General features: G+C 36.1%; 8 protein-coding genes and 1 long non-coding RNA gene across 16 annotated transcripts in view; 6 read left to right on the top strand and 3 right to left on the bottom strand.

Moving 5' to 3' along the window:
- kcnc1b (potassium voltage-gated channel, Shaw-related subfamily, member 1b) overlaps positions 1-7,556 on the bottom strand; it is an 18,432-nt gene extending 10,876 nt beyond the window's left edge. For 2 of the 4 annotated variants that reach the window (XR_008183584.1, XM_052598278.1), the window contains exon 1: positions 6,341-7,553. Coding sequence is in view for 3 of the 4 variants with exons in the window: in XM_052598278.1 (XP_052454238.1) it covers positions 6,341-6,907 (567 nt within the window). In the remaining variant the exon portion in view is untranslated. Of the gene's footprint in view, positions 1-6,340 lie in introns of all 4 variants that reach the window. The other 2 variants (XM_052598280.1, XM_052598279.1) reach the window with 2 other exon arrangements.
- A 3,152-nt stretch (positions 7,557-10,708) lies between these two features.
- On the top strand, positions 10,709-21,588 carry dhtkd1 (dehydrogenase E1 and transketolase domain containing 1). Its single transcript, XM_052598259.1, has 17 exons — positions 10,709-10,998; positions 11,198-11,350; positions 12,389-12,600; positions 12,738-12,932; positions 14,580-14,849; positions 15,001-15,172; positions 16,268-16,466; positions 16,553-16,865; positions 17,035-17,119; positions 17,986-18,125; positions 18,315-18,465; positions 18,573-18,679; positions 18,774-18,938; positions 19,036-19,118; positions 19,443-19,612; positions 20,477-20,562; positions 20,688-21,588. The coding sequence occupies exons 1-17, from the start codon at positions 10,824-10,826 to the stop codon at positions 20,787-20,789; spliced, it is 2,778 nt and encodes a 925-aa protein (XP_052454219.1). The 5' UTR covers positions 10,709-10,823; the 3' UTR covers positions 20,790-21,588.
- Positions 21,589-22,154: 566 nt separating this feature from the next.
- camk1db (calcium/calmodulin-dependent protein kinase 1Db) lies at positions 22,155-38,763 on the top strand. 2 transcript variants are annotated; one of them, XM_052598300.1, is made up of 11 exons: positions 22,155-22,847; positions 29,389-29,520; positions 30,131-30,205; positions 32,988-33,126; positions 33,284-33,413; positions 34,791-34,866; positions 34,980-35,092; positions 35,752-35,830; positions 37,021-37,108; positions 37,199-37,349; positions 37,462-38,763. In XM_052598300.1, the coding sequence occupies exons 1-11, from the start codon at positions 22,753-22,755 to the stop codon at positions 37,488-37,490; spliced, it is 1,107 nt and encodes a 368-aa protein (XP_052454260.1). In that variant the 5' UTR covers positions 22,155-22,752; the 3' UTR covers positions 37,491-38,763. The 2 variants fall into 2 exon arrangements, with proteins under 2 accessions (XP_052454260.1, XP_052454259.1); XM_052598299.1 differs by having other exon boundaries at positions 22,156-22,847; positions 37,491-38,763.
- Positions 38,764-38,776: 13 nt separating this feature from the next.
- LOC128014615 (unique cartilage matrix-associated protein-like) lies at positions 38,777-42,196 on the bottom strand. The gene is made up of 5 exons (XM_052598310.1): positions 42,039-42,196; positions 41,843-41,899; positions 41,669-41,764; positions 40,282-40,380; positions 38,777-39,261 (listed from the first exon to the last, which is right to left on the bottom strand). The coding sequence occupies exons 1-5, from the start codon at positions 42,094-42,096 to the stop codon at positions 39,164-39,166; spliced, it is 408 nt and encodes a 135-aa protein (XP_052454270.1). The 5' UTR covers positions 42,097-42,196; the 3' UTR covers positions 38,777-39,163.
- Positions 42,197-45,930: 3,734 nt separating this feature from the next.
- On the top strand, positions 45,931-54,422 carry hal (histidine ammonia-lyase). The gene is made up of 20 exons (XM_052598271.1): positions 45,931-46,222; positions 46,393-46,453; positions 46,980-47,007; positions 47,078-47,152; positions 47,247-47,319; positions 47,808-47,874; positions 47,967-48,004; positions 48,450-48,575; positions 48,781-48,920; positions 49,034-49,081; positions 49,449-49,596; positions 49,892-49,987; positions 50,079-50,137; positions 51,037-51,117; positions 51,353-51,418; positions 51,500-51,665; positions 51,789-51,923; positions 52,741-52,849; positions 52,957-53,026; positions 53,664-54,422. The coding sequence occupies exons 1-20, from the start codon at positions 45,976-45,978 to the stop codon at positions 53,793-53,795; spliced, it is 1,965 nt and encodes a 654-aa protein (XP_052454231.1). The 5' UTR covers positions 45,931-45,975; the 3' UTR covers positions 53,796-54,422.
- Positions 54,423-54,555: 133 nt separating this feature from the next.
- LOC128014593 (NADPH oxidase 5) lies at positions 54,556-63,007 on the top strand. 2 transcript variants are annotated; one of them, XM_052598277.1, is made up of 15 exons: positions 54,556-55,262; positions 55,342-55,492; positions 55,794-56,004; positions 57,020-57,257; positions 57,327-57,480; positions 58,510-58,685; positions 58,948-59,130; positions 59,236-59,368; positions 59,965-60,107; positions 60,822-60,866; positions 60,961-61,085; positions 61,203-61,287; positions 61,412-61,511; positions 61,592-61,758; positions 61,840-63,007. In XM_052598277.1, the coding sequence occupies exons 1-15, from the start codon at positions 55,143-55,145 to the stop codon at positions 61,969-61,971; spliced, it is 2,163 nt and encodes a 720-aa protein (XP_052454237.1). In that variant the 5' UTR covers positions 54,556-55,142; the 3' UTR covers positions 61,972-63,007. The 2 variants fall into 2 exon arrangements, with proteins under 2 accessions (XP_052454237.1, XP_052454236.1); XM_052598276.1 differs by lacking the exons at positions 61,203-61,287; positions 61,412-61,511; positions 61,592-61,758; positions 61,840-63,007 and adding an exon at positions 60,569-60,739 and having other exon boundaries at positions 60,822-61,013.
- Positions 58,205-63,409, bottom strand: LOC128014621 (uncharacterized). Of its 3 annotated transcripts, XR_008183591.1 has the most exons (6): positions 63,268-63,409; positions 62,921-62,980; positions 61,574-61,677; positions 60,665-60,728; positions 59,955-60,149; positions 58,205-59,356 (listed from the first exon to the last, which is right to left on the bottom strand). It is a non-coding gene; the product is annotated as an uncharacterized LOC128014621 (long non-coding RNA). The 3 variants fall into 3 exon arrangements; XR_008183592.1 differs by having other exon boundaries at positions 60,665-61,680; XR_008183590.1 differs by having other exon boundaries at positions 60,665-61,677.
- On the top strand, positions 63,328-67,901 carry glcea (glucuronic acid epimerase a). The gene is made up of 4 exons (XM_052598283.1): positions 63,328-63,469; positions 63,843-64,425; positions 66,381-66,620; positions 66,701-67,901. Exons 2-4 carry the CDS (start codon positions 63,936-63,938, stop codon positions 67,723-67,725), a joined length of 1,755 nt encoding a protein of 584 aa, XP_052454243.1. The 5' UTR covers positions 63,328-63,469; positions 63,843-63,935; the 3' UTR covers positions 67,726-67,901.
- Positions 67,902-68,694: 793 nt separating this feature from the next.
- LOC128014580 (activating molecule in BECN1-regulated autophagy protein 1B) overlaps positions 68,695-69,710 on the top strand; it is a 19,200-nt gene continuing 18,184 nt past the window's right edge. The window contains exon 1 of the mRNA XM_052598249.1: positions 68,695-69,007. The gene's annotated coding sequence lies outside the window, so the exon portion shown is untranslated. The remainder of the gene's footprint in view (positions 69,008-69,710) is intronic.

Below are 69,710 nucleotides of genomic sequence, written 5' to 3'. Positions count from 1 at the left end.
AGGAGTCCCCCGTTCCCTGCCCCTCCGGATTCCATCACGGAGGCGGCAGGCTCCGGCCCCCTGGCGAACGGCACCGACTCCTCCGCTCCCTCACGGACGGCAGCCGCCCCTCCATATCATGGGCGGCCGGCAGCGAGCTCGCCCGTCCCCGGCAACTCGCTCCAGCCCACCGCCTCGAGCGTCCCTGGCGGCACATACCTCGCCTGCTCGAGGGCACCGCGGATTCACCACAGCGGCGAGGGATCTTCAGCAGCGCGTCCCTCCTTCTCCCGGGTTTCGGCACCACTGTAACAATACAAACTCCCTAATCATCGGGAAGAAGGAGGCGGGAACCGGCGCATAATCAAAATACTTTAATAATTCAAAAATAAACAAAACAGCGCGTCAGCCCCTCACGGCGACTGACGCGCACAAATAAAAAGCAAACACATAAAATAATGTCCCAGGCCTGGTCCTCTCTCGTCCTTCACGGTCGTCACTCCAGTTTTATATCCTTCCATCTCCTACGTGGGACTCGATACCGGCGGTGGGGCGCAGGTGTAGCTCATCTCCAATCACTACACCTGGCCTCACTCCTCGTTCCCACGCCTCTCGGCCCCGCCCCACTCGCCACAAAATATTAATATTTTCAAAATATATACTGTATGTTTGTGTATTTATATATACATATTAAATATACACAGTACACATACATATATGACTGATGTTGGATGTGATTAATCACAATTAATTGTTTGAAAGTACTAATAAAAAGCAACAATTCCAGAATGACCATTTTTGTAAACAATTCTCTCAAATTTTTACTACTCACTCAGCCAACTCATGACCAAATGTCATTGTATCATTACTGAACCAATTACAAGCGATTTTCATTCATATAATTATATGCATTTACAATATGTAAGCTAGTATCCAATATCAATGTTTTTTTTTTCTCATATACCATGTTTCATGAAGTTTCAAAGCATTAATACACCTTCTCTGCCCTGATCTGCCTCTGGTTCTGACGGCTAGCAACACCTTTCAGTTATTTGCTTCACATAAATTCTTCTTCCACAGGCAGTTTATATCTGGGTCAGCCAGTGCTTAGTCTAACAGACACTATTCCCTAGATGTGCCTCGTTTCCTGTGTTTGTAGGGAGGAGAAACATTTTGTCTGAAGACAGAAAAATGCACATAAATAACATTAAAATAGCTTTGACCTGTGGAAAAAGTTGCTGAGTTATAGAAATGAAGGAACTCTATCTGGCAGCAAAAAGCAGATTTCTCCATTGATAAACATTCAAAAGAATACATGTTTTTTGATGGGGAAAAAATGTGCAAGAGAGATTTAAATTGCAAATATTTGAATATCCTATTGTATGTGTTGTTAACAGTGCCAGTTTTGTTTTTGGATGGCTCTCAAAAGTGTAAAATAGACACATTTTTCCATCACAGCTCATTGCCGTGGCAATTTCCTACAGCTGCACAGTAATTATGCTCTGATTCATTCAAAGACGGATGTGGGATACAACTTGATATCTTAATGATGCTCGAAAGATGACGTACAACATAAGGGAATAATTAACATGGCATTGCTACACTTCTCAATGAAGACTACTATTCAAGCATTTGTTCTGAATATTATCAACATAGAGGAAAGTTTTGTTTTACAAACCTGTCTCTGCAACCAATGCCTTTTTTACATGCCATTGTACCTGGAATTTACAGTTTTCACAAGTTCTTTCCAGTTTTGTATAAAAAATGCATCAGATGGTCATTGAACAGACTGGGGCGGTAAAAAAGCAGTTAATAATTCATCAAGGTAAGATATGAATTACATCATCTCCGCTGCTTTTTTCTCATTTACAGATGCTTAAACATTTTGTGTAATTCATGTAAAACAACAAATACTACAGATATCACTTCAAATATTTGAAAAGGGGCTTTTTTTATATTGCTGAATCACTTTTGCTCTCCTCAAACTGAGGGCGAGAGCAGATTCTCACGACCTTGCAAATCCCAGAGGGCAACAGTTTGATCCACGAGAACGTTTTATCCTCAGTCTCTCATTGATCAAGATAAACACAAAGAACAGCTTGATCCCCTTGAGCTCAGGGGACACAACATGATCCATTTCTCCCCTTTGCCCTCCCATCCCACACTGATGAAGTGACAGTCCGTTTTAAGTTTTAACCCTCCACACACATCTACTTATTCTGAATGGTCGTCAATGGAGGAAATGTTTTTTTTTTTTTTATTATTAAGTCCAGATGGTGTATTTACGGCATCTACCAACAGGGGCTAATGCAACCATGCTAACCAGCCAAACCCCGATCTCTTGCGGTTTCCAAATGAATATTAAAAGATTATTTTTTTAGAAACTTTCTGGCAATAGATCTTTCTGTGAATCTAGTGCTTTTTCACACCCATAGTGATGTTGACTGCAGACATACTGACAGTCAATCTAAAGCATCATCATTTGAAGCCATTTACTCTGGGTTAAAGAGCCCATTTTCATTTTTCATCCCTTGAAAGAATCCTGTGAGCGCCAGTGCTGGGAATGTTGAAACTCATTTAAAGTGCTGGTAACTGTGTTAGTGGGTGGGCGGCCCGACGCTGATTCATTGTGCGTGCAAGTGTATGTTTGTGTATAAACCGATGTGTTGCTGCGATGCTGATGCAGCTGAGATATGAGATGGTCTCATTAAATACACTTACACACACCCCAACCAGGCAGACTAATGAATGACGTGCAGCTTGATAATTACTGTGAGGATGAGTCTGGACAATCTATATGCATAAGAAAATGTTTAATGTAAAACAATGTTATTTGTTAAGGCTTAATAGTAGACCTCACTTGTGTTAAAAAAAAAAAATTTAATTGATTTCTTCTTTCTCACTTTTGATTTTGGGGTTAAAAATGACCTGGACATGTTCTTGACCGGTTTTGTAACATTCACACCTTCACAGGCAATACTGTAGGAGAACGACAGGACACGTTATCAACCACAGAGTGGCATCTGTTGTTTGCAATGCAACGGACAAACTAGCTAACATCAGAAAACCACAGAACAACCTCACTCGAAATGATCCTATTTCCTGTTATATTTTACAAAACATGCAACTAAGACAAAATGACAGATTCACCTGATCCTGTACTGAGGTACGGTGCTGTAGCGTCATCATTTTGAAAGAGGACCAATGCCAAGTTTCCAACAGTTAGCTTTATAACAACCTTTCTGTAATACTGAGAAAATGCATTGATTTATTTTATTTAAAAAACAAAACAAAACAAAAAACTAATCCTCTATCGTTCTTGTCAGTTTCTATCTCTAAGAAGCCTAAACCTTTTGCTTGTCTTTACAAAATGCATGCCCTGCAGGCTTCTTGGCTTTTAGTTTAGATAAAGATAAAGAAAGATGTCATCTGTGATCACAGCAGGTAATTGAGTTGTCAAGTTGTAATGTAATTAAGATATTCTTCTTGATGGAGGCGACCTAAAAATAACTCAAAACAATTGAATTGACTTGATCTAGAGTAGAAACGGCATGTACATTGCAGTTTCCAAGGCTGACCGCGCCACCTATGCATATGGAGTCTAGCCATGACTCCAACATCCCAATTCATTAATCTGAAATCTTTGTATTTTTTCCAGCCCCCTCCACTTGAGAAGCAGAGAGGCGCTGAATTTAGAAAACGTGGTAAAAATAATCCAGCACCGTTGAATGCATATTTGATGCAGAAACCCAACTTTCCCAGCACGCATCAGCGATTGCTCAGACTGTGTATTAAAAACAAGTCATGCAGAGGATCTGAATCACAAATCCGGCTGTGGTCGATGTCCATAAGCGGACTTCATCAGACCCATTACTGCTTGATTTGCTATCAGGCAGCCTGGTTCATGTTTCTCTGTGGTGCTGCCAGGAGTCGAGCCACTTTTCCTCAGATCCAGCAGACAGTGTTGGACAGCCTGGCTCCTGGCAGAGCAGCCCAAAGCCAAATGAATAATACATTTCCTTCTAGAAAACCAGTCTCACCTACAATTTACTTGTTTAGATGCATCATCCACATTCAAAACCTATACCTGAAACTCTTTCTACACTGGTGGCTAAAAATTTTAAATAATGTAATTTTTACATTTCTTGAAAGTCCACTCTTATGCTTACCAAGGCTTCATTTCTTAAAAATAATATTGTGTTCTATTTGAATATATTTTAAAATGTAATTTATTCATGTGCTCATTTTTTTAAATGGTCATTTTTTTTTTTTTTTATCAATGCTGAAATCGTTTTTTTTTTTTTGGTGCTTAATTTTTAATGGAAACTTTAAAAAAAAAAGAAAAAGAAAGAAGAAAGGAAAAGAAATGGAAAGAAATTAACAATTTAAAAAATAATAAAAATGTTTGTACTTTTATTCAGTTATGATGCAATAAATTCAGAAGTGACATTAAAAACATTAATAATGTTATGCAAAAGATATTTAAAATAAACTCTCTATTCATTGAAGAATCCTGAATTGTTTTACACAGTTTCCAAAAAAAAAAAAAAAAAAAAATATCAAGCAGCAAAAACTTTTTCAGCATTGATAACTGAGTACCAATAATAATTGAGCAGCCAGCCAGCAAATTAGAATGATTTCTGAATGATTGGAGTAATGATGCTTAAAATTAAGTTTTCCATCACAAGAATAAATTACATTTTAAAATCTGTTCAGATATAAAACAGTTCTTTTAAATTGTAATAATATTTCACAATATTACTATAAGTTTCGATCAAACAAATGCAGTCTTGGTCAGCATTAGAGACATTTTAAATCCTGATTATTCTAAACTTTTGGCCACCATTGTAAGTCTAAGTTTTCTCTACAATCTGCTCGCTTAGATCTTGGAGGACGTCCATCTCCTGCTCTGTCAGTGCCAAAGCGGTGGGCTAGAGTCAGTAGAGCTGACCTGTTTTAACCTGGCTGCCAAGACTAGTAGAAATGCTGGGATGGCGTTCATCTCCGATTAAGAGCTTATAGGGTTCCTGCTGAGAGAAATGATGGGACAGCGGTGAGGGCAAAGAGCTGACATTTGAAATGAGCTAATGAAATGCCCATAAAATCTCAAGGGGAGAGTGTCTTTCACAGCACAAGTGCCCTTAAATGCTTTATGTGAGTGCATCTTTAGTGTTTGCGTGCCTTGGGGTTGTGTGTCTCTAGGGGTGAGATGCAAAACAGACGAGCTGCAGTTAGTGGCAGCGTGCTCTTGAAAAAAACATGATCTGTATGGACAAGCAAGGATGTGAGCAATCTTTATTTCCAACCCCTAGTCAGTCAGCAAATCACAGTCACATGATAACCTTCATCAGGCAAAGGAGACAACAAAACTAAGATGCACAGTGGTAAAGACTTGTTAACAAATGGACTTTTTTTACTATAAAAGTATGGCAGTGCATGACATCATTTATGGCCCATCTTATGGCTTCTTTTAGCTTGTGAAAGAGAAGGTGGGTATTATTTCAAGGTCAGCCAGAGTTGTGGGATGTGCTCAGCGATGTTGTCACCCAGAGTCTCTGTATCTCTCCATAAGTCTGCAATTGAGTCATTCCATGGGGGAATACAAATCTCAAGAATATATGAGTAAAAATTACTCGAGTTTTAGTAGCCATTTTTCTCGTCAACCACAAAAAAAAATAAAAAAAAAAAAAAAAAATATATATATATATATATATATATATATATATATATATATATATATTCATAATTAGATAATTTATTTTCCTGTTCAGTTCTATAATGAGGATGTGTTTTTGGCCTACTTATAAATAAATAAATAAATAAATTATTTTGCATTTATTCTATAAACATTTTAAAATTAGATTGTAGCATTACATTTTTATTTATATAGTTTGTAATATATATATATATATATATATATATATATATATATATATATATATACAAACACACACTACACAATGTATTATATGAATTATAATATTTTCAACAGGCAATCTTATAGTCAAATATAATAAAATAAAATGTAGCTTCACTTTGTAATTTTCCTTCAGAATGTTTCAAATCCGGCAGAAATGTACTTTGTACATTTATTTTATTTTATTTTGAAAAATACCTTTTCAAAGTAGAGAGGACCTAGTGGAATGACCCAGCTGATATGGTTGTATCCATTACTGATTTCTCAAATGATCTATCAAAATCAAGACACTGATGGGCTCATTAGGATCATTTGTCTGAAACTGTTTTGCTGGTCTGTAAACTGTTTTTAAAGCGGTTTAGTGCACTATTCACGCTGGAAGTCCAGCAAACCATATCTTTTTCCGAGAACACGTAGCCTAATAGCATTTCTCAATGAACTCACCCGTGCGTATTTTGAGGAATACGGGTCCTCAAAGAGCGCCCACGTCTTTTTCTGCCACCTGCTCCAGCGCCCGGACCTGTTATCGGGCGAGTCGCCTTGCGCCAGTCTCCGGGTCATCTCAACGCCCTCATCCCCCTCGGCCGCTTCAGCAACCCCTTCAGGCTCCGGGTCTTCATGCCCGAGATCCAGAGCAACCCCGGCGAAGCTGTCCAAAGCCTCCTCCGCCTCTCGATGCTGCCGGTAGGTCATCCAGCAACACGGTTCCACGTCTGTCTCGTCGATCCCCCAAAACGCCAGCTCCTCCTCATACAAAGGTCCGCACACGTCCGCCGGGCAATGCAGCTTGCCCGTGCGATAATAGTTAAGAATGTGGGAGAAAACGCCGGGGTGACGGTCGAAGAAAAACTCCCCGATGTTCGCATCATAATCGAAGTTATTAAGCGCGTCGGGCTCCGCCAGCCAGGAGAGTCGAGTGCCGGGCAGGGTGCGCAGGGTGCTGCGGTAGGTCTGGTGCTTGATTCCTCCGACGTTGATCACGATGCGATCCTTGTCGTCCCCTTGGCCCATCGCGTTCCCCTCTAGTCATATCTCCAACCCGTGGACCGTCATCATAGCGCTGGGACCCATGTTCAGAAAATTCAAATGTGTTTACGATCGTGCCAGGTGCGCCTCAAAGTGTCAATGCCAACAATAGAATTCCAAAACCCTTGAATGACTTCTAAGATGCGAACGCGTTTACCCTCCAATATCCCAATATCCCCCCCGACTCGGGTTTGAGGGCGTCAGGGAGGGTTTTATTATGGTGTCATTGGGCGCAGGGTGGTGCTGAACGGACAGCGCCAGTCATCCGTCGAGCCTTCATAACTCCAGCGTCCCTATTGTGTTACAGCTTCCCCTGGAAAACAAAAACCCCGCTACACGTCCGTTTTCTTTGAGGACGAACAGACGAACCAGCAGCAATTCCAGTGGCCTTTAAAAAGGTATGCACAATCGATGTTGCTTTGAATAGTCCGAGGTCCCATTCAAGCGGATCGTTCGTAATGACGGTCTGAAGAACCAGGCGTCGCAGCAACAAGGGAGGGTCTTTCATTCACAGGAGCAGAGCTCTATCTAAAATGTGTTTCCACGCGAACAAAAACTCAACATCTTCTCGGGGTGGAAGACGCACTGTATGGAAAGCCGTTTTAAATTGTAGACCTTAGAAAGAACTACAGTCTATTATGTTGCTATAGCGCTTAATGTACTGAAAGCATCACTATGCATTGCATTCTTTGTCCTTCGAAAAATGAACATCTTCTAATGAACTATTTAATTATGTAATTTGTAATGTCAATTTACAAGTCAACCTGGTCACTAGTTAGCCTAGTTAAGTAATATCTGCAGTTAGCCCAATTAAATACTGTGAATTTCCTAGTAGGTTGTATGTTTAATAATGCACTTAAAATTGGTAATTTGTGTGCTAGTGCACTAGAATAAAGATATACTATGGAAAGTGGAATGGTTACTATTAAAAATGAATAGGCTACTTGTAAAGAATACTTTGAATGCATAGTGAATACAAGTGAATAGATAATATTTGAACCAGATGCGAACGCGTTTACCCTCCAATACATGTTGAGAACATGTTGAGATCTCCATAGAATTCAATAAAAACTTTTTTTTAAAAAAACTTTGAGAGAAAAATGTATTGTGAGACATAAACTCACAAAAGTTTGAAATGTGAAATATTAACTCACACTTAAGAGAGAAAAAAAGTCAGAAATAAGGAAGTTTATTTCCACCACAGATTGAAAAATAAGAAGGTTATTGCACAATTTATCTTTTATATATAAATGTATATTTTTCTTGCAATTGTGAGCTTGTATTCTGAGAAAAAAATTCAGAAATATTCTGTGCCAGAAACAAAAAAACTGAATTGTAATATGTAAAATTAGAAGTTAGAAAAAAAAAAGAATTCTGATCAAAATAAAAATAAACTTTTAAAAAGCTTCCGTAAATAATGACTAAAATGTGACATTCAGTAATACATCCAGTATTTAAGAAGGTGTAGTTACTAGTAACATAACAGACACTGGTTAGTTTTAAGGAATAAATCTTAAAACAGCTTGTCATGCACACTGCATCCTATTTGTATGAGCAGCAGGTAACCTTGTGTTTATGCTGGAGCTCAGCTTGTGAATTGCTCCGAGTTTATTTTTAAAGGACAATGTGGCGATGAGGAGGAGGTGCAGGACTAAAATCAGAGCATAATTTGCCTGGGAGGCGTGTATGACCGTGTACACGTGGAGCCTGGACTAGGGAGGAGGTGATTTGTTGCATTTTGGGGACATTTGTGTGCTGCCTCCCAAACGCAGACCTATGAAAGGGAAATAATACATGCATATGAAATATCAGAGAATTCATACAATCTCACTGTACCTTATGGGTAACTCAGAATTCATAAATTAATGAAAAAGCTTTTATTTTTCCATTGAGAGAACCTTTAAGCTGTTTGGGGACCAGATACAGCAGCCCATTGCAATTGAAAACATTTCATTAAAATAGATTTTATATTCTGATACAGATCTAAATTGACTAATATAAAAGTGCCTTCGTTTTAGATATAAAGCTAATTATTTCTGAGCAGTCAGAGTCTGCAATGCTTATGGCTGTCTATAGGTGGAAGCAAAGTGTGTAAATAAATTTTTTTTAAAAAGATAACTTTATTTAATAATTATACTAGCCGAATTTTACATTCCAAAAATACTGTCTGTTTAGAATTTATTTTTAAATAAATAAATAAAAAGAAAGCAAATCAATTTTAACATCAACACATAACATTTTCTTAATAAAATTCTTATTGTGTACACTGTTAGTCACTTTCACCCTCCAAGAAAAAAATAAATAAAATAAAATGTATATTCTATATATATATATATATATATATATATATATATATATATATATATATATATAAAGATTGTGCATTATTAGCATTAAATATAAGACAAAAACTAGACAATGTCATTTGTATTTTTTATTATGTTTATATATGTACATATTTGTGTATGTGTATTGTGTATGTTTTCATTATTAATAATAATAACAATTTATTGTATGGGAAGACTTTATACTCTTTGTTGTTCCACTGGATTCTATAACAAAATTTGCTTATAAAGAAATGAATGAAAAAATGACTGATAAAAGAAATAAAAGAACACCCACCCCAATGTTTAATTGCTAATGCAAAATTTCTAATGCTTTTAATTATTACTTACTGTATGTAACTGTTTTTTTTTTTCACTTTATTGTTTCCGTTAACCTTTAAATTATTAATGCATCCAGGAGATTACAGACATTGTACAGAAAGCACAGTGAGTGAGTGGCCTATTTGACAAGAATATTGAAAAGGAGGCATTTGTAATAACTTGTCAGTTGACTTGGTAAAAAAAAAAAAGGACAACTCAACATCTTATCCAAAAGTAACATGGCACCATGCTGTGACCAGTCTGCAGACCTTGAGGTGAATGTTTCTGGGAGATACAAACTGTAAACTTGAAAATGAAAACAATAATTTGAAGATAAACACAAAATATTATTTGTATTTTACTGTGTTAAAAATTGCAATAAATGTATTTTTATGAGATGCTCCTGCAATCCCGCTATTTTGGTAATTAGTATTTGTAACAAATCCTCCATGCTACTGTAAGTTCTGGTATAAATTTCATAATACAGTTTCGCAATAGGCATTCTTTCACCTAAGCCTATATATATCTGTGTGTGCAGTTGTCCTTAAGTAAGTCAATATCACCAATAAACAAACTGTCTTTGTCATATACATACTCAACTTCTTAGAAACACCCCTCAGTTCAAAAAAAACATTTGTCTAGAAGTTTGCTAAACATATATTCTAAGTAGACATAAACCAGTTGACCTATCCAAACCCTCTTAAAAACCAAAGCCTCAATTCCAACCAATAGGCGATGAGCAAATCATCACCTCCCCTTCTGCCACTGTGTATTAGTGATGCTCACTGCGACTCAATGTCTCCAATCGGTTCTTTTGAACAGTTCATTTCAAAGAACCGGTTCAAAAGATCGATTCATACATTCTTTTACCTACGTGGTTCCTTCCTTCCTAACAAGACGATACGGCATATACATGTTCTATGTGCTCCTATATCACAGTTTATTGCGTTTTTATATATATTTTTTTTTATCAATCAGGGTTGATAAAATCAATGCGTTTAGTTGATATTTGAAGTTATAAGTGTTTTAAGTTAGCAGTTAAATTGTCAATGTAAACGCTCCCGGTCAGTTGTTGATTCGGATTCTATCCGTTTCATTGAATTCAGACTGATTCGTTGTGAAGATTCGACTCACAAGAGTGATTCATTCACATATTGCTCAACGCTATCGTTTATTATGGCTGCGCGCTAGAATGCGTGGCTCGTAGCGAAACTTTCTATCATATTTTATCGGAGTCTTTTTTATTTATTTCCGCCATGTCAGGGGGCATTATGCTTATGAACCTACATCGACTTTTGCACCGTTCTTTCGGTGCCAGACGGCCGTTTTTAGCGAGTTTATACCACACTCACCGGGGAGTCTATGGTTTCAGACCGAGAGAGGTTCCGGAGAAAGACGCTGGACTTCCGCAGATCGCAGCGCTTAACCAAGGTTGATAACTTAACAATAACCTGCCTCTAATAATGTCTGTGTTATTATAATGTTCATGCTTCAGAGACCTCAGAACGGTAGCGTGATGCATTCCTAAATTTGCATAAACATTAGAGATGCAAAGCAAAACCTGCAGTGCTAGCATAAGGAGTGTGGTTATGTGTTACAAGCTGAATTCACGGCTGTCTGATGTAAACAGATCACGGACTGGCGAGACTGGTGGAGGCCTATCGAGCACATGGACACAAGGTAGCTAAAATTAACCCCTTACTCCCCCAAACCCCTGTGCTGGACAGTGTTCCGGAGATCGGCCTGTTGAACAGAGCCGTTCATGGAGTCCTCAACACCACTGGTGAGTTTCTGCTCGATTCCTGCTAACTTACAACATTTTGAAGTTGATCATAAAATACTTCTTACATATTACTAAACGTATGTTCCGGGTTCAAAAGTCTGGGAACGAACGGTATATGGGAGTATGTATTTAGTAGAACATGTCGATTAGCACAATAAATAATTTCCACATGTTCAGTTTTTTGCAGAAATGGGTTTACAGTAATAGCATTAACTTAAGTAAGGGAAGAAAATAGTCCAGGTGAAAGGAATTAGGGTGTGCACTCTTATATAATAACGTTATTATTTTAATTATAATGCTATTATTATCTTATTAATTTTGAATCATTTATTAGTTATTTTTATCAATATTATTATTTTTTAATCTGATTGTGTTTATCTATTTATGTATTTATTTATTTTAGTGTTTTCAAACTATTAATCGCATCCAAAATAAAAGTATTTGTTTACATAATATATGTTTGTCTACCGTGTTTATTTATTATGTGTATATAAAATACAACCACATACAGTATATATTTTTAAAATATTTACATGTATGTACATTTATTTATATTCTTATATTTTATTTTATATATAAAGAAATGTAATATATGTACATGGATGTGTTTGTATTTATATATACATAATAGATATACACAGTATGCACACACACATTGTGTAAACAACTTTTATTTTGTATGGGATTAATCGCGATTAATCTTTGACAGCACTACTATTTATTCATTTATTTGTTTATTTAAGATGACACATGTGATTGCAATTTAAAATCACAAAATTTAACACTATAATATATAAAAAACATTTTATATATTATAGTGTTCTAAATTCAGTTTGTTTAGTTTTTAAATAAAAAGTTATAAATTGATAGTAGTGTAATGTCTGATTAATCTGTATCTGCAATCCAATATCCTAATATAATGATAATATGGCAATTTGCCACTGAGGTTGAGTTGTATTTACCACAGAATATTTTTAATTAACACTCCTTTATTTTGGCCCATTTAGTTCCTTACATCTCCTCTTGTCTTTATTGCAGGACTGCGGCATTTTGGGAAAGCCGAGGCGACCACAGAAGAGGTAGTGGCCTATCTGGAGAGAACATACTGTGGGAGAATCTCAGTGGAAACCACTCAGCTCCAGAGCTTGCAGGAAAGAGAGTGGTTTTCCGACCGGTTTGAGGAGCTCAAGAAAGAGGCGTTTTCGCCAGAGGAGAGGAGACAGCTGGCTAAACTGATGCTCGAATCACAGGTAACACAACAGTTTGCATTTAGACACTTTTTCTTTGAATGCCTCAGGATGCCTGTTACGCTTTGAATAGCATGTAAATCATTACACATGTGATTTCGCTGGCATGAGCAAATGAACCTGTGTTTGCTTTTTTAAAGGAATTCGACCACTTTTTAGCCACCAAGTTTGCCACTGTCAAACGATATGGAGGTGAGGGAGCAGAGAGCATGATGGGGTTTTTCTACGAGCTGTTCCGCTCTTCGGCGTACAGTGGAGTGACAGACGTGGTCATGGGAATGCCTCACCGCGGACGCCTCAACCTGCTTACCGGACTACTGCAGTTCCCTCCAGAGGTTAATAATTATTTCTTCTGCCTATCTAGATTGAAAACTGTATAGACTGGATTAATTTACAGTTTAAAGCATGTCTAGATAGCCTGCTGCTGTAACATATTAAGTCAATATATACAGTCTACACATAGAGAACACATTATATTTAATCCTGGAGATAATCCGTCTTAGTATTTTAAAACAATGTGTTTTATATACTAAAGGTAGCATTTAGAGGTGCTTTAGTTAAAAGGATAGGCCACCCAAAGTCATTAATTACTCGGCCTCCTGTCGTTCCAAACCTGTAAGACCTTTTGGAACAAAAATGTACTTATTTTTGATGAAATCTGAGAGCTTTCTGACCTTGCATAGACCACAACATAACTATCACGTTCAAGGCTCAAAAAGGTAGTTAGGACATCATTAAAATAGACTATGTGACGTCAGTGGTTCAACCGTAATGTTATGAAGCTACGAGAATACTTTTGTGTTCAAATAAAACAATAGTAATGACTTTATTCATCAGTTCCTTCTCTTTCATGCCAGTCTACGATGTGTGTTCCTGAGAGTTAATTACAGTTTAACCACTGTTGTCAGATTTCTGGACCTTGAATGTGTCAGTTGCATTGCAGTCTATTTCTGAATTTCATCAGAAATATTTTCATTTGTGTTCTGAAGATAAACAAAGGTCTTATGGGTTTGGAACGGCATGAGGGTGAGTAATTAATGACATTGATGCTTAAGGTCTTGTGGTTAGCACAGTGACATATAATACAATCTGGCGACTTGTTCAAGTCCTGACTCATAGTCCTTTGCCAATCCTGTTCCCAACTCTGCACCTGTGCTTTCCTGTCAAATTATTATTTTTTTGGGTGAACTATCCCTTTAAGACAAAAAAAAAAAAAAAAAAAAAAAACAATGCATACAAATAATTGTAAACAAAAATAAAAAATTCTACACTAATGAAGTCACAATAATCAGTGGCGCATATCAATTTAAAATGAATGTAAATGTTATGCTGGTAAACTTACATGATTGTAATGGAAACATGCTTGTACTATATTAATGCAATGTAATGTTTTCACTACTGATCTTATTGGGTTAATTTGCTGTATGTGATGACTCTTAAAGGGATAGTTCACACAAAAAATGTAAATTCTCTCATTATTTGCTAACTCTCATGTTGTTCCAAACCTGTATGAATTTCTTTCTTCTGTGGAACATAAAAGAAGATATTTTGAATAATGTTGGTAGCCAAACGGTTTTGGTGACCATTGACTTCCATTATAAACTCAAAATATCTTCTTTTATGTTATAAAGAAAGTCTTAGAGGTTTGGAACGACGTGAGGGGGAGTAAATGTTAACAGAATAAAATATTTGCATGATTTGTCCCTTAAAATTGTGTTTGCATGCACATCTTCGGTTTGGAATCGGTTCCTTGTTTTTCTTCCTTGTCAGTCATGTTTGTGTAAGGCATTGTTTCTTCTTAACACCTAATCCTCTGAGTCACATTCTCCACCTCCTCATTCTACATCAATAGACTCGTTCTCCAAGAAATGGCAGTTTGTTTTGTAACGGAAAGTTCTGGGAGAACATTATAATTGAGTCATTGCCTGCAGCCATCACTAAGCTTTTGACGAGCCAACCCCATCTTCATTTCTCGCCCTCAGCTCATGTTCCGTAAGATGAGGGGTCTCAGCGAGTTTCCGGAGAACTCTCCCTCTATTGGAGACGTGCTGTCTCATTTGACCTCCACGGTGGAGCTGGACTTTGGGGCGGGACACCCTCTCCACGTCACTATGCTGCCGAACCCCTCCCACCTGGAGGCCATCAACCCCGTGACGCAAGGAAAGACTCGTGGCCGGCAGCAAGTCAAACAGGACGGCGATTACTCCACCGACCCTCATGCACAACCAGGAGATAAAGTCATCTGCCTGCAGGTCCCGAGCAGAGATCAATCAGTCTGGTTTTAGTTATGTTTTAGTTTCCGGATTAGTAAATTCACTGACTATAACATTATACACCATGCTAATATAAAGTAGTTGTGGTAATGTTATAACATTACAGTTTTTCTTTATCTGTTACGTACAGGTTCACGGCGATGCTTCGTTTTCAGGCCAGGGCATAGTACCAGAGACCTTCACCCTGTCAAATCTCCCCCATTTTAGAGTAGGTGGAAGCATCCACCTCATCGTGAACAATCAAGTGGGCTACACCACTCCCTCAGAGAGGGGCCGATCATCTCTGTACTGTAGTGATGTTGGTATGTATTTGTCAGGGGTGTGATTGATTGATTGATTGATATTTGTATTTATTTAGGTATTTTTCCCACTGTACATAGATTTCCATACATTTCCAACCTGAGATGTATGACCTAAGATTGGCGTGTTGTGGTTGTTTCTAATATGTCTCATTGTGGTTATTTAATCTGAATCCAATTATTTGAGATAAATGAAATAATTGTGTAAAAACATTATATAATTCAGCCATAATATTTATTGCCATGAAAATAGCCAGAGTAGTTGGAAAGGCATTTATTTATATACAATGTTATCATTATTTGTATTATTTATAATTTAAATAATGAAATATTATTATTTTTATGTATGGTCATCATGAATGGGTTAAAAAAAAACTTTCTTTTTTGTTTTTAGCTGATCACATGCCTGAGTTCTGACACCAATGTAATTTTTAGTTTCATTGAGACATTATACATAGAATTTTTAGTTTAGTTTTTATATTTCTATTTTATGTTTATGTTTTGATTTTAATTTTAGTTGAAAGTTTTTTTTAGCAATTTTGCTATTCTCATTTTTTTTAGGTATTTTTTTTATTTCTATATACTGTATTTTTCAGACTATAAGTCGCACCTGAGTATAAATCGCATCAGTCCGAAAATACGTCAAGATGAGGAAAAAAACATATAAGTCGCACTGGAGTATAAGTCGCATTTATTTAGAACCAAGAACCAAGTTAAAACATTACCGTCTACAGCCGCGAGAGGGCGCTCTATGTTTTCAGTGTAGACTACAGGAGTACTGAGCAGCATAGAGCGCCCTCTCGTGGCTGAAGACGGTAATGTTTTCTTTTAGTACATTTCTCTTGGTTCATGTCACATTAATTTTGATAAGTCACACCTGACTATAAGTCACAGGACCAGCCAAACTATGAAAAAAAAGTGTGACTTCTAGTCCTTAAAATACGGTAGTTTTTTTTCTTTTTCTTGTTTTAGTACATCAAATTAAACTAAATAAAAATCACAAATGTGTATCGTACTTGGAATCTAGCTGAAGTAAAATAACATGATTTAAAAAAAAATTTTTTTTTTTTTTATTAAATTCTGTTTGTTGCTGCTCAGGTAAAATGGTGGGATGTGCAATAATCCATGTGAACGGTGATGACGCTGAGGATGTCCTCAGGGCGACCCGACTAGCCGTGGAATACCAGCGACGTTTCAGAAAAGATGTTATTGTAGACCTGCTATGCTACCGCCAGTGGGGGCACAATGAGCTGGACGAGCCCTTTTTCACCAACCCCGCTATGTATAAAATTATTCGGTGGGTACCTCTACCAGTCACGGTTTTGGAAAGTAGCATTTGTTTTTTTATTTCATTTAATGTACCTCTTTTCTTTGCCATTTCAGGTCGAGAAAAAGTATCCCTGATTCATATGCCGACCAGCTCATCGCTGAGGGTCTGATGACAGAGGAAGAGCGTGCTCAGATCAAGACCACCTACTACGCTATGCTCAACGAGCGGCTGAACAACATGACCCTCTACAGCCCTCCGCCCACCAACCTCCAGGGGCGCTGGGGAGACCTGGTGGAGCCCCAGAACAGAGTCTCGCTCTGGGACACGGGTGTAGCGCTGCCCCTGCTGCAGTTCGTAGGAGCCAAATCAGTAGACATACCTGAGGAGATACAACTGCACAGTCATCTGAGAAAAACACACGTGCAGGTATTAAAAGAACATCTCGCTTGATCTTTGCCCCCATTCTGTGCTGTTTTATGGCATTTTGTAAAAGAAAAGCAACATGACAGTTGAGCGGTTTAACTTGTATATATATGAATGGCTCTTCAAAAATCAGTAAAGAATTGATGCAGTCTGTATGATTGATTTGTCTCAGGCACGCCTGCAGAAACTGGAGGAGGGCACAAAACTGGACTGGTCCACAGCGGAAGCCCTGGCGTTTGGCTCAATGCTGTGCCAGGGTAAAGTCTTCATTTCTCCCTCCTTGCACTATATTTATATTCCTTATATAACAGATCATTTATTTTAACGGTACTCTATTTGAAAGGATTCTTTGTCAGCTTAATACAAACTACATATTTTCCAGATAATATTTTAATCATTTCAAACTCATAAACCTGTTCTTGAGTTTAATGATGATAATATAAAAGTCAATAATTGTTTGCAAATGTACAGTGTACAGTTTCTACCTTTTATAGTTTAAATGAATTATAAATTAAACATTCAAAAGTTTGTGGCCAGTTTAAAGATGTATCTTATGTGAACCATAATGAACCATCTTATGCTTTATTTATTTAATTAATATATATATATATATATATATATATATATATATATATATATATATATATATATATATATATATATATATATATAATATACAAACACACACACACATATATATATATATATATATATATATATATATATATATATATATATATATATATATATATATATACAGTGTGTGTATATATATATATATATATATATATATATATATATATAATATATATATAATATAATTATTATAATATAAATATAATAATATAATTTTTATATGCTTAAGAAACATTTCAGTGTTAAAAACAGTTGTTCTGCTTAATATTTTGGTGGATGAATAAAAAGTTCAAAAGAACAGCATTTATTTGAAATCTTTTTTTATAATAATGTAAAAGTCACTTCTATCCATTTAATGCATCCTTGTAGAATAATGTCTTTCGAAAAAAAAACATCCTACTGACCCTAAACTTTTGATCAACGGTGTACATGAAAATAATGTTAACATCAAAAAGTAAAAAAATATGTATGTATATATTTAATGCAGGATTTAATATCCGTATCAGTGGTCAGGATGTTGGCCGGGGGACGTTCAGTCAGCGTCACGCTATGGTTGTGTGTCAGGAAACCAACGACATGTACATCCCCCTCAATCACATCGACTCTGAACAGAAAGGCCACCTGGAGGTGAGCCGAGCCTAACCAGATAATGTGATGGCTTTGAATTATAACTCAATACAACAGCTGCTCCTTATTCCTGAGCTGAGTGGCCAGCACATTTACTGCATATAATTATGTGTGTGTGTGTGTGTGTGTGTGTGTGTGTGTGTGTGTGTGTGTGTGTGTGTGTGTTTGTGTGTGTGTGTTTCCTCGCAGGTGTGCAACAGTGCTCTTTCAGAGGAAGCTGTTCTGGGGTTTGAGTATGGAATGAGCATTGCTCAGCCCAGACTGCTGCCCATCTGGGAGGCTCAGTTTGGAGACTTCTTCAACGGTGCCCAGATAATATTTGACACTTTCCTCACTGGAGGTAAAAATAAAATGCAATTAAATACTAACGATCACAGAATAATTTGCACAACCTTTAATCAAATAGATAAATACATATTTAGAGCCAGACAAAAACGTCTTTTTTAGGTGAGGCGAAATGGCTCTTGCAGAGTGGGTTGGTCATCTTACTGCCACACGGATACGACGGAGCCGGACCAGAGCATTCGTCTTGCCGAATCGAGCGTTTCTTACAGGTGAGTTAACGCATGCTCTCTTACAGGAAAAGCACAGACTTAATTGACCAATGTCACTGATAATCTGTGTAACCGCACTCTCTTGCTCCCGCAGCTCTGTGACAGTAAAGAGGAAGGTGTGGACGGTGACACGGTGAACATGGCAGTGGTCAATCCTACCCTTCCAGCTCAGTACTTCCACCTTTTGAGGAGACAGATGATTCGAAACTTCAGGAAGCCGCTGATCGTGGCCTCTCCTAAGACTCTGCTGCGCTTTTCTGTGCGTTAGAGATATGAATATCCTTTATATAAATTTTTGGGTGAAAATGTTTTGTGTTGTTGTTTTAATAAGGAATAATCACCTTTTTTTTCACTAGGGGGCAGTGTCAAGCTTGGCTGATATGGGACCAGGAACTTCCTTTAAGCCTGTCATTGGTGATCCTTCTGTAAACGCTGCAAGGTATCTTCATTCAGTCCCTTTTTCGAAAGAAGAAGAATACGTAAATTATTATTTTTTTATTGGAGCATATTTTCAAATGTAGTTTATTCCTGTGACGCAAAGCTAAATTTGTAGTATCGTTACTCCAGTCCTTTCAGTGTCACATGATCCTGCTCAAGAAACATTTCTAATTATCAACTGTGCTGCTAATAAAAGTGCCTTTATTTGAAATAGGACTTTTTTGTAATAAAGTAAACCTCTTTTCTGTCACCTTAAATATTTTAATGCATCCTTGCTGAATAAAAGTATTGTTTTCTTTCCGTATCTTTTGCTCTTGTCTTGCAGTGTGCAGCGGGTTCTGTTTTGCTCCGGTAAACATTACTATGCCCTGCTGAAACATAGAGAGACGTTACCAGAGGCAGAAAGAAACACGGCGCTGATCAGGGTGGAGGAACTGTGTCCTTTCCCTACAGAAGCATTGCAACAGGAGCTAAATAAATACCCAAACGCCAAAGGTGAGTTGGCCATATACGCATCTTTTATTCACGGAACAGTCTCATCATTGTCTTCTGTGAGGGGCCTTTGTAAGGAATTGGAAATGTGTTCCCAATGCAGAGGTGTTGCAAAAATCTTAATGTTCATGAACTACACACTACACAGATGAAAAAGTAAATACACTATTATATGTTTTTCATTATTTAATTAAATATAATCATTTTGAAAATAACTGAATCTGATTAATGAAAATACAGTTTTACCTGATATTTCTGTTTATTATACACATGAACAATTTTAAATAATAAAAAAAAACAGTCTGCATTTGAAGTATTTCAAAAATGAAGGAAAAGCTAATTTAACATAGTTTAAAATAACTTTTCTATTTAAATATATTTTATTATTTTAGAAATATGCAAAAATAACTTTTCTATTTAAATATATTTTATTATTTTAGAAATATGCAGATTTTGTGCTCAAGAAACATTTTCTTATTATCAATGTTGAAAACAGATGTGCTGCTTAAAATTATTGTGCAAACTATGATATATTCGTTTTATCTTGATGAATAGAAGATTAAAAGAACGTGTTAAAGCTTTTGAAACATTAGAAATGTCTTTTAAAATAAATCTATTTAATGCATCTTTGATAAATAAAAAAAAATTAAAATACACTTTATTAAATTAAATACATATATAAAAAAATTCATATAAAAAAAAAAATACCCCCCCCCCCTCACACACACAAATTTGTACAGTTTTGTATATTTATTTCCTATTACAGTGTTGTGTTGCTAGTTGTGAACATGAAAATAGCAAACACTATTGGAAACAAATGCATTTATCATATTACATCACATGATATATTTTCCTTTTCCATTACAGAGTTCATCTGGAGTCAAGAGGAGCCACAGAACATGGGCTGCTGGTCATTTGTGTCTCCGAGATTTGAGAAACAGTTAGCCTGCAAGGTCAGGTTCACCACTTCAGCTAACAGAAGGCCTCTTAGCTAATTCCTCAATCGCATCTTAGCTTGAAATCAACACTGATTTATTGCAAAATGATTGATGTTGATCTCGTCATTTTGTTTCCTCAGTTGAGGTCAGTCAGCAGACCAGCATTACCCGCTCCTGCTGTGGGCATCGGGACTCTCCACCATCAGCAGCATGAAGCCATCCTGACCGCGTCGTTCTCCTGAAACCACGCAACTTCAAGAAATGATCGTCTTATTGTAGCAAACAAGCTGTGACTGGTACACTGACAACAAATGTCGAGCTCTGTTTGCCTAAACCGAGGCGTATTGCAGGTTTGACTGTTTAATGCGTCCCCTTATTAGGAACAAGGGAACATCTGTTGGCTGAAGATTTCTTACAGATATCTAAATCGGTTCTTCAGAACAACCATAATTGATATTTAGTAATGATTTTAGTAATATTTGGCACACAAAAATGTTATTCTATAGAAGATATGTAGAAAATGTTTTCCAAGCACTTTTAAATTAAATTTGAACTACATTTAGAGGGCGGAAGACTGAATGGAGGCAAAGAAGAGAATATAGATAATTATCGTCACTGCGATGAGATGAATATTGTGTTGTGAACTGGCAGTGGCTCACGATCAAATCGTTGGTGCATTAAATGTGTGCATGTGAATTAAGGGCTGCTTGGAATGTAGAATCAGTGGCAGGCAACAAAAAAATAATTGTTACATGCTTACGAAGTGAAAGTGTTAACTGAAAAATAATACCTCTCAAAAATTTTACAGAGATCAAACTTTGTATGCAGAGTTGCCGTTTGATAACTAGTTTACGTTGCCATGAATGTTTGCCCATAATAAACCCATCCAATCCAATTTATAATGTTGAATTATATGAATTGTTCTCAGTAGTCACAGTGTTGCGTGGATGTAACTGAATTTGTATTTGAATACTTATTCTGGAGATAAAAAAATAAAATAAAAAAGGAAAAAATGCTGATAATTTACCAAATGAATTACAATTCATGTCTCTAGACATTTGTGAAAAAAGTATAACTTTGAAAAGTGAATTCATAAAAAGCTAAAGTATTACTGTGTATTCCGTTTTGGAATATTAGGCTGGTAATATTAATTAAAATTGCTTTTATTTCACACACCAGTCAATTATGAGATTTTGAGCTATTTTGCTTCCTTAAAGTCTTTCATTGGAAAGAAGAAAATACCCCAAATATGGGCCTACATTTAAGTGTTTATTTGTCTTTTTAATGCTTTTTCCTTGAGAATTTTTCACGCCCCGAAATGTCTACTTCAACTGATTTATATAACATTGTATTTAATATTTATTTATTTATTATTTATGTTGTGATAAAAACACATCCAAAACCCCTTTTGTAAAACCTTAATATTTCAGCAAAATGAAACGGTAGAATTTTTAACCTAGCTTTATTAATGCTCAGACATATGTTCTACAAATGTATGCAAATTAGTGTATATTTTAATAGCCAAATCATCGTTTGCATATTTAAGCACACTATTTCAGAGAACTCCTAGTACTCTAAACCAAAACAACTGTCTTAATGAACGGTGGTAATTCAAGATAAGTATGGTGATGTCTTGTTTGTAAAATTGTACCCTATTCACCAGTAGTGTCTTGCATTATTCTTGGCTGTGTTAGTGTGTGCTGTTTATTGAAACACTTCCAGAGTTTGCATGGCTAAGGATGAATGCAGTATTACTCTTGATGCATCAGGTGTACCGTTCCTGACGCAGTGTGCTCAGCCGTCTGCTGTCATCCCTCACACGCCTTCACCGGGTATTTACCGGGCAACAGTTGCATCATTTGTCAACCGCAGCGGTACAGCAGCCCTACTTCGCAATACCTCGAGAACACGGAATCACGCATTTGCGCGCGCGCTACACGTTCTGTTGGTTCAGCTCGAGCGCGGTGAGTCAGTGAGGCGGGACTGGATTAGTCTGTGCGCTGGTCAGTGCTCGCTCTGTTAACGGTACTGTAACCGGGTGGTATGAAACGGAATGCGGGCAACAATTAAAGCCGGTCACACAGTCACAGAGACCGACACTCGCGTTCGCGGCTCTATCCGTTTGTGTTTAGTGCTTCCTGTAAGGCTGGAAAGATTGCCGCGTTAAGAAGGTTATTCGGAGGCAGCGCTCACCCTGGAAGCACCATGGCCAGGGGAAGCGAAGAATCTGTGAATGGATCGTGGAAAAAGCAAGTGGATGACATCAGGAAGATATTTGAGTTCAAGGAAATCCTCGGGACGTGAGTATGAATGATGCTTTGACATTGTGATCTCCATATTTCAGAGAGTCAATATTCCTCCAGTTTGCGTTCTCAAAGTTTGACCTGTGAGAATATTAATGTTACAGACAGGTGAAATAATTAACTTTATCATCACATCAATCACACATTTTCTGGGTAATACATGGCTCAAAAAGTGAAAGCTTATTTTCTGGATCAGTGACTCGAGAAAAGGTTGCGTTTTTGTGCCTCATGAATATAACGTTATGTGTAATGTCAGGACACTCATTTGCATATGTATATATAGCCTATGAAAATAAAAGCTGGTATAGACTATGGTATTTAGCCTACTCTACTTATAGGCATATATCATTTTTTCAGACGTTAATAGAATCTATCTCAAGAAATCGATCATAATTAAAAATATAATGTGTGTGTATGTATCTGTGTGTGTGTATATATATATATATATATATATATATATATATATATATATATATATTTGTCAGTCAATCCTGCCACAATTTTATACAGTAAATAATTGCTGACAACTGGATTAGTTTTTTTTTGTTTTTTGGCAAAAAATAAAATAAAATTGGATTTTTTTTTTTTAAACATCAGCATTAAATATTTTTTCTAATAACACTTTATGTTCCACAGATGCTTATACTATTCATTGAGATGTTATTAAACCGGTTGAGAAAAAAAAAGACTTGAATTTGCATCCCCCAGGTATCCATCAACCCTGTTACCATCATAAATAATTATTCAAATGAAATGTAATTCAATACATTTTAAAATAAAACTATCATGTTATAATAATAAAAAAAAAATCCTACTAGTGATTAAAAATCCTACCTTTTTTAAAATCACTATCTTACATTTTGTAGGGTTTGTCAGTCAACCCTGTTACCATGGTTTGTACAGTAAGCAAATCAGTTACTGACAGCTGGTTGTTTGTAACAATATCAGCTTCTTCTTCTAATAAACACTTTTTGTTTCTTGAGCGCAGGACTAGTAATAGCCAATGGACTGTAAAACTGTCAACCCTGTGACTAAGGTGAAAGTTTATCCTAGCATTCCCTTATTTGTTCATATAAACTGCAGAGTTGCATATTAAACCAGACATATAATAAGGTGTTTTGGTGTGGGCAATGTGGTCTGTATCAATGCATAATATGTATGCATTTTAAATCCATACTTAACCTACTTGGCATAGCGGGTTTTAATGTGTAGGCCTTGTTCTGTCACTTTTAATATCCCACATCCGGCAACATGGCCTTATGTTGTCATGAACAACTGTTCCTCTTTTTGTTGTAGAAGCAATGAAATACAGGTTCACTGGGTTTTCCCTAGTAATACCTTGAAATAGACCAAGAGAAGTCTATTTATATGGTGTACAGGGACCATAAACAGGACAGGTATTTTTATGTCCCTTAGAGAGTGAAACATTTTTTCATCTTTCACCATTTGTGATTATTATTTATTCCTTTTTTTTTATCTTTTTTTAATACTTGTCCTGTAAATTTGTGGTAGTCCCTTAGCTGACACGTTCAGCACCATTGTAAAATGAACTATGTATAATTTTCTAGATAGTTAATCAGGAATTGATTGCATTGCATCTGTGCTATATCATATTCTTCTACCATTCTTGTACTTAATTAAATTAAATTTATATATATATATATTTATATATATATATATATTTGTTTCAATTTATTGTCTTTTTTAAAGATTATAAGGCACAGAATTATGATACCTCAAGTATTTTTTTTATTACTTTTGTTGTTGTTGTTTTGTTTTGTTTTATATTTAATATAAGTTTTCAATCTAGTACCTTTTCCAAACATCTAAAGATAATATGTGTTTAAGACAGATGATTTTGGTCAGGTCAGGCATAAATCATACCTCAAATATCTTTTATTTTTTTATTAATTTAATATATTTCTATCTAAGGCAGATTAGCGCAAATGTTTAATTTGTTAATTTAATTTATTTCTTTATAAGGCAGATTAGCTCAAATATTTATTTTATTTTATTTTTTATTTCCTTTCATTTAAAAAAAAAATATTTAGTTCATTTTCCAAACATCTGAAGATAATATGTGTAGTCAGATGAGGATGCTTTTTGCATTATGTAACATTTTTTACAATCGCACACCACATATGCCCACTGTTTGACTTATTTGACTGCAGAAGAGGGGAAAGGATACACAGTTTCCAGGTTTTCTGTTTCTCAAGTCTCGCTCTTTGCATGTCCAGATTATAATAGTTTTTTATTGTGTTGTGCACAATATGCCATTTTCCCCCATCATTCCAGTCATTTGAGTTCTTCTGATTTCAAAGGTGATGGTGATTATGTAGCAATGGCCATACATCATCACCAACAGCATGAAGTACACCCCAAGTTGTAATTCTGCTCCTGGAGAAGACCCGCTTCCTGCAGAGTTTATCTTAACAAGCTAATTGAGGTCTTCAGGACTATACTTGAAAAATCTGTAGCAGGAGTATTGGAGCTCAAACTAACGGTGCAGTAGGTCCTACGTTTGACTTACTTCACGACTATCAAAAAAGTATATTCTATATAGTATGAATATAGGTAGTATACATGAAATCCTCTCCCGTGGCCTCATGGGATAGTAAAGTGTCTGCTCTGTCTGCACACTTCAGAAAGTAAGTTTTTCGGGGACTTACTGTTTTTTGAATACTATGAATTCAGACATACTATAATTTTGGTATACCGCTTTTGTTGTTGTTTTTGTTTATTTTATTTTGCATGCTATGTAGTAGGGAAGTCTTTGATTTCGGGAATTCTGAATATCAAAGTGATTTCTGAAGGATAATATGACACTGAAGTCTGTAGTGATGCTGAAAATTCAGCTTTGAATCACTGGAATAAATTAGATTGTAAAATATATTCAAATAGAAAACAGTTATTTGAAATTGTAATAATATTTCAAAATATTATGTTTTTTATTTTTTTATATATACTGTATTTAGATTAAATAAATGCAGCCTCGGTGAGCATAAGAAACTTATTTCAAAATCATTTAAAAGATCTTAGACTCCACATTTTTGAATGGTAGTTTATACATTTAATATAGTCTAATATAGAAATTGAATTCCATTTGGTAGTAGATGTTAAAAGCTGTTGTAATGATGTGTGCTACACTTGACCAAGAACAAGCATCAATCTAGAACATGTTTTACTTGGATTATCTCTCTAGGATTTCCCATCCTGAAGATGACATAACAGATTCTCTAATACACCTTACACAACATTTTCCAGACGCAGCTTTCAGACGCACTAAACTGAAAACAGCTCTCAGACATGTTTGTTAAAAAATAAATTCTTAGAAATCATAGAATTCAGCATGAAGATTTATAGTATTTCTATAATAATAATGTACCAAGTTCCTAAAGCACCTGTAATCTTTTTACAATTAGATTACTTTGGCAGAAAAGTTGTTTATTCTTCGTATTATTATTCATATTAAATTACATTAGTTATTATATATATGTGCCTTTTATCATATCAGCTTTGCTAAAACTATTATATTATATATTCTGTAATGGGATGGAATCTGCATGAAAGCATGTTGTGGATTTATACAAAGACAGTGACACCTGTTGTTTTGGTTGTATGACTTTGGTCGCATTTTATTTCTTGTCAGAAATAGCTCAGACTTTCCTACACACAGTAAGTCAACAAAAACCTACACAAAATCTCCACCCATCCACACAGTCTCTATTGTTCAAACTCTGTTTGTAGCGCTTTAGGCATTTCTAAATGAGAAAATACCATAAGTGTAGTGTTAATCTGTTAATTTTAGATTAATCCCGTCGTAATCCTGTTACCTTTCAAGTGGAGGTGCCAGTTTTCCTGAATTCACCTCAGGTCGTGGTCGCGCAAGTTCAGCATGTAATTGCTGAAATGACAAATTGACGTTCCCTTACATCCCATAATATGTGATTACACCCACATCCCAAATGCTTATATATAGAGTTATAAAATTGACATTTTCTTGAGAAATTCACCATTAACATTGAGGTCATGGACCACAGAGTCATGATATATAAAGACTAGTTCCTCGTTGAGCGTAATAGGCAAACATATGCATGCTTTCCAGAGAAGAGCTTTGTTGCAAATATACTGTCAGGTGCATGTCAAGGAACACAAAGCACATAAAGGGCAGTGGATGTGGGTAAACGGTCATGCTTTCGTAGCCTTTACCTCAAGGTGTGACACACATGGCTTTTCTGAGTTTACACTTCCTGTGGCTTTGATGATTTCCTCTGCTGTTGGTTTACTGACATCAGGCTGATGGCAAAAATGGAAATAACTAATCTATTGCACTGACTATATACTATATAAATTAGAAATATGTTTATAATTTTTATTTTATTAGGGCCATTTTGGAATTGCATTGTTTTTTAGTTTTGTTTTAGTTTTTTAGACAGCAACATAATTGTAATGTTTCCAGGTTCAGAAATGCAGTAAGGATATGAAAGTGACGTGACATACAGCCAAGTATGGTGACCCATACTCAGAATTGCATTTAACCCATCCAAAGTGCACACACACAGCAGTGAACACACACACACACACACAGCAGTGAACACACCCCCAGAGCAGTGGGCAGCCATTTATGCTGCGGCGCCCGGGGAGCAGTTGGGGGTTCAGTGCCTTGCTCAAATGCACCTCAGTCATGGTATTGCCGTCCCGAGATTCAAACCCACAACCTTAGGGTTAGGAGTCACAGTCTGTAACCACTAGGCTACGACTTCCTCGTTTGCTTAAAACAGTCCATGTCACATCAGTGACTCAACTTCAATTTTGTGAAGCTATTAGAATTTTTTTTTTTTTGCACAAAGAAAACAAAAATGATGACTTTATTCAACAATTATTTTACCCTGAGTCACTGTCTTCCAACATTTAGCATTATCACTGCTTTACCCTAAGCGTAAGCAACAACGCTGATTATGCCGATTATGTCCATGCACACTCTTTCCCTTATGAATGTCAACAATGCATTGATTACGTTCTTGGGTACTCTCCAAAATGGCGGGAAGACATATATATATATATATATATATATATATATATATATTTATATATATATATAATTTTTTTTTTTTTTTTTTTTTTTTTTCTTCATGCATGCTTGTTGACAAGGTGTGTCTGTCACTTTTATTTACTATGTTCTGACTTGGCCCAATAAACAGTCACCTAGCAACCACCCATAACTTTCTAGCAACCACATAGTAATGCAAACCACTCTAAACATCTTAACAACCACCTAGCAACTACCTGCCAACCATCCATAACACTCCAGCACCTTTTTTTTGCACCGGAAAACACCGCTCACGTTGACCTGTGAAAGGTGCCTCAATTACATATGCGTTAAATCTGATGTTTAATGCACTCTGCCAAACCACACGCTGTTGTTTTTCTCCTGGTTTAATCCTTTGCAGAGATGAACGCTGCACCCAATGCAATCTCACACACTTATATGAACACATAGATTACAAAGTACTCAACCTGCTGGGCGCTCTGCCAATGAGTCACCACATTTCTAGCCTCCTGAAGGGCTTACGTTTCAATCGCAAATGAGAGTTGAATTTTACAGTTTAAGAAACAGATGACAAATGCTTAATTTTGGCAAAGCACCAAGCTCTATATTTGGTAAACGGTTCAGGAAACCTTTTGACTGAAATATGGCTTTTGGTTGCAAGCTTTCAGGATTGCGGCGAGTGCTCGTGTTAGTGTTTGTAAATGACTGTGTGTGTGCCGAGGGATTAGAGCGGATTTTCAGTGACCAGTAAAGGCTTAGCTGCAAGCCACGGTGGTCAACTGATTACACATAGTGCATATGATACAACATCCCTACAGAATCACAGCAGACATGAATGTCTGCGTAAAGCTTTAAACAAATATTTGTACGGACAGAAGTACAGACATTTGAAGTGGGTCTTTAGTATTTGAAATTATGTTACTGTCCGTCTACTGTTTTTTATTTTATTTAGTTGTATGCTTCCGTCCCTTTATAGGGTGTCTGAAGCACTGTTATTTTATTTTATTTATTTTTTATTTTGTTTTGTTTTGTTTTATTTTGTGTTTGGTTAGTTTGTTTGAGTTTAGTTCTGTCCCTTTGTAGGCTGTCTAAAAACAACATTTTTTATGCTTCTGCCTCTTTGTAGTCTTTCTAAAACATTTTTTATTTGTTTATTTTGATTTTCTCTTTGTAGCCTTTCTAAAGGCCTGCCCCACAACTGCTTTATTTTATTTTAGGCAGTCTTGTTTTATTGTATGTTTAATTGTATTATTATTTTATGTTTTATTTTATTTTGTTATATTTAATTCCGGCTAACTAAAGCTAATTTATTTATAATAATAATAATATATATATTTTTTTATTAAATTGTCATTGTTGTTACACCTTACTATATATGCTGCTTACCTTGCAAGCACCTTATTTTTTCTCTGTCCTTTCTCTGTATTCCCAAAAATCTCCAAACACTATTTTACACCTAGCCTTTCTTTCATGCTTTTTATTTTCCAGTGGGGCGTTTTCTGAGGTGGTCCTGGCCCAAGAGAAGGCCACAGGAGAGATGTATGCGGTGAAATGCATTCCAAAAAAAGCACTAAGAGGAAAAGAGAGCGGAATAGAAAACGAGATTGCAGTGCTGAGGAAGTAAGTATTCTAAAAGCTCCCAGAAAAGGCTTAAAATAACAAACCCGACGCCCATTACATGCTTTACCCAAGTTCCTCAGCTACAGACAGAAACACTGAAGTTCAAAGGAAGCTGTTAGTGGGAGTTTGAGCTTTTCTCCACAGAGCAAGAGAGATGACTCAGACTTTATGACACGCCCCTTACAGCCTCCTACCTTTACTGACTCCTACCTGTCCCTGTCAAAAGCGTCGGAAGCATTTTTAAGACTGTACAAATGATTCATGTGGCCTCCGTCGCAGACCTCTCTATTCACTGCACGTTGAGGCCGAGCGAAGGTCCGCGGTTGTCATGGTAAAACGTTGGTGAGTAAAAACGCTGCAGCTTGCAGCTGGATTGGAGACGCAGTGGCCAGAAAGATTGAATCTTTGTCTAGCGAGTTACATTTGGGAATTTATTTTGTTTTCATCATCTGCATGAATAAAATAGCTTAATAGCTCAACGTACCAGCCCAAGAACGTATGTGGTGGTGTACAGGGAACGAACTTGTGCCATCCATAACAAAGCCTTCATAATCCACTCATGTGCGGCTCCACTCTGTAATTGATCAAATATTTCATCTGTTCTTTTCAGGGTCAAGCATGAGAACATTGTGGCACTGGAAGACATTTACGAGAGCCCCTCTCATTTGTATCTTATTATGCAACTGTGAGTAGAATCTGTTTGCTTCTTCAATTAATGCTTTAAGTCTGCAGAGTTTCTGAAAGGGAGCCAAACGATGTGAAGCAGGTTTGCTAGATGGAAAGCTTGAAACACTTAAGAAGTAATCTGTTCTTGTTGTGTGACTGTTGAGTTCCTTTTAATTGCAGTCCAGGATATACTTCTTCCTGTCATTTCAATTCACATTCCCATTCAACGTCCAGTGGGGCGTCCAAATCATGACTTGAAAGGAAGCCAATTCTTATTTTTGATCATTTTTTTGATCTGAACAACTGATGATTTCCCCAATCTACATCCATAATCTGTAGGTTGACATGAGAAACATTAGAATTTTTTGTTTTTGAACCCAGATTTAAATATGGGGTTTATTTTATTTTATTATTTGCTATTTGCATTTGAATTGGGTTTTCTTTTTTGTTTTGCTGTGTTTTTTTGTGAGTTTTTTCCCCCTTTGATTTGTTTAATTTTCTTCACATATCATATTTCTTCACATCACATATTAATGCATATATTTTAACAATGAGTTTTAATTTAATTTAATTGTATAATTTAATTTAATTTTATGGTTTGCTACTTGTTGAATTGAATCATCTTCAATCAATCAATTATTTATTTTTTTGTGTTTTTTGTTTTTGTTTTGCTGTATTTTCTGGGTGTTTTTTTACCCTTTGATTTGGTTTGTTTTGCTTTGCTTTTTTTTGCTTTTCGGCCAGTAAACAAATACTTAACCCCCTAAAAAAATATATTTTATTTTATTTTATTTTATTTGCTGCTTGTTGAAATTAAATTAATAATGTTTTTTGTTTTGATTTGCATTGTTATTGTTCTTTTGGCGTTGGGTGTTTTTTTTTTTTTTGGGGGGGGGGGGTGTTCCTTTGTCTTGGTTTGCTCTTTAGTGTTTTTATGTTTTGCTTTTGGATTTGTTTTGTTTTTAATGCTGCTTATTGACTGAAGGTGTGCTATTACTTTTATAAACAATCAAATTTGCTATATTCTGACTTGAAAATATTTCAGGTCTTTTATTGTTTTAATACTGATGATTGTGGCATACAGCTCATGAAAACCCAAAATGCCTGTCTCAAAAAATGAGCATATTTCATGCGACCAATAAAAGAAAAGTGTTTTTAATCCAAAAAAAAGGTCAACCTTCAAATAATTATGTTCAGTTATGCACTCAATACTTGGTCAGGAATCCTTTTGCAGAAATGACTGCTTCAATGCGGCGTGGTATGGAGGCAATCAGCCTGTGGCTCTGCTGAGGTGTTATGGAGGCCCAGGATGCTTCGATAGCGGCCTTAAGCTCATCCAGAGTGTTGGGTCTTGTGTCTCTCAACTTTCTCTTCACAATATCCCACAGATTCTCTATGGGGTTCAGGTCAGGAGAGTTGGCAGGCCAATTGAGCAAAGTAATACCATGGTCAGTAAACCATTTAGCAGTGGTTTTGGCACTGTGAGCAGGTGCCAGGTCGTGCTGAAAAACGAAATCTTCATCTCCATAAAGCTTTTCAGCAGATGGAAGCATGAAGTGCTCCAAAATCTCCTAATAGCTAGCTGCATTGACCCTGCCCTTGATAAAACACAGTGGACCAACACCAACAGCTGACATGGCACCCCAGACCATCACTGACTGTGGGTACTTGACACTGGATTTTTCCTTCTCCCCAGTCTTCCTCCAGACTCTGGCACCTTGATTTCCGAATGACATGCAAAATTTGCTTTCATCCGAAAAAAGTACTGTGGACCATTGAGCAACAGTCCAGTGCTGCTTCTCTGTAGCCCATTTCCTGCACACGCCTGTGCACGGTGGCTCTGGATGTTTCTACTCCAGACTCAGTCCACTGCTTCAGCAGGTCCTCCAAGGTCTGGAATCAGTCCTTCTCCACAATCTTCCTCAGGGTCCGGTCACCTCTTCTCGTTGTGCAGCGTTTTTTGCCACACTTTTTCCTTCCCACAGACTTCCCACTGAGGTGCCTTGATACAGCACTCTGGGAACAGCCTATTTGTTCAGAAATTTCTTTCTGTGTCTTACCCTCTCGCTTGAGGGTGTCAATGATGGCCTTCTGGACAGCAGTCAGGTCGGAAGTCTTACCCATGATTGCGGTTTTGAGTAATGAACCAGGCTGGGAGTTTTTAAAAGCCTCAGGAATCTTTTGCAGGTGATTAGAGTTAATTAGTTGATTCAGATGATGAGGTTAATAGCTCGTTTAGAGAACCTTTTCATGATATGCTCATTTTTTGAGATAGGAATTTTGGGTTTTCATGAGCTGTATGCCAAAATCATCAGTATTAAAACAATAAAAGACCTGAAATATTTCAGTTGGTGTGCAATTAATCTAAAATATATGAAAGTTAAATTTTTATCATTACATTATGGAAAATAATGAACTTTATCACAATATGCTAATTTTTTTAGAAGGACCTGTATTTATCCACATATTTTAACCACTCTTTTATTTTTTTCATTTTTTTTTTCATTTAATTTCATTGGGTTTTTTTTTTACTATAATGTTAATGATTTTTTTATTTTACAAAGTGAATACAAAAGTTATAATGAAGTTTAAAACATACTGTTCAAAAGTTTGATTGTCAGTATATTTTCTTTGTAAGAAATTAAATCTTTTATTCATCAAGGATGCATTCGATTTTAGTGACAGTAATCAGTAATATATATATATATATATACCTGCATGTAATTTTGAATTTCATAACTAACTATAATATGTTATTAATAAAATATCTGTTTAAAAACCGATTTCTTTTATTTCTTTAGTGTCTCAGGTGGGGAGTTGTTTGATCGTATCGTAGAGAGGGGTTTCTACACAGAGCAGGATGCCAGCGCTTTAATCAAGCAGGTGGTGGATGCGGTTAACTACCTGCATTCACTGGGGATAGTCCACCGGGACCTGAAGGTGATGATTTCCTTCACACCAACACGAACCAATATACTTACACTAAACAGTAAATAGGAAGCTGGAACAGCACTGCGATCAATCACTTCCACTTAAGTGCAAAAAAAGAAGTATGTGACTTTTTAACCTTACCACCTTCTCTCTCATCTCCTGACAGCCAGAGAATCTGCTCTATTATAACCCCCATGAAGAATCCAAGATTATGATAAGTGATTTTGGGCTGTCCAAGATGGAGGGCGCAGCCAATGACATCATGTCCACAGCCTGTGGGACGCCTGGATATGTGGGTAGGGCTGTCGATCCACTAAATATATATATATATATGTGTGTGTGTGTGTGTGTGTGTGTGTGTTATTCTGCACCCAATCAAATTTTCTTGGTAAAAAACTTCTAATTGGTAAATGGTAAGTTTCTTTATATGGTGAAAAACGAACAGATCTATACTGTTACAGTAAAATACTGTTAAATATACAGTTTTTTAAAAAGTGAGCTTAAGGTACAGTCTTCTACTGTAACTGTACATTGAAAAACCATAAACTGACATTCCTAGAGTTCTCTGTGACAGCTCACATTTGATGGTTGTTCGCTGATTTTTCCGATCAGATATTTTCTTTACCACCTGTGTTTGTAAAGTATTTGTCATTATATTGTAAAGGTATATATATATATATATATATATTACAATTTCTGTGCAAATTGTATACTATGAAGTGATAATGTGCACTTGTCTGTCAAGTTCAAAAAAAGCACAAAATACTGTAGTCTAGATGGAAATAGGGGTCCACGCACACCCCCCGGCTTTTTTATGCCACCTGATTTTTTTTAAATCCTTAAAGTGTCTATTTTCATAATCTGCCAGGTGCCAAGCTGAAATAATGTCCCAAAGGGTTCTTTTTTAACCCATTGCTGCACCCAACCGGAACCCGAAAAATCTAAAAGTGAAATAGAAAGTGGCATAACATTAAAAGTAAACAAGATACAGAGACAAATGAACACATTTTCCCATACAATTGTGACCCCAGGAATTTAATGGAATGGTTATTTTTGACATTTGACAACATATTGACCTTAGTTCTGGACAAAAATAGCAAAAAATGGCCAAAGATGTGTAGAGGATCAACTATTTTTTCGTTTTCTCAATCGCATAGGGTGATTTTATTTTTTTCCCCACAACATATTATTTCTTTATCATCCAAGTGTCTATTATAAGATTAAATCAGGTACCAAGCTGAAATAGTGTCCCAAAGGGTTCTTTTTTAACCCTTTGCTGAACCCGACCGGAACCCGAAAAATCTAAAAGTGAAATAGAAAGTGGCATAACATTAGAAGTAAACAACATACAGAGACAAATTAAGATAAGATTAAATTGGGTACTAAGCTGAAATAATCTCCAAAATGCTTGATTTTTAACCCTTTGCACCAAACATCTTGCAGTTCTTGACCTTTTTCTTACGATTGCGAGTTTATACCTTGTAATTCTGACTTTTTTTTTTAATTGTGAGATAAAAAAACAAATTGCAAGTATCTTTTTATTTTTATTACATGACAGAAAAAAAAGCTTCATAGACATGAGCTGATCTAAATGATGATTAAGTTTGTTTTGGGGTCAATTATCCTTACACTTGAATAATTTCATTTGTTTTCTCTGTCATTGAATACTTCAGCTCCTGAGGTGTTAGCGCAGAAACCTTACAGCAAAGCTGTGGACTGCTGGTCTATAGGAGTGATTGCTTACATCTTGTGAGTGTTTTTAACCCCATATGAAACGCACTTGGCTGCGTTCCATTTTTACAGTCATTATTTTGAAAAGAAGTTTAAAATCCTGACCACTTTTGAATCCTCGACCTCCGCAGGCTGTGTGGATACCCTCCGTTTTATGATGAGAATGACTCCAAACTGTTTGAGCAAATACTGAGGGCAGAATACGAGTTCGATTCCCCGTATTGGGATGATATTTCTGATTCAGGTGTGTATAAAATTGGAAATCACTTTGAAATGAATCATATATCAAACAGACCTCATTTACTCATGTCATTCCAGATCACAAAAGAAGATCTTTTGGAGAACGTTGGTGACTCATTGGGTCCCATTGACTTCCATAGTATTTTTGTCTATACAATGGAAGTCTATGGGACTATTTAGTTTCTGGATTTTCTTTTTTTTTTTTTTGGGGGGGGGGGGGGGGGGGGGTGATTTATCCCTTTTATGACCCTTAAATGAGATCAACTTTTACATTTTATTCATATCCGCTTCAGTATTGGAGAAAATGACACCCTTCTTCACCTCTTTTTGTCTCTTCTACCCACTTAAATGCCATCATTAAGTGTGACTTGGCTTTCTTGTGTTTACTTGTCACTGATAGTCACGACTTTATTTTCCCACGAGCAACACTTTAATAAGGGTTTTTCGAAAAGTAATAGCCAAATATAAGTCAGCAGATGAAAAGCATTATATGGCGCTAGGCCATTCGGCATCGGTTTGAAAATAACAACTCGACACCCACACCACAAGCTGTTCCCTGGTGTCTGGGGAAGAGTAGGAGGGTGTCATTTTTTCACAATTAGAACTGCGCCCTTGTGTAACTGATTCAGGTCTCTTTATTTTCCCATTTGTGCTGTTTCATAGCTAAAGACTTCATTAGGAACCTGATGCAGAAAGATCCAGAAAAGAGGTTCACTTGTGAAGAGGCTCTTCGGCATCCGTGGTGAGCGACCGGGAATATAGTCGCATCGCGTTTACATCCTTTCCCATGAAAAACAATGAGGTTTTATTAGTTGCTGCTGGTTTAAGGTTTTAGTTGCTGTCAATAACATTAAGCATAAAGTACATTGAAATGACTGGGAAATAATGGTCCAATCATCCTAAATTATATAATATAATCCTATTATATTATATTATATTATATTATATTATATTATATTATATTATATTATATTATATTATATTATATTATATTATATTATATTATATTATATTATATCAGATTTATTAATATGCATTACGATAATGAGAACTGGGAATGTCAAAATACAAAAAAAGTGTTTTAAAATTTAAATGTAAAATTTAAGATAAAGGTCTAAAAAAGGCCTGTTTTGTATAAATTATGTAAGAATTTATACACAGTTCAAATGTATTTTTAACGGAAGTTAATCGTTTTATTTAGACAAGGAGGCATTAAATTGATCAAAAGTGACAGTAAAGACTTTTATGTAACAAAATGTTTGCATTTCAAATAAATGCTGATCTTTTGAACTTTCAATTCATCACTGAATCCTGAAAAGGCACAAATCAGAGTATTAGAATGATTTATATATATATATATATATATATATATATATATATATATATATATATATATATATATATATATATATATATATATATATATATATATATATATATTAGATACATATTATTATATATTATAAAGGATTACCTTACAAGAACTGAAATTATATTCATCTCATGAGGTTACTGAGCACAGGGTTAGTGTATTAAAACTAAACTGAATAATTAATTTTTTTTTTATCAAAATATTACTTAAAGATTGACTTTTATTTTATCTTTATTTCAGTATTTAATTTGAGCCAGTTGCCAACATTTTTCCTTTTAACTTGATCTACTAAAATAACTAAAAGTAAAATACGAATTAATAAAAAATTATGTAGGCATTTTTTTTTAAGTAATAAAAATTCAACGTAATTAAAATAACCCAAAAAAATGTATAAACAACAAAATGGGAAATGTAAAAATGACACTTATTTCAAATATAAATGAAACTATAATAGTATATTAAAATAACACCGGAGCACAAGTTTTTACGTGATACAGTTATACTCAAGACTCAAGATGATACAACAGAAAGTCCAACCCCTGACTCTCCTCTGATTTCAGGATAGCTGGAGATACTGCGCTCTGTAAGAACATCCACGAATCAGTCAGCCGACAGATGAAGAAGAACTTTGCCAAAGCAAAATGGAGAGTAAGTGACCACTTCCTGTTTCCTCCAAAAATAAATTTTACATTGAACAGCATGAAAGGTGATTTAAACTACTGTTTTCTTCTCTCACAGCAAGCGTTCAATGCTACCGCAGTGATCAGACACATGAAGCGTCTTCAGCTCGGCAGCAGTATGGATTCCTCTCAACGCAGGAAGCAGAATCCAACATCCATGCCAGGGAAGAGTCAGTCGGTCGATGTTTCCTCAGTCCACCGCAGCGATTGTAAGTCTTTCCCTTCGTTTTTCAAGAAACTCATGAGACTTCTGTTGGCCAGCTTGAGTTACTCATCAGCAGTGGTGTGTTGTGTGTTGTATTATGTCGTATTGTCGAACAGCCCTTGAGGAGGGTGTTATCTTTGTCTAGGTTCGTCCATGCAAGCGGCAAACTCTTCCTCGAAGACGCCCGAGCGGCACACGCGGCCATCCACGGTCACTACCATCATCACTGGCTCCAAATGACATCACTTCCTGTCAGACTCTTCCACTTTGTGGAAAGACGTGTTTTCTTCTATGTAACGGTAACTTCCATTGTCCACCGTCGCCCAATCAAACCAGTTTTCCTTTCTGGAAAGCCAGTGGAGTGCCAGACTGAATCCAAACTAGTGGCCGGTGGGAATTTCAGGGGGCTGTTTTATGCGGCTGTTGAATGGAGATTACAAACCTTGAGATGAAGAACATCTGCTCTGAGATTTAATAGAAGATTAAAAAAAAGGTGTAGATAAAACGATTTCCATTCAGTAAAGAGTTCTCGTAACGTTTTGCTGCTTTATTTCAACCTGTCGCGGGTTTGAAGAACCAAACGATAAAAGAAGTTGATGTAGTAAATTCACGCTTTAAACCAATAGCCACGTTTATTGTCATCCAAAACGTATAAACTTGAAATTCGGTCCTTGATGCCTCTCATGGCATTTATTAATGAGAGAATGAAGCATGTGGATGTTGTATGAACAGAGACGTGTTTAATGTTTTTATCAGCAATCAGTGATTTGTGTCAAATGTTTCTGAAGGTATACATTGATGGTGGAAGAAGAGCTCTATTTTGTGTATGTTTGTAAGCTTTGCTTTTTTTTAAAATGACGTTTGGTCACACTTTACATTGCAGTGATTATGTTGCATTGTAAATTCAGGTATTTATTGCGATTGCCACTTACTATTAATAGGACATTATTATTATTATCATCAAATATATGTAATATAGACACTGTAATGTAAACGGTTACCATAATTTTGTGCTTTCAATTGTGGCTAATGATGAGATTGATAAACGCTTGACCAATAACGTGTTTGTTTTATCAAAAGTACCAGCTCCAGTGACCAGTGATCTTGTGTTTCAGTGAAGCGAAAGCGACTCACATTTCACACATCGGCCAGTCTTCACATGCAAACATCGCGGTTTTCCAGTTAAATTTGAGGCTGTTTTGGTATGATGTGTCGACTGTTTCTGCTCTAAATCTTGCGTGTCATCCTGGTCTTCGTACCAGCTCTCTGAATTTAGCAGCTGAGTGCTGGTTCTTCTCATTCAGGTCGCAGAAATGTTGTAAGCAGTGTTTTCTCTTTAGTAGATTTGTTCTGTGGTGAGTGTTTTTCGGTGCGTGTATGGTTTCAAATTTTCATTAAAGACAGAGATGATTCCAGAATTATTGTTGACTTGTCGTGTTTCAACCTAAAGTAGCTGTTACGAACATGAAATGTAACACTTTACATCATCCCAGCACAAAATGAATACATATTCACTTTGAAATTAAGAATTAATAATCATTAAATTACTTGTGTGTGACGAAATGTACAATACATTGCAATAAAAATAAAGTTTAGTCATACAGTAAGGGTTAAGAAAGCCTACATATGAATAAATGTACATCTTTTTTAAGAACTATGATACATGGATTACATACGTTCTGCATGCATGAATACACATATAAGGCTACGTTCATTTGCGCTATTGTGTGCATGTTTACTGCAGACATTCTGCCCAAACACCTTCACAGAAATCTACTGTAAAGCTGTCCACCCGTTCTGTCGTAGTTCTCCAGAGTTTTACACCGTGTGTCGGTTGTACTCGTAAGATGGGTCGAGGCCGTCGTAGTGAAACTCTCTCCACTGCTCTGTCTTCTCTCTGGTGCGCTCGTCTTGCTCTGGAGGAGAGTAAAAATGCAGGAATTTGAGCTTTAACTATGTATTCAGATGATTACACATATTCCTTCATGGTACCAGATATAATATTTGAGGAATTGTGTAGATATGTGATGCTATGCTGCACTAACATGACCATGTGCATTATTGGCATGTATAGCTACTGTAGTCTACAGACATGTAGACATACATATTTAAATATAGCTTTATTACATGCTATTAGTTTTGTATTGTCATTATTGATAAATTCCATATATTTGTATATCAGGCAATTTCTCTCTCATTGCAATGACATTTGTTGTATTATATAGGCGTGGTGTATTTATTTTTTTCTGTAGGGTCTATTTTGAAAAGTATATGCAAGACATTAAAACAATATAACAGTAAATATCAGATTTTTTCAAATGAAACTAACCAATATTTCTATAATTTTCTTTTTTTAAAATAATGAAATTGTGAAATACGGCATGGAATGTTGCAACTAATAAATGAACAATACAATGCAAACACAAGCAAATAAAGTAAATAAGGTGTTAAATAAAGGTGTTTATTAAATACATGAGAAACCACCTGAAATTATAAATGCCTTAAAATTAAAAACCTAATGAAATACGAAGTTAAATGCATCTTGAAATAAAATGTGACAATATGAAACAAATCTATCACAAAATATTCAAATATTATTTATATATATATATATATATATATATATATATATATATATATATATATATATATATATATATAATTTGAATATTTTGAATATATATATTTGAATATATATATATTTATTTATTCCTAAACAAAAGTGAGTACATAAACTGTATTTATTTATATCACATGGAATATGAAAAATATTCTGAACTAAGTTTAATTAAAGATTATATATATATATATATATATATATATATATATATATATATATATATATATATATATATATATATAGATATATATAGATATATATAGATATATATATATATCTCCAATATGGCTGTCAGGTGAGTGATTTGAGTTCTCACCATCATTTTCCTCTTCTGCGTAACTCTCAAACTTATTCCTCTGTCCCTCATGATACTCCCTCCTTCTCTCGTCTGCGGCCAGTCTCTGTCTCTGTTCAGCTAATAAGACAACAAAATATGACCGGAAAAAAAAAGATAAGGAAATAAAAAAAGAAGTAAGCTCAAACAACACTGACACAGATATGAAAATGTTCACAAATGATTCAGAACATTTAGCATAGTAAGCAGACCAGTTTTTTCATTTCATCATAGTTTTTATTATACCCTACTTTAACTAAATGCAGTTTATCCTGACTTCATGATATTAAATATAATGTATTTTCTGTTTCACTGTGCTAAATAGTATAAATAAAAAAGGCTGTTTGTTATTACATCATTGTTTGTATTACATAATAGGATCACCTGATTTGCTGTGACAGCAGCAGTGAATTATAAAGCACCAAAGCTGCATACTAATGAATTTTATTTCATTTGAAATCCGAAAGGAGCTATTTATGATTCCACTTGGGATCTTCCACACAAAAGAAAGTCCTCTTGTCCTGATTTTCACCTCACAATTTTAATACAGTCATAATTTCTCCTAGATATGAGTCAAACATAATTTCTGGTGAGCCCATAACCATAAACTAACAATAATCTCAGTCCAGGTCGAAGCCTCAGCAGCAGTAGAGCCCCTCCTCCAGCACTGGCAGGTTTCTCCAGCCTGTCCCGTGGTTCCTGCTATGTGCACAGTCTGCCTTCCTTACATTCCTCAGCTGCCTCAAAAAAGCAGCACCTGCTTGGCCAGCGCTTGCCGTTACTACAAAGCCTCTTTCTTACCGTTTAACACTGGCACGCCTAGCCAAAAAGTCCTAGAAGCCACAAAAGTGATGTGATCGATGAAAATTTATCTTGCAAGACTTCAAATTGTGACTTTTTTTTGTTGTTGTTGTTGTTTATTTAAAAGTTTGTGGTCTGTAAGATTTTTGAAATTATTTGAAAAATACGTCTCTTTTGCTCACTAACACTGCATTTATTTGATAAAAAATACAGTAAAAACTATTATTTTGAAATATAATATTTTAAAATAAAACATTTTTAGTTGAATTTTTTTAAATATTTATTTATTCATAAATTTGAATTTATTTCTGTGATGCAAAGCTGAATTTTTATCAGTTTTATGGCTTTTTTTAGGTGAATAGAATTTTTGATCAGTTCAGTGCATCTTTGCTGAATAAAATAAACAACTCTTTCAAAATCTTATGGTAAACATTTAAATGCTTTATAGTGTTTCTATATTTATATTTTTATTTCATATCATAATTAATATAAAATCCCCATAGTAGCTGACAGTTGCTCAAAGGGTTGCACATGAATTGAGTTTTTACTCAAGCACAAATAGTCTCACCGTTTATCTCATCTTGAGTTTTCACAGCCCTCTTGCCTCGCCGTTTGAAGAAGCTGGAGGCATCTGCCTCTTGCATGAAGACATTGCTCAGTGCACCTTCGGTGAAGAATAACATTAATGAGGCAGAAGAACTCTTGAGAAAGATCTACAGCAACATTGTGAAGTTTTGGTCACCTTTAGGACTGGCTGCCTTCTTATCTGACACAGCGGCACTGTCAGCTCCATGGAACACTGTAACAGAAGACACATGGATGAGGTGAGTCCAAAAGATTTGCCACCCTTTCCAGGGACTATTAGGTCTGTGGTTCCCCACATTGGTAAATCAACACTTCCGTTGGTCAGTAAAGTAAACCACGGTCTGGTTACTCACAGGTGATGACGGACAAAACAACGAGACAGGTGAGAAGAAGAGGTCGAGTCAAGGACATTTTTAGATTTAGCTGAGCAAGAGTAGAGAAAAAGTGTCGGACGTCCTGCCTGAGATTGGGCTTGTGGTCATGAGAGCAGTGAATGGAGGTTGACCAGGAGGGTGAAGGAGGGGTGGAGTCTTGGGAATGTGTTGCTTTTGAGCTGGGGGTGGCACTAGAAAGAAAAGGTGGCAAGGATCGAGCTCTGTGGGATCTCACTTTTTTTTGGTGGCGGGGAGGTTGGGGGGCGGTTTGTATGGCCTAATGATGTTTTTTACTGGCATAACTGCTTTGGGAGTTTATTAATAACACTCTTTTTTACAGGGTTTAACACTTTACAGTAAGGTTCCATTTGTTAACATTAGTTAAATACATTAGTTAACAAACTAACAATGAAAAATACTTGTATTGCATTTATTTAGCTCATTTCATATTAATTACAATGTTTAGTAATACATTATTAAAATCCAACGTTTAATTTGTTGATATTTATTAATGGTTGTAATCTAACATGAACTAACAATAAGCAGTTATATTAAAATATCAAGTTCAAGTTCATTTATTTATATAGCACATTTAAACAGCCGCTAGACATACCAAAGTGCTTTACAGAACATATACAGAAAAAAAAAAAAAAAAAAAAAAAAATATATATATATATATATATATATATATATATATATATATATATATATATATATATATATATATATATATATATATATATATATATGTATATATATATATATATATAAATTAATTGACGTTAACCAGGATGAATTGCTCATTGTTCGTTAATGTTAGTTAATTCATTAATTAATGTAAACGAATGAACCTTATTGTAAAGTGATACCAAAATATGCAAGTTAAGGGCATCTTGTGGCATAATGTTGATTCAAATCATTTTTTATATAATTACATAATTTTTCTTTTTTTAGAATACATTTCTTCCTTTTCAAAAAAGGTTATGTTGGGGAACTTACTTAAAAAGTTATACAATTGTTTCAAACTTTACACAGAAAAGGTTATGTTAACATCTGCATGATGTTGTAGAATCCTAATTGGCATAATCAAAATAATAATAATTTTTATTTACAAAAAAATTTAATTTCAGTAAGGTAGGCACTTACAATTGATTTTTTTTTTTTTTTTTTTTTTGAAGGTTTACATTCAGGAATATGAAATTAATCATTTTAAAAAACCTTATATTACTACAACTCTAAATCAAATCTGATGTTTGGATGCATTATACAAGTACATCATATATTTAATGTTCTCAAACTACAAACTGTTATCTTATTTGATTTCTGATATCAAAGTCTTCATTGTGCCCAAAAACCTTTTTACACTTTACTTGTTTTTTTTTACGTCCAACATCAGAAAATCATATTCCCCCTCATGAAAATATAAACTTTTCAGCAAATAATTTCAAAACATGTTTCTGGCCTCAGAGGTCCAAAATATGTAGAGTGCATTGCACCTGAGAGGTGTTATCCAACACAAGGGGCTCCTCTCATGCCTCATGCCCCAGGCTCGAGCAAACGTCCACAGTTCTGTATTTACTTAGGTTTTGCTTTTTTTTTTTTTTTTTTTTAAGCTGGAGTCTGGCCAATGGCAGGATGCAGTGAATGATGAAATTGTGAGGGCCTCTTTCCGAGAGTCTGGGGCCCGGAGAAACTGACATGTGAGAATATGTTAAGGAGATGTGTATGTATGTGGTTGACTGGATGACAGAGAGAAGACTTTTGAAGAAGCTGCCAGAATGTGTCGCACATGCCTGCTTAAAATATTCCTCACTGTCACCGGACAGTCGTAAACATGCCAAAACTGCTGCCTTTTTCTGTCCCTCAGAGTCAAGGCTGTGTCACTGGATGATCTTTCAAGTTGCTGAATCTATATAGACTTTGTGGAAGCACAGTAAACTTAAAATAGACTTTAAATGGTTATTGAATCTTTGTTGTCAGGGTATTTTGGTCACTGAATGAATAAAAAATGCTAATAACATTTGATGAGGACACATTTTAACAACAACCACAGTCATTCACCGTCTGTCCTGGAGGGAGCGCCGACTGTCTAGATTCACCTGCTTCTTTATTAGAATATGTTATAAATATACATACAGTACAGACCACAAGTTTGGACACACCTTCTCATTGAAAGAGTTTTCTTTATTTTCAAGACTATGAGAATTGTAGAGTCACACTGAAGGCATCAAGGGCTATTTGAGCAAGAAGGAGAGTGATGGGGTGCTGCTCCAGATGACCTGGCCTCCTCCGTCACCGGACCTGAACCCAATCAAGATGGTTTAGGGGTGAGCTGGACCGCAGACAGAAGGCAAAAGGGCCAACAAGTGCTAAGCATCTCTCGGGGAACTCCTTCAAGACTGTTGGAAGACCATTTCAGGTGACTACCTCTTGAAGCTCATCAAGAGAATGCCAAGAGTGTGCAAAGCAGTAATCAAAGCATAAGATGGCTACTTTGAAGAACCTAGAATATGACATATTTTCAGTTGTTTCACACTTTTTTGTTATGTATATAATTCCATATATAATTCCACATGTGTTAATTCATAGTTTTGATGCCTTCAGTGTGAATCTACAATTGTCATAGTCATGAAAATAAAGAAAACTCTTTGAATGAGAAGGTGTGTCCAAACTCTTGGTCTGTACTGTATATATATAAATATAACAACTAAATGATGCAAGATGCATAATTTGGAACATTTGAGGACATTTCGTTGACACAGGGTCATTTTAGTATCATTACTGTTATAGTTTTATTAATGTTTTGAATTAGTTCTTATTTGTAAATTTAGTGAGTTTCGTTCGTTTTACCAATTTTTTGTAATTTGTAAAATGTTTAACATGATTTGGCTTTTCATGCACATCTGAATTCATGTACATCATGTTGAAATGCTGATGAAATGTTTTTGTATTGTAGCTGCACCACAAGCTGAAACATTTGAATGCATCTCTTTGGTCATGAAGGTGAGTGTGTTTGTGACTGATTCATTAAAGAATTTGAATCTGACAGTTATTACCCAAAAATTGTTGCCCCTGAAAAACTACATAAATTCCAAAATAGCAATACTACTGAGAAATTTATATTAAAGTGACATAAAGACAAGGTAATATTTGATACACGTTGGTTTTCGGTTATAATTAGCTTTGATCGACCAAACACTGCAAATTAATAACTTTGCTTAGACATATTATTTGAATTTAATTTATGACAAAAAGTAGAAAAGACTGTTGTGGATATGTGTTATGTCATCAGCACTGCTGTCAGTGTCTTTGCAGAGCTCTCGACTTCTAAAACTCCTGTAAATGGGCATGGGGACATTTTCTGCGTCTTGTGCAATCATGTCAACTTTTGGAATAGTTTGTCTTTCTTCAGCTTCAGGCATCCTTGCATGCATATGACCTGAGAAATCCTGGACGTACTGCTCATTTTGTAGCATTTACACAAACACAGCTACGAAGATACTATGCAAGACGATGCACACGTTCTCAAACATGCATTAAAAAAAAGGAAGCTGTTTAATTTGAGGAGAGAACATTTTAACATGAATTAGCATTCTGTTTTTTCTCTATGTTTGGCTGAGTATGTGTATTCTGCTGCTGGCAATGCCAAAATGTTACTTTCTACAGACTTAAACTGAATCACTCAGTCGGACAGTTTGTTGACTGAAGGATTTTAGTCTTTTTGACAAGCGTTTTATAACACAGAACCTTTGGTGCAGAGATAACATATTCAAACATCACCATGTACTCTGTCTTCTGTGGTAAAGGAGGGGTCCACAGAACGGCCTATGATTGGTCCATTGCGTTTAGTGTGAAGTGATGTGCATCGCTGATCGCACTCCTCAGGTATCAGCCTGTGGTGGTTCAGTCCAGCGCGATGCCTCGTTTCACGGTCCACGTTAGGGACGAGTGGCTAACCGTTCCATGCAAAGATGCCACCTGCTCCATCAAATGGTTGGCTTTTGAAGCTCTCAAGCGCTACATCAAGAACAAACCTGACAATGGAGGGATCCAGCACATCAAAGATGTGCATTTTGTGGTCAGAAGATGTCAGGGAGCGATCTTGCTGGACAATGACGATACCATAGAAGATGTGCTTGAGGATAATGACTTTGTTGAACTTGGTAACATTAACACTTTGGTTTACATGTTCAGTGTTTTGTCGAGAGATTGATCAGTCAGTCAGCTCTTGGCTGGCTTTGGAGAGATTGTTCTTTGGAGACTGTTTACCGCAAATACTAAATCCTGTTTTGCAAGATGTGTCAATAACATGTTATTTTACTGTTATCTTCAGCTATTGAAGGGGACACCATGTCACAAGATTTCATTCCAAGTCAGCCTGCGACGTCACATCTGTATCCTTATATTGACAATCATCATGTTTTAACTGAATAAATTATATTGTCAGAATAGTTGCAATTAATCACATACATCAGTTTTTGATGAGAAAATCCCAGAATTAAGATCACTTAAAGACATCATATTTAAATGTGGATCAGGAAAATGACACTTAACGCTTAATTTCTGTGATGCTTTAATGAATTTGAAGTACATTTTTATTTTATTTCATTTTTTTGTGCAGTTTATAGCATTTTTTATTAATTTAGCTAAATGGATGCATTAATTTGACTATGCTTGTTGTTGTTGTTTTTTTTTATTTTATGACTGATTTCTAACCTTTACTTATTATCACTTATATAACATTTCACCCAGTCTCACATTGAGAATCATTAGTTGATTTTTTTTTTTTACAAAATATCGACTTGCATGTAAATGATTGTCGTATGTTTTGGAAAGCCTCTCAAAAGCTTTTAGCTATTCTTTCCGTGTGTAAACTTTAACAGCTCAAAAAAAATACCCTTAATGTGAATGTTAAACCAGAACAAGAGCATACAGAGAACCAGAACAAGTCAGTATGAAATAACAGCATTTTTACTCTCATCAGTACTACAGTATTAATGACAGTGGTCTGTTTTTAGTACATTTCTCTAGACGGGAACAGCCTGACCTCAACTGATCTTGTGAACTTAGGGAAAGGCCTGTATATGATTAAGGTAAGTGGATTCATGATGGACTTTTGTGAAGATTTTACATTTATGAACAATATTTCTCAAGGGAAATGCATCACAACTGTGATCTGTCCCTCAGCTGACCCCAGAGGCTGAGCAAAAGGTTGTGCAATCAAGAGAGCTCCTGGACACTATTGTGAAGGAAAACAAAGGTAAGCATGACATCCACTTACGTAAAGGAAATATGTGTTGATTCTTTTGTAAGTGATCACACTTGGCCTTTTCCTACAAATAAAGGTCCCAAAAGAAGGTTTTCACAGCAATGTCATAGGAGAACCATTTTGGGTTGCTTAAAGAACCTTTCAGTAAATAGAACCATTTGTGTATAAAAAAACAATTTAATAATGTAAGATCCTTTTGTGCAATGGAAAGGTTCCATGGATGTCAAAGCTTCTTCATGGAACAATAGATGCCAACAAATAACCTTTCTTTTTTTTTTTTTTTTAGATTAGAGATGCTAAAATGTCGCAAACATAAATATTTTTGACTTGGACTACTTTGGCACAACTCTTTCTTCTGAAAATGTAGTGCAAAACAGCACATTTGCCCAAGCATGCATATTTAAATAATCTGCATAAATATTAAATCGTGTAGGATTTCATAATAATGACCCATCAGTCTTTTCTTTTTCCTTTTCTAGTCGTGTATGGCATCACTACGGGGTTTGGTAAATTTGCTCGGACTGTCATCCCAGTCAGCAAGCTTAAGTAAATATAGTTTTTGAATTTATCGAATATTTTTTACTCCTGAAATCTCTTGCATTTAAATTAACAGCATCTCACATTTTTCTCTTTTTCAGGGAGCTCCAAGAAAATCTTCTGCGCTCACACTCCTCAGGTGTAACATATTTTAGTCAAATTAAATATACAATACCAGTCAAAAGGTTGGAATTTTTACGATTTTTTTATGTTTTTGAGAAGTCTCTTAAATATAGTAAAAACAGTGTAGAAAAACAGTATAAACGACTGGAATAATGGCTGTTGAAAATTCAGCTTTGCATCAGAGGAATAAAAGACATTTTAAAACATATTAAAATAGAAAACTTTCATAATATTACTGTTTTTACTGTATTTTTGATTACATAAATGTAGTCTTGGTAAGCAGATTCCGAATCTGGAATCGTAATGATTCCAAACTTTGGACCGGTAGTGTATATGTGAACACATTTCCGTTTATGGTTTTTTTTTTTGTGACATATTATTTCATCATAGAAAAATTCCTGGGATGAATTGACTTGACATCATTTATATTTATTATTATATTTGGTTATATGTCACTGTAGGTCTGGGAAGCCCTTTAAGTCCTGAAAGAACTCGAATGCTGCTTGCACTGAGGATCAATGTTTTGGCCAAAGGGTACAGCGGGGTTTCACCGGAGACCCTGCACAGAATGATCCAAGCCTTCAATGGTACATTAATCCATCCCTCATTATTTTAACTGAAGAGGGTGTTGTTGTGGCTTTTGGTTTCTTTGGCACAACATATGACACATGGTGTGTCATTTCAAAGAATACTTTGTTAGTTGCTGCGTCTTTGAAATGGCATTAGCAAAAGGTTTCTTTGGATTTTTTTGGAAGTGGATATTTTACTGTTTTCGTTCTTCTCTCTTCTCAGCATCCTGCTTATCGTACGTCCCGGAGAAGGGTACGGTAGGTGCGAGCGGAGATCTTGCCCCTCTTTCTCACCTTGCCCTCGGCCTGATGGGAGAAGGCAAGATGTGGTCACCCAAGAGCGGCTGGGCGGACGCCAAATACGTAAGATGCTTTGGTTGCACATCTTTGTCCTAATGATAATGAAAGCAATGCATAAACACATGTACTCCTCATTTAGCCCTTTAAAGTCACGTTTGACCTTTGTATTGCCGCAGGTTTTGGAAGCACATGGTCTGAAGCCCATATCTCTGAAGCCAAAGGAGGTACGGTTAATCCCCCCCCATTGTGCAGTCAACATGTTTATCTCTGTTGACTTAGAGCTGTTTTTTGGGTCAGAAATATGTGTCCTTGACCTGCCTGGTCCATTTGAACAGTGAAGGCCCCCTTAGAACCCACTGTAACCTTTAAAACAAGTCATTTTTGTGTAGCAAAGTTAAAAACTAGAAAACATAGAGAAGAAAGACTTTCTAAACCACATATGTGTGCTAGAACGTGGTTGCTCAGCAGTTCTTCAGGCTGTGTGAATAGATTAATAAATGCATAGACTGATTGACAGACAGATCAGTGGTTCACTAGTATTGTTCTGTGATAAAAGATAAAAGTGTTGGCTATGTTTATCTCGGTCCACAGGGGCTGGCTCTGATCAATGGGACTCAGATGATCACTTCTTTGGGAGCAGAGGCCGTGGAGAGAGCTGAGGCCATCGCCCGGCAGGCAGACATTATTGCTGCCCTGACCCTGGAAGTCCTCAAGGGGACAACTAAAGCCTTTGATAGTGGTGAGCTTGTGTAAACATGTGATTGATGTGCTGGATGTGAGCAGACGTATTTAGACACTGCTCTCACTGCAGAGACAGAAACTGTAAACACTGAAGAAAACTTTCAGACTTGTCAGACAAAACATGGCTTGGTAGACAAAACATAGGCCTGTTTGTGTAACGCTGCCTTACATACAAAGTCACAGACCCTGTCACAAATGCAGAACTGCACCAATTCTCTGAGCGCATGCTTTGGTTATACAATGGTGGAGTAATGGGAAGTATACAATTTGACGAAAAAAAAAAATTCTTACAGATATTCATGAATTGCGACCTCATCCAGGACAGAAGGAAGTGGCCCTGCGTTTCCGATCCCTGTTAGACTCTGATCACCACCCATCTGAAATTGCAGGTGAATGAATCCTGCAGTGTTCATACGCTCCATTAAAGTTCATCATTAGCCGTTCGGTGGTAACCTCTCCTGCTTTTTCCGATAATTGCAGAGAGCCATCGGTTTTGCGACAGGGTTCAAGATGCCTACACCATGCGCTGTTGTCCACAGGTAACATAAGAGTCCGTAAGAGTCCTAAATAAATCATAAGTGTTGTTGACACCAGGGTTATTATAGTTAACTTAAACTATTTAAAATATTTTTGTTAATTGAAATTAAACTGAAATAAAATAAAATATTGATATAAGATGAAAAACTTAAACTAGATCAAAATTAGAAATGTTGCACTGGCAACTTGGTGAAATAGGATTACTTTCTAGCTCTGAATTACTAACCGGAAATAAATAAAAACTAAAACTGACATAAAAATCATTTAAACCCAAATAGTAATATAAAAAAGTAACAAAAATAAAAATAAAAAAGCTAATAAAAATGGTTAGATTACTAACAATTTTACTAAAATAAAATAAATTACAAAAAAGTTCAAATAACATTAAAATATGTGAGTAGTATAGTACAATGAACGAATGCATACAATGAAGATAAACCTAGTAATATGTGAACCTGGAGCACAAAACCACTCATAAGTAGCACATGTATATTTGTAGCATTAGCCAAAAATACATTGTATGTAATGATTTTTTCTTTTATTCCAAAAATTATGAGTATATAAAGTAAAGATCAATGGTCCATGTAGATATTTAGCAAATTTCCATGATTGTATCTCGGCCAGATATTATTCTGTTGTCCTAACAAACAATACATCAGTGTAAAAATTTACTTATTTGGCTTTCATATTATCTATAAATTTCAATTTAAAACAATTTATCCACATGACTGGTTTTGTGTTCCAGGGTCACATATTAAAAAAAATAACTAAAACCAATAAAAATGATAAAAGCACATAACAAAATTTCTATAAATTAAACAAAAATGAAAATGAAAACAGAAAATCTAAAAATTAAAGCTGCCTGACTCACATGTGACCTATATCTTAATATATTTTGCAGGTCCATGGAATTGTCAATGACACAATTGAGTTTGTCAAGAAAATCATTAATACAGAAATCAACAGTGCCACAGATAACCCTGTATCCTTTTTTTTTAATCAGAATTTTACAATTTTGTAACTTTAACAGTTGAACGTTTACTGTTGCAGTACAAACAGTGTCAGTTGGTCATGTGACCTCAAATCGCCAATCCTCATTGAACATTTAACAGCTTGAAAATGTTTCCTCCTGAGAATCGGTTTGGTGTCAAGATTGATTGATTGAACTACACCAGCCTCTTCTTTAGTTCAGTACTTCAGCCTTGACTGTAAGTTAGATGGTGTTTGCAGAAAGAGGTGAGACTATATCTGGTGGAAACTTCCATGGAGAATATCCAGCAAAGGTATTTCATCTCAACACAATAGCGTTTATTTAGCAAAACGTTTGGGTGACATCTCTGCTGATTCTTTCCTTCCATTCTTAGGCTCTTGATTATTTGGCGATCGGGGTGCACGAGCTGGCCTCCATCAGTGAGAGACGTATCGAACGTCTCTGCAATCCTTCTCTCAGTGAGCTGCCTGCATTCCTGGTCAATGAAGGAGGCCTGAACTCTGGATTCATGATCGCACACTGCACTGCTGCAGCTCTTGGTTAGCATCACAAAGATCAGGAGAGAATAACTCTCCTTAACCAAATACTAGAAAGTTTAATTTTGACTACTGAACTGAAGTCGTGTTGACCATTAACTAAAACAGATGCATTTTTATCTGCAGTTTCAGAGAACAAAGTGCTTTGCCACCCCTCCTCTATTGACTCACTGTCCACTAGTGCGGCCACGGAGGACCACGTGTCCATGGGAGGCTGGGCCGCACGTAAAGCCCTCAGAGTGGTCGAGCACGTCGAGCAAGGTCCAAAACCTGACATTAACCTCTCATATACCTACTGACGTCATCCACTGTTCAATTTAGCCCCCTATTGGAGCATCAAAGCAAAACAGCACAAATTACTTGATGTTTTCCGACACAGTCTCTTGACATTTCATAACTAGTTTGTTTTAGTGAATTGGTTGCTAATTTCATAATCTCATTTATGTTACACCCCAGCATACGGTTAGGTTTAGTGGTAGAGCTGCATGCTTACTTTAATTTTTTATATATTTTAGTTACTTTAGCTTTTTTGTTAATTTTTGTTTACATCTCTTTTGTACTTTTTTGGGTCTTCTGTTTACGCACCAATTATTGTTAGGTTTAAGGGTAGATCTTCATGTTTTTGTTTTTGTTTTTCATTTAAGATTTTTGAAAATTTTAATTATTCGTACAATGTGAACTGTAGAAACCATGCAATTTTTAAAAAAAATTAACGTATAAGTATGATTTTAAGAGAAATAATAATTGAAATTGTATGAAAACATACATTTTTAGAAAAAAAAGTGTTCGCTGGTACATTTCGCTTTGAACAAAATGTAGGATATGTTGTTTTGTTTCTGGCACGTCTCCTAAACATAAACTTCACTATGTTGTAAGCAGATCTTATGAAAATGTGAAAACCAGATTGTACGATTTCATATGAATTAACCACTTTTTTTACAGTGAGATCGGGTTGAGATTTTATTTTTATTTTATTTTATTTTTTGGATTAATAACCACTAACCTTCAAAAACAGATCAGAATATATCGTTTTATCAAATAGCAAACCTGAATATTTTTTTTTTATATTTCCTTACAGTGCTAGCTATCGAGTTGTTAGCTGCCTGTCAGGGTATTGAGTTTCTACGCCCCCTACGTACAACGACCCCATTGGAGAAAGTGTATGATCTTGTGCGAGCCACAGTAAAGTAGGTCAAAACCCCCAAAACCTCCAATACAATGAACTTTCAGGTTAATAATTGGCAAAGCTTCTTCTCTTACTACTTATTTTTGTCTTCTTTTCTCTTTTCCCCAGGCCCTGGTTTAAAGATAGATTCATGGCTCCAGACATTGAAGCTGTACATCGGCTGCTCGTAGACCAAAAGGTAAGCGTCACTGTTTCTTAATATTCGCAACACTATTACTATGAAAACATGGTGGATCATAAAGCAGGTGAAAAGATTTCAGAAACAAATACAGACCAAAACATCCATCCACAAACATCCCAGAACACCCTAGCTATTTTCTAATCATAATTTTTATACATTACTTTCTTGCATTATAATGTGCGTTATAGTTTCTGCAAGCTTAGTTTATGTATAATCATGTGCTCCAATTGTTATAGTTGTATACACTACTGTTTAAAAATTAAGTGTTGCATGATCCTCCAGAAATCAGTCTAATATGCTGATTTGGTGCTCAAGAAACATTTCTCATCAATTTTGAAAACAATATTTTTTTCAGTATGCTTCGGTTAAAAAGGACCACATTTATTTGAAATAGAACTTGTAAAACTACAAATGTATTTATTTACCTTTTACTATTGATCAATTTAATGCATCCTGATTAAAAGTATACATTTCATAAAATAAAAATCATACAGAACTTTTGAGCACGTATATATATATATAAAACATGCAATGAAAAAATGCACCTAATTTTACATTTCCATCTTTTTATTCAAGACAATTTACTTTACACAAACATTCTCATCCCATATTGTCTCTTGCCTGTTGCATTCAGGTGTGGAACATTGCTGGGCCATACATTGAGAAATACTGTATGGAATACATCCCAGAGTCCCGCCCTTCTTCCCCAACAGCCTTTGCTCTGGACCCACCCCCATCACCACGGAAACGGGTCAGGCTGGAGTGACAGAGGATGGCATCCTGCTGATACTGTCCTATTGTCTCACATTCAATACATTAACATGAATTTATATAGAGCATGTCAAGCGTGTGCCTATTTCAGCATAGTTCTTAACTCTTTAATGTTGTTTTTTCCTTGAATGAAGTTCATTATATACAATGTGAACTATTCCACTTCTGCTGTAAGACTCGAGCGTATTTTGCCATTTGTTGGTTCTTATGCGGGTTCTCAGTTTCTGAGTGAAGTGTTAGCGATTAAATGTCTTGTGATTCAGTTTCTGACTGCGGAATAGAGACTGTTTTCATTGAGATATTGAAACGAGTAATTGCATCAGTCTGGTTTTAAAGGAACTGTATTTGAACTTTTGACAAATGGAAGGATGTTATTCTTTGTTCATTGACTAGTCACCATATGAAATACGTTTCATCTTCCCTTTTTTGGCTCTTTGTCAATTCCCTCTTTACATTCTAATCAACATATCAGTTTTAGTTTACCTTAGTGTTGCTAGCAAATCCACTGGTTCATATCTGAGATGAAATGTGTAAAATCAAAATGAAAATTCCATTTATACATATATTTCTTTGTTCTAAGTGTTTTAAGATGTGTTTTCTGTGAATAAAATCTGAAATTTAACAGAGTATGACTTCAGATTATTTTGAATATATACTGTATATTAGTGCATAAATGACATGGACTCCAACATAGTGATTTTTGTCCAGATTAGTAGTTTTCTAATAACAGTAGACAGAATGAAACATAGCTGTGATATAGCGATGAGAAGAGCAGTATGGGTCGTACTGAGGGCCACTCAGCAGGCGCAGGGATGTCAGGGGCAGCTGCTGCTGTACAAGATAGTGAATGTCCATAACAATACTGCCCAGCCTCCCTCTGTATGTCTCTCTCTCTCTCTTTTCCTCTGAAAGGTGGTTTACTGGTCTAGCTGCAACAGCAACAACTTGAGACCGCAAAAAAAAAAAAAAATCTCTCTCTGTATCTTTTTCATTTTTGCCTGTGTATTTGAAAAAGAATATCATCAAAATTAGAAAGGAAATACTTGCTTACCACAAATTTACATCTAAAGGTAATGCTTTCTCTTGTTTAAATGGGACATTGTCTAAACTTTGTTTTTAGACCCATGGATTATTATTGCATGTCATCTATCTATCCATCCATCCATCCATCCGTGTTTGTTTCTGTTAGGCAATATGTGTACATTACAACTGTCTTAAGAAGTGTATGTTTCCAGCAAATGTTTACATGTATGCCGTTATGGACTAAATATGATTCTGAGAGAAGATTGAGACTACATTTGTCTTCGATGAAAACAGTGTGTGTGGACTGTGAAGCAGAGACATGAGTATAGATGAAGACACTCGTTGGCTGGAATGGGTCACCAAGCAGTTTGAGAGCATTGCAGGAGATGATAAAGAAATCGACTTGGATGAGTTTAAAACCGCTCTGAAAGTAAAAGAGGTGAGCTTTCTGATCATGGAAACCTTTATGATATTCATTTATTATCTTGTTGATCCCTTATTTTTCCCGTTTGTTGTAGTCATTTTTTGCGGAGAGGTTTTTCGCCTTGTTTGACTCTGATGGCAGCGGCTCCATCAGTCTGGATGAACTTCTCGAGGCTTTAGATCTTCTGATCCATGGCAGTGAGACGGACAAACTACGTTTCCTCTTCCAGGTCTACGATGTGGATGGTAAGGTGTAAAATACCATCAGCTTTTACGGCTTCATTCTAAAATTTAGTGGTAATTGTAAACGTTTTAGCACAAAAATTGTCTTACTTTTAGCACAAGAGACAAGACATACAAAATATTACAGAATCTCACAAATATTGACAATAGAGTTACAATGGAGGTTGAGAATTGCTCCCATAATGCATTCTTTTCTTACGATTACAATTACAATTACAAAAGTCCCTCACAGTTTGACCCTACAGTTTGTCAAAGATTCAACGTTAAACTATTATTGAAATGATTGTGTTGACCTGTCAAATAGGAAGTGGTTCCATAGACCCAGATGAGTTACGTACGGTTCTGAAATCCTGTCTGCGTGAGAGTGCGATCTCGCTCCCCGAGGAAAAGCTGGATGACCTGACGCTGGCGCTGTTCGAATCTGCCGATCAAGATAACAGTGGCTCCATCACGTTTGAAGAGCTGAAGGCGGAGCTGGAGAACTTTCCTGAAGTTATGGAGAACCTCACCATCAGGTGGGACACGGTTATATTACAAAAGAAAGGATATTTAGACCAACAGCACAATTGCGATGATTTTTGTATACTACACTTTAGTAAGAAAGAGGTTAATATCGAGTAACCTTATTTTTTAGATACAGTTTTGCCTGTACTTTGATTTTTTTTTTTCTTTGGCAATGGAAATAGTATCAAATTAAGTGAACTGTTGTGCACGTCTGAGCGACATAATAGCAGTTTTCCATTAAGAATGAACTTGAGTTTTGAGTTTTTGAGTTTTGAACACAATGGTTGACAGAACGATTCAATGACTCACTTATAAAAACAATAATCATCATGTTTAGATCCTTAATTAAGTTTTTTTATTATTTTAGTGAATTATATCAATGGCTTACTCAAGTTTAGGGTTACAGCCAGAAGTGATGCAAAATCTTGCCATAAGGAACAAGAAATTAAAATAGCTACCTATCACATTGTGCTTTATTAATGTCTACACCTACCCCAAACTTAAACCCTTACAATAATGCAAAAAAAGTCATTATTGTTTAGATTCTGAATGAAATTCCTTTTAAAATAGTACATTACCATGATTTTGCAGACAAATCTCCACTAATCAGAGAATCGAAACAAACAAATAATGCCAAAATAATTCTTAGTGCCCATCCGCTCCCATGAAGCATTGCAAATAATGTAATCAGTCTAACTACGCTTTCAAACTATCTGTATCTATATGCATATTTTGTTATAAAATCTTTAAATCAGTAGTTTTATATTTATCTGTTGTTTTTAATTCGCTTAATGGGATTGTAGTTCTTAACCCTCATTAAAGTCGTTACATTATACGTTTTGTCCAGTTTTGAAATATTGTTTTGGTTTGAATCAAAGTTTGTGATGTCATGATACACTTCATAGCTGGTTAGTTTGTTACTCTTTACCAAAGACCACAACTAACCACTGTGTAATCAAAAATAAATGCTTCAAAACGTACGAAATGTTTTACCAAAAAATACTACTCTCTCTTGTTTTCACTTAGTGCCGCCAACTGGCTGAAACCTCCTGATCTGGAGCCGAAAAAACGCAAGACTCCTCGTTACCTGACGCGGTCGTACTGGCACAACAACAGCCGCAAGCTGCTCTTCCTCTGCATGTACTCTCTTCTGAACGTGCTCCTCTTCATCATCGCTATGCTGAAGAACAAACATGGAGGCCCCTGGTTCATGGTGGCCAGAGGCTGCGGCCAGTGTCTCAACCTCAACTGCACTTTTGTTATGGTGAGTTGAGCTGATTAATGCATCTAATATTTAATATTTCCTGTAGTGACAGAGGGTTTTGTCTCGCAGGTGCTGATGTTGAGGCGTTGTCTGACGTGGCTACGTGCCACCTGGTTGGTAAGGGTCTTCCCTTTGGACCAGAACATTCTACTGCATCAGATCGTGGGCTACGCTATCTTGATCTTCAGCATTGTGCACACTGGCGCTCACGTCATGAACTTTGGTAACCTGTGATAAACTTGTTAAAAATGGTCAAATTCATTTAGAAGGATAGTTTTTGAAAGAACTTTTTAAAATTAAGTTGGGTTTAAAAAAAAAATTTACTTTCATTCTATTGACAAGTCAACTTGAACTAAACATGAAGTAAATATGAACCTGTAATAAAACATACTCTCATGTTGTTTCAACCGTTATTTTTCTTTCTTTTTTTTTACTTAAAACACAAAAGATTATTGATTTTTAAAGTCAGTGGGGTTCAGAAAACACTGAACACCACTGACTTTCATTGTATGGACAAAAAAAGCATATGATGGCTTTTTCATTTTTGGGTGTACTATCCATTGAAGTCCATAAAGCCTGACATATGAAATAATACCCCTATCTATCTATTTTTTTTTTTTTTATTATTATTAAATAATGTTATTTATTTTAAAAGTTAACAGTATATTGAATATGTATACAAAATATGAAAAAGAAAAAAAGTTGCATATTATGTTACCATATTTGACACATCAGGCTTTTAATGCCTCATATCGGATGATATAGAATGTGGCCCAAAATTAGCAAAAATATGCAATTTTATATATTATACAATTATATAGCAAAGAAGTAAGATGAAATTCTGATAGCTTGTAATGTAAATCTTAATAACAGTAGCAAGCTGCTTAGATAAAATGCAAGTAAACTTCAGTTGTCACTTGTTATCTCCCAATAATATAATTAATATCTTAATAAGATGATGTTGTTTTTATTGTGGGGAATGAAACGTATAATACAATGGCAATTCAATGATGACTGAGAGATGAACGAATAAATGTTCCTCAAAAGCCACCAAAAATGATTCATGGACAAACAAGTAAACCAAAGTTGCTTCAGTTCGGTAATTATCTTGAAATATTAGATTGCGTATCACGTATGATAGCTTTGTAGGATTACATTTAGTGTATAAAGTAGGCTATATGACCTTATAACATCACAAAAGCAATGCATTAATAAAGAATATTTCTTTATCTCCCTTTCCCTCTGTTCTTAGCCCGAATGTCTCAGAATGATGGCATGTACCAGCTGTGGGAGTATCTTTTCACCGTCCGTCCCGGGATTGGCTGGGTCGATGGCACCGCCTCCATCACGGGCGTAGTTCTGCAGGTTCTCATCTGCTTGATGGTGGTGTGCTCCAGCACGTTCGTCAGACGCAGTGGTCATTTTGAGGTGATGGCTTGCTGATTGTATTCATGAGAAGCAACAATCTGCTGTGATTACTATATCACTATATCATCCTTCTGTGAATATCTGCTGATTTGGAGAATATGAAGCTGAAAAAGACAATTGTTTCAAGGCCATAAAAACAAGTTAGCAAAGAATTCTGTTTGCAAATAGCAGCACATTAATTCAGCCATACATACCAACAAACAAAAGCAATTCAAATATGATTTATCCAAGCCTTTCAAGGAAAGGTTTTGTTTTTGTGTAGGTGTTCTACTGGTCTCATCTTTCCTACGTCTGGGTTATGGCCCTGTTGATCGTCCACTGTGCAAACTTTTGGAAGTGGTTTGTGGCACCGGGACTGATATTCCTCATTGAGAAACTTGTTGGAATAGCAGTGTCCCGCATGGGTGGGCTGTACATAGTTGAAGTCAACTTATTGCCCTCAAAGGTATCATCTGAGCCAATGTACATATTTTGGTGTATTTTGTTTACTGGAACATTTAGTTAGTCATCCATGCTGAAAGCCTCACTTCTACTGCCTTTTATTTCAAAGGTAACACATTTGGTGATCAAGAGGCCTCCATTCTTTCAATTTAAACCTGGAGATTATGTGTATATAAACATTCCTGTTATTGCCAAGTATGAGTGGCATCCGTTTACCATCAGCAGCGCTCCTGAGCAGCAAGGTAAAACAATATATTAGTCTTGCGAATTCTAATATATGACAGTGATTTGTTTATATTTTAGTAGTATGTGCATTTAAATGCAATTTAAAAAAAATGCACTGCAGAAAAATCTTATTCATATTTTGTCAATGTTTTTGATTGGCAGTTAAACAATCTAAACACCTTTTGGGGAAAAAAACATCAATTTACACAAAAGTGAAAATATTTTTAACACAATAAGATTTGTTTTCAACAAATCTGCGACAAGTTTTTAGACAATCTGTCTGAAAAAAATTTTCAAACAAAACCAACAAATTTTAGTTGTTAATTGTTTTCAGATAATCAGTCTTCAGATTGTTTTTCTTAATAATTTTTTTTCTGACAAAAACAAACAAAAAATTACATAAAGCAAATTTTCTAAACTATAAGATGTTTTTAATACTGTTTTTAGACAGTCTGTTAATTCAAGTATATTTTCTAACAAAACAAAACTGCACAATAAAGAAAATCTGTCTTGATGAAACGTTTTTCTCTAACAAAACAAAATTAACATAAAGAAATACATAGTACATGACAAAGCAAGTGTTTAACAAAATATTTCTCCTACCCTCAAACAGATATGCTGTGGCTCCATGTTCGTTCCATGGGCCAGTGGACAAACCGCTTGTATGAGTATTTCAGACAGTCGGAGAGTCAAACCGTTAGCAACAAGAGGCTCACCGCCAGCCTGAGGAGCAGACGCCACAAGAGCAGAACGCAGGTCTGGGCTTTTCTTGATCATTCACTGACTGAGCGCTGCAATCTAAACACACAATGATAGAAGTTCATTACTGTGTTTTTTTTTTTTTTTTTTTTTTTTTTTTTGATGCAATTCTTTATAGGTGGGGTTGTTTTGCAATCACATCTTTGAAATTACCAAGACTACTTGATTTTCTTTTTTATATCGACGGCTTCTTTACAGTATTTTTTGGAACAAAAATTGCCATTTATTTTATAGAAAGGCAAGTTCACATTGCAAAGTAAGAACCTTAAACAATTTTAATACAATAGACATTAGCACTTCTTCTGCAGAATTATTGAGATACTGTTATAGTTTTCATTCAGTAACAATGTTGCTTTTGTAATTTAAATATATATATATTTATTTATTTTATTTTATTTCATTTCATTTTATTAATTTTTTAAAAGTTTTAATAAAGAATGTAACACTGCTCCATGTAGAATGAAATGTTCAAGTCTGCAAGCTGCAACAATACTGTGGCGTCTAATAAGGATGATGCTGTTGAACTGACCCTGTACCGGACAAGCAGAACTCACCCAAACTCCCAGAAGCCCGTCGGTGACCCTGTAGCCCAAGCAGAACTGGGAGACGTCTCTCTGGCTACAAAAGAAGTGAGTTTTATAATAGATGTTCTATTATACATAAGATACACATTAGCCAGACTTATTTATTATAATTTTTTTTGTCTTCCAGCTTACAGCGAAATTAAGTGAAAATCACAGATATTGTAACATTAAGGCAAGTAATTTGATTACAAAAAATGTTATAAAATTTACTGAAAGTGATTGTCTTATAAGAATTGTATGCATTTGTTTATGCTTTTGTTTGTTAGTGCTATGTGGACGGACCTTTTGGCACCCCAACTCGACAGATCTTTGCATCTGAGCATGCGGTGCTTATCGGCGCTGGAATCGGCATCACTCCCTTTGCATCCATTTTACAGAGTATTATGTGCCGGTGAGACACACAACATCTCCATTCATAAAATTCAAGTCAAGTTTTCTTTGCATGAAAGAAAATGCAAAATTTGTGCATTTGTATGTAAAATGTATTTTTGTCTTTTTTTTTTTTCAGTTATCGCATGAGAAAGCAAAACTGCCCAAACTGTAATTACTCTTGGTGTGAAACCATCAAAGACAACGAAATGAAACTGAGGAAGGTGAGAGTGGTGATCAGTCGAATGGAAACTAGAATAAAAAATAGGTTTGGGAAAAAATATTTATTTTATTTCAGAAAATAACATGCACAACTCAAGTTTTTAATCATCTTCTAACTTCCTGCAGGTGGACTTCATTTGGATCAACCGAGATCAGAAATCCTTTGAGTGGTTTGTGAGTCTGCTGACCAATCTGGAGATGGACCAGGCAGATGAGGAGCCAGAGGGTCAGAGAGAACTGAAGTTAGAGGGATATGGGGTTGGCACTCAGATGTTGACACAATCATACTTGTTTTTATGTTCTCAGGCCGTTTTTTGGAGATGCACATGTACATGACTTCAGCCCTCAGTAAGAATGATATGAAGGCCATAGGTCTGCAGATGGCTCTGGATCTGCTGGCCAAGAAAGAGAAGAGAGATTCCATCACTGGCCTGCGCACACGTACACAGCCAGGCAGACCAGATTGGGCCAAGGTAAGCAAGGCCAATATTCTATTCTATTCTATTCTATTCTCTCCAATATCTTTGATTATCAGTGTTTAAATGCATTTTCAGGTTTTCCAGAAAGTGTCTGAAGAGAAAAAAGGAAAGGTTCATGTTTTTTATTGTGGTTCTCCTGCTCTTGCCAAACTCATCAAGGCCCAGTGTGAACATTTTGGCTTCAGCTTCTACAAGGAACATTTCTGAAGAATTTACAATATTTTGTTTGCTTGAAATCCTACAAATGATAACATAATCATCTGACAATCTGATCTTGCCGATGTGTTTGATGTTGTACGTTTTGTAAATTGCATGTTGTTGTATGTTTTCAGTTTTACACCTTTAATGAAAATGTGCTGTTGTTGTTGTTGTTGTTGTTGTTTTTAAGAAATGCCTTTTCTGGTTATTATGAATATGCATCATGTAAACATATTTTTCTCCAGTAAGAGAATAGTCACTGCAGTTGGTGTAATGAAAAAATTTGTCATGTAAATTATAATATGAATTAATTTACTCTAGAATATACAGTTGGAAATATTAGTTGCATATAAATATATATTTTAAGGTGTCCTTGTTACTGTGCAATTATACATTTAAGTACTGAGAAATATTAATTAACTACATGTACTTAATATATGGTTAGGGTTATGATGAGGGCTTGGTTTAGTGATACTTGCATGAAAGAAGGCATAATTGTGTGTTATTATAATAGTAAGTGCATGAAGCATGTAACAAGGACACCTCAAAATAAAGTTTCCCCCCCCCAAAAAAAAATATGACATAACAGATGACATAAACAATTTACATTGCCAAGTCATAATAATTTAAAAATAATTATAAATATTGCATAAAATATGACCATATATACACTATAGAAGTATTAATATTTTTAATTACTTGTAATTAATGTAGGCTACTATTTATGTCTAAGTGTTCCTGTAGCTCAGTTGGTAGATTGGTTGGGATTTCGATTCCCCGGAAACACATGATGGGTAAAAAAAAATTGATAGCTTGAATGCACTGTAAGTCTGCTAAATGCATACATTTAATTTAATTTATGTGTAAGTGTTTTAACTGTGTTTTAACTATTGTTTTAAAGTGTAAAAATGTTTGAAATCGTTAGCGAATGTAACAAATAGAAATATGTTGAAAATACCTGTCGCATTGTGTTTCTTGTTCTGTTTTTAAGAAACTGTAGGAATTCTCATCAGATTTCCTAAAATAAACAGTAAAACGCAGACAAGGATTATTCACTTGGTTTACAGAGACATCTAGCGATTATGTTCAGCAACGCAACACGAGCAGACTTTTTTTTAGCATTTAAATTTTCAATAGGATTCTGCACATAAAATCATAACTATAAACATTTCTTATTCCTTTTTAATTAACCGTAGTATTCATCTAAAATGTATAATCAAAATAATTATAAAATAACTGTTAAAAATAACAATATGCGTATAATAGCCTAAATTCGTTAACGCAGGTGGGCTTCATAATATTCACCTCATGTCACATCTTATCAGACATCAGATTGGGTGTCACGGAAGCACGTCTCCTCCTATTGGCCAGTACTGCATCAATACAGCTGTAGCATCTGCTGTGTTGCAGATTTGGAGCGAGAGGAATCTCTCCGCATATATTTTTCTTTGTCGTCTTCTATATTATCCCTTCATAGACGCCCGAGCGGACCGCGCGCTGCTTTCAGGTGAGCCTACGTATGTTTTCATTCCGTTTCCAGCAGTGCATGTTGTTCAACGCCCTCAGGATCACATGAGCCCTCGCAGATTCAATTTAGAATGATGCGATTAGATTTTATAAGCATTCGCATGTGTATGTGCTGACAGGATTAGTGCTCAATAAAGAGATTTGTTTTCTAGTCATAACCTGGCCATCTAGATGATATGTAGCTATGCATAAACGTTTCTATTTTACATTTAAATGTATTATGAGCGTAGACTTCGCCACACGACTAAAGTATACCAGTGATTTGTGACGGTAAGATTTGATATTTTGTCATATTTTGTGGTTATACCAAGTATTTGACAAAATGGTGGATCTATATTTACCTCTGTCTGCAGATGCTGCACCTGAATCGCTCTAACAGGACCATACAGGTTTCCTGAGATGTCCCCTTGTCAGTACCACTATCACTGCATGGCTGTAATGTGACAATGCGCTGTCTGGTGGCTCGCATCAATCACAAGACTCTGATCGTCATCTGTGTTGTGTTTGCCCTCATCACTATACTGCTGTGGAACAAGTGCTCCAGTGACAAAGACCTGCCCACACAGATCCGACCTCAGCTGGAGTTTGCCCCCACCCCAGAGAAGGACGAAGACATCGGGCAGGCCCCCGAAGCACCGCCTGGATCCAGAGAAGTCACTTATGAGCAGATTGACTGCCTTATCAATGAAGATGTCATCATAAAAGGCCGTAGGGAGGGGGGCGAGGTGTATCTGCCCTTCAGCTGGGTGGAAAGGTACTTTGACGTCTACGGGCGTCTGGTGCAGTATGATGGGACGGAACGGTTTGAGTTCTCCCACAGTTACTCCCGGGTGTACGCCCAAAGGGAGCCTTACCACCCGGATGGGGTCTTCATGTCCTTTGAGGGCTACAACGTGGAAGTGCGGGATCGGGTGAAATGCATCAGTGGTGTGGAAGGTAGTTTGGGGTGTCCCTTATTTTGCCACCCTATGTAATAACACACACAGAGTAAAGGTGGAACGGTTCACAAAATCTTGGTTCGGTTTGTAGGTTTTCGGTTCGATTTGGCATACATTAATGTTTTTTTTTTCATTCTAACATTTCAGAAATACCATACATCAGGGTAAAATATATAGCCTCATGATCTACAATTTAGAGTATTTGAAAATAAGTTATTTTCAAGGTCATGTAGGGCTAATCAGAAAACTGAAAGAATGAGGCAGCTTGATTTTAGGAATAGACACATCATAAATTAAATATGTGGGACTCTGATACAGCAAGAGGGGAGATGTTGATGTCAAATTTAAAGAATAGGCTTTCTTGTCACTGTCAGTGCCTGCATTTATTACAGAGTTACATTTGTGGTGGCTCTTACAAAAAAAATCTATCTTTAAATGAAGTAAAATAACTTAAAGCTGTAGACTTTAATGGTGACATGAAGGCCACCAACATAAAAAGAAACATAAGATCAACCAGCATAATACTTTACTTTCTCTAACATAAAAGCAACCACTTGAAATTAAAGTACAGTATTTGAAAGAAAACCGAACAAATAAATATTGCTGGATTTTGTATCACAAGTCATTTATTTTCCACCATCAACAGAAATGCAGTCTGTGGCTTTGTAGGAGGTGAGTTCTTCCTGAATGATGCTGGACAAAGGTTTGTTAGTTCTCTCCTATGTTGTAAAGCGTTCTCCAAAAAGCTCTGCCATGGCAGATTTTTTTCTGGGGAGGAGCTGATGCTCCTGGCTCTGCTGCTGAGGATGAACTGGCCACTTGGATGTCACTGGATTGACCCTGTACAGTAGAAAACCAGTCAACACCATAATAGTTTAGAAAATAATAATAAACATCAACTTTAAATGTCAACAATTCATGTCAACATTTTCATATATGCTTGAAGCAGGTTCATGTTCAGCTCTGACTTAAATGAAACTGATCTTAACCAGCTAAATTAAGAGATAGTTAAAAAAAGTTTTTTATCATTAATTACAAACCCTCATGTCGTTCAAAATCCGTTAGACCTTTATCCATCTTCGGAACACAAATGAAGATATTTTTGAAGAAATCTGAGAGCTTTCTGACCCTGCTTATACAGCAAGTGAACTACCACATTCACCTACTACGAGAATACTTTTTGTCTGCAGAAAGTTCTTGGATTTCATCAAAAATATATACATTTTTGTTCTGAATCATGGAAGTTCTTGTCTTCATTCCCCACAGCCAATGCAATCTGACAGTACTCAGATAGTAATCATGTTCATGGATTAGTTCATTATTTATAAGCGTAGTAGAATGAAGCAGGGTGAGCCTGAAAGCCATCAAGGTTAAAACGAGGCCACTGAGTGAGCACGACACACGGCTCAAAAGCAGCGGAGCTTTTAATATGCAACCGTCGACCACTTCCCCTTCTTCCGGTCATGAGTATGGGGTAAAGCATTGCTGTTTTATCATACTAGGTATGTTTGAAAGTTCTTTTACAATGCTACTCTGTGCGGTCGTCACTTGTCTAATAAAACGTATAACATATTAAAGCGTCTTTGGTGTTTCCATGTTTTCTACAAAACAAAACTGTAAATCAAGGGTGTTTGACGTCCTTGGCAGGCGACAAAATGGCAAAAAGTAAAAATTGCTTATTTCTCTGGATTTAAACATTAAATGGGATAAGAGATAATGTAAGTACACAAGTCAATGAAATACATAACACTGTTCTATTAGTTTTGGGATATTTTAATAAGAAAATCGTGCATAATGTGTCGTTAATGGTGCAACGCATAAGTTGTATGTTAGTGCCTTGTTACATTGCAACTACGCTAAGTTAAGTATCAGGCTTGGTAACCGGTTCAAATGGTTTCAGAAAGCCTTAACCCCATTTCTGGGATCAACCTTCTGTGTTTTTATTGTTTACAGGTGTACCAATCTCTACCCAGTGGGGTCCTCAGGGGTACTTCTACCCCATTCAAATAGCTCAGTATGGGCTGAGTCACTACAGCAAGAACCTCACAGAAAAGCCGCCTGATATAAAGATCTACGGCGTTTCTGAGGATAAAGAGGGTGGCTCAAGTCCATGGGTTGTCCCTAAGGGTTGCACACTCTCTAAGCTCCAGGATCAAGGTCACTTTGGGTTTGCGCACCATTTTGTCACCGCGGGTATGAATTCCTTGCAAAATTTTTGTTGGTTTAATTCAGATGATCACAGATAGATGATAACTTTTGTTGTATTTTCATAGAGAACCCTGATGGCGTGTCCTTGGTCTTGGACAATGCAAAAGATTTCGTCCTGACCTTTGATGTGAAGTTTGTCTCCAATGGTAGCATCTCCGTGTTTCTGGAGACCACAGAGAAGGGACCTCCTTACGTCATCCATTACATCACTAGTCCTCTCCTTCTTTCCTTTAAAGACAGAGAGGTCATCTATGGCATCGGCTCTCGAGCCTCCTGGAGTACCGTCAGTCGCGATTTAGTGACCGATTTGCGTAAAGGAGTCGGTTTGTCCAACACCAAAGTGGTGAAGGTTACCAAGATCATGCCACGCCGCGTGGTCCAGCTGGTTCTTAGAGGTTCTGGCTTTATCAGCAATATCACGGTGTCTTCCACTGCACACATGGCTGCCTTCTTTGCCGCCAGTGATTGGCTTCTTCATAACCAGGATGAGCATGGAGGGTGGCCGATTAAGGTGACCCGAAAACTCGGAGAGGGGTTCAAGAGCTTGGAGCCCGGATGGTACTCCGCAATGGCCCAAGGCCAAGCCATGTCGACATTAGTGAGGGCATACCTGGTGACACACAACCCTGCATACCTCGGCGCCGCAATCCGAGCGACATCCCCCTTCAAGAGGACTTCTGAACACGGTGGAGTCAAAGCGACATTCATGAACAAGTACGACTGGTATGAGGAATACCCCACAACACCTAGTTCGTTTGTTCTTAATGGCTTTATCTACTCTCTGATTGGGCTATATGATGTGGCGGAGACGGCGGGCAACAAGCTTGGTCGAGAAGCAGGTGTACTCTTCAGTCAAGGACTGGAGTCCCTCAAGGCCATGTTGCCATTGTTTGACACAGGCTCTGGAACGGTTTATGACCTGAGACACTTTACCCTGGGTCTTGCCCCTAATTTAGCACGCTGGGACTACCACACCACGCACATCAACCAGTTACAGCTGCTCGCATCAATCGACAGTGCCCCCATCTTCAGGGACTATGTGAAACGCTGGAAGACTTACCTGAAAGGAGGCCGGGCCAAGCACAACTAGACTTTCTCAGATGGCAAATTTATTTAAAATCTTAACTATTAAGAATGAAACCTACTGAGCATTAACAATGAAATAAGAATTTTTACTTTACATGAAAAGGGTGCGTATTTTATCCAATATGTTTGCTTTAAAATGTCTTGCTGAAGAGCTTGAGTTGTTGTACAAAATTTGAGAATGTGGAGTCACCTAAAATATTTATTTGCAAAATATCACGGTATAATATTGAACGTGAGAAGCAATGCACAGTTCTTTACACAGATGTTAAAGAAAGCACTGCAGATTTGCTCTAAAATTAAACGACTGTATATCTTAATGCATACAATTAGTATATGTGATTAGTCACACTAATGATTGTGTTTTAATTAATCTATTAATAGGTTATGCAGTAAAAATGTCATTATTTTTGCATAATGGTAAAATGAGTGTATTAGAAATGTTTTAGAAAAATGTTATCTTTGTATATTATAGCACAATCCTATCATAGGTCTTTGTGATTTGATACAGTTTCACTATTTGAATAGTTTTCTTTTCAGTATGTAATTATTTAAAGCTTAAATAAATGTGCTATTTGAGCTGTTTTAAAACTTTCAGTGAACAATCATTGCTATCAAAAAGTGGACTGAGAGACAGGTGTTGAACATAATGGCATGATATTCTTTGAAGTGGATTGGAGACCCATGTAAAACCCTGGCACGTGAATACGGTAATCATTAATCACTGTGTTATATATCAAAATACCATGGAGTTATGATCTGATACAATCACCGTATTTTAGTACTGCCTCAATTACTTTGACATAGACTAACACAATTTAAATATCTTTAAAACTTAAAAAAGCTCTTATTTCTACGTTACAAATACATGTGAATAAATATACATTAAGTAAATTAAAAATAAATTAATCCAAATGACCATTAAGTTATAAAAATAGCACAATATATCTGTTGTTTTTCTGAGGCGATCCACTCTGCAGTCGATTAACCAAACTGAAGCAGTTCAATGCAGTCAGTTCTCGATTAGCATGCCTGCCTACGCCGAGCTACCCACAAACCAGTTAGCTAGCATAATTTCTCATATAGCCACCAGAATACAATCTTTCAATGTCCCGATGAGTTAAACGGTCTGATTGAGATACTCCTGATTAACATGAATTTAATCTGTTCGGCGCTTCGGATCGGTGGGCTGTAAGTCCAGATCGTTTGATAACGATACATCTAAGCTAACAGGCTAAGAAGCTAACAGCGTCTTCGATGACATTTCACTGACAAACACAACAGAACAGGTCTGTAAAATATCTATAAATTCGCTATGTAATCTGTATTTCAATATATTCACAGTTTATTTGTGGTTATGTAATCGTTAGAACTAAAACGTGTAAATAAATGATCGTTTATAGCGAATAAATGGTCGCTACACTAGCTTCAATTCAGTTTCCATATTTGGGCGGGCACGGCAGTGAGTTATTGTTAGTTGAACGACCAAAAAACACATTTAATACCTTTATTGATGCTGTTTGTGTGTATATTTTGTTTCTCTGGTTTGCTGTTGATCAGATGTGGATGAAAATTTCACTTGCAATGTGTGGATTTAAATGGCTTGTTTGTTTACATGGTTCACCACCATCTGATGGGCTTTAATTTCACCACAGCAACATCAGCTCAAACGAGTCTGTGTTTAAATATATAAAATGACCAAATCAAATGTAATTTTGTGGAGTAATATCATGTCAAAACACCCATAGGGTTTACCTAAACCCTAATCTGTTGTCTACAGGATGGTAGAGTTGATGCTTTATTTTGGGCCCTTTGAATCCATAACAGATCATTGTGTTTGTACTCAAGATATATTGTTATTAAATACGTTCTTAACTTTAAAATCAAGGATTTTGTTGCATGATCAGTCAGTCTTGTACAGACATCTGTCTGGAGATGAGCTGTCATTAATGTTACAAGTCTCTGTGTTGAAATCTAAAGAATTAAAAGTGA

The sequence above is a fragment of the Carassius gibelio genome, chromosome B25 (genome assembly GCF_023724105.1).
Source record: "Carassius gibelio isolate Cgi1373 ecotype wild population from Czech Republic chromosome B25, carGib1.2-hapl.c, whole genome shotgun sequence".
Classification (NCBI taxonomy): Eukaryota; Metazoa; Chordata; class Actinopteri; order Cypriniformes; family Cyprinidae; genus Carassius; species Carassius gibelio.
The sequence above is the reverse complement of the archived record's forward strand: the minus strand, read 5'-3'. Positions and strand labels throughout refer to the sequence as shown.

What these genes read in the sequence shown, in the direction of transcription:
- LOC128014593 (XM_052598277.1), top strand. Translation starts at nt 55,143, where the DNA reads ATGAGTATAGATGAAGACACTCGTTGGCTGGAATGGGTCACCAAGCAG. An exon ending in CGCTCACGTCATGAACTTTG is followed by an intron (nt 57,481 to 58,509) that starts GTAACCTGTGAT and finishes CTCTGTTCTTAG; the next exon opens with CCCGAATGTCTCAGAATGAT. An exon ending in GGCAGATGAGGAGCCAGAGG is followed by an intron (nt 61,512 to 61,591) that starts GTCAGAGAGAAC and finishes TTATGTTCTCAG; the next exon opens with GCCGTTTTTTGGAGATGCAC.
- LOC128014615 (XM_052598310.1), bottom strand. Translation starts at nt 42,096, where the DNA reads ATGTCCTTGACTCGACCTCTTCTTCTCACCTGTCTCGTTGTTTTGTCC. An exon ending in AACTCAAGATGAGATAAACG is followed by an intron (nt 40,381 to 41,668) that starts GTGAGACTATTT and finishes TTGTCTTATTAG; the next exon opens with CTGAACAGAGACAGAGACTG. An exon ending in CGCAGAAGAGGAAAATGATG is followed by an intron (nt 39,262 to 40,281) that starts GTGAGAACTCAA and finishes ACTCTCCTCCAG; the next exon opens with AGCAAGACGAGCGCACCAGA.
- hal (XM_052598271.1), top strand. Translation starts at nt 45,976, where the DNA reads ATGCCTCGTTTCACGGTCCACGTTAGGGACGAGTGGCTAACCGTTCCA. An exon ending in CAGCCTGCGACGTCACATCT is followed by an intron (nt 46,454 to 46,979) that starts GTATCCTTATAT and finishes ATGTTAAACCAG; the next exon opens with AACAAGAGCATACAGAGAAC. An exon ending in ACAGTGCCACAGATAACCCT is followed by an intron (nt 51,118 to 51,352) that starts GTATCCTTTTTT and finishes ACTGTAAGTTAG; the next exon opens with ATGGTGTTTGCAGAAAGAGG.
- dhtkd1 (XM_052598259.1), top strand. Translation starts at nt 10,824, where the DNA reads ATGTCAGGGGGCATTATGCTTATGAACCTACATCGACTTTTGCACCGT. An exon ending in GCTATGTATAAAATTATTCG is followed by an intron (nt 16,467 to 16,552) that starts GTGGGTACCTCT and finishes TTGCCATTTCAG; the next exon opens with GTCGAGAAAAAGTATCCCTG. An exon ending in TGACACTTTCCTCACTGGAG is followed by an intron (nt 18,466 to 18,572) that starts GTAAAAATAAAA and finishes CGTCTTTTTTAG; the next exon opens with GTGAGGCGAAATGGCTCTTG.
- glcea (XM_052598283.1), top strand. Translation starts at nt 63,936, where the DNA reads ATGCGCTGTCTGGTGGCTCGCATCAATCACAAGACTCTGATCGTCATC. An exon ending in ATGCATCAGTGGTGTGGAAG is followed by an intron (nt 64,426 to 66,380) that starts GTAGTTTGGGGT and finishes TATTGTTTACAG; the next exon opens with GTGTACCAATCTCTACCCAG. An exon ending in GCACCATTTTGTCACCGCGG is followed by an intron (nt 66,621 to 66,700) that starts GTATGAATTCCT and finishes GTATTTTCATAG; the next exon opens with AGAACCCTGATGGCGTGTCC.
- camk1db (XM_052598299.1), top strand. Translation starts at nt 22,753, where the DNA reads ATGGCCAGGGGAAGCGAAGAATCTGTGAATGGATCGTGGAAAAAGCAA. An exon ending in TAGTCCACCGGGACCTGAAG is followed by an intron (nt 33,127 to 33,283) that starts GTGATGATTTCC and finishes ATCTCCTGACAG; the next exon opens with CCAGAGAATCTGCTCTATTA. An exon ending in TTGCCAAAGCAAAATGGAGA is followed by an intron (nt 37,109 to 37,198) that starts GTAAGTGACCAC and finishes CTTCTCTCACAG; the next exon opens with CAAGCGTTCAATGCTACCGC.